The 72,089-nt window shown below is 35.0% G+C and overlaps 4 protein-coding genes and 1 long non-coding RNA gene across 7 annotated transcripts; 3 read left to right on the top strand and 2 right to left on the bottom strand.

Annotated features, from left to right (window-relative positions):
- Positions 1-11,417: 11,417 nt before the first annotated feature.
- On the top strand, positions 11,418-12,258 carry LOC131163949 (uncharacterized). Its single transcript, XR_009139186.1, has 3 exons — positions 11,418-11,712; positions 11,867-11,979; positions 12,081-12,258. It is a non-coding gene; the product is annotated as an uncharacterized LOC131163949 (long non-coding RNA).
- A 1,215-nt stretch (positions 12,259-13,473) lies between these two features.
- On the top strand, positions 13,474-18,267 carry LOC131163946 (protein RNA-directed DNA methylation 3-like). 3 transcript variants are annotated; one of them, XR_009139184.1, is made up of 3 exons: positions 13,474-13,827; positions 16,043-17,731; positions 17,928-18,267. XR_009139184.1 is itself a non-coding variant. In XM_058120807.1 (2 exons), the coding sequence occupies exons 1-2, from the start codon at positions 13,734-13,736 to the stop codon at positions 17,215-17,217; spliced, it is 1,269 nt and encodes a 422-aa protein (XP_057976790.1). In that variant the 5' UTR covers positions 13,577-13,733; the 3' UTR covers positions 17,218-17,812. The 3 variants fall into 3 exon arrangements, 1 of the variants encoding a protein (XP_057976790.1); XR_009139185.1 differs by having other exon boundaries at positions 13,618-13,827; positions 17,889-18,267; XM_058120807.1 differs by lacking the exon at positions 17,928-18,267 and having other exon boundaries at positions 13,577-13,827; positions 16,043-17,812.
- A 10,843-nt stretch (positions 18,268-29,110) lies between these two features.
- LOC131163944 (pentatricopeptide repeat-containing protein At4g20740) lies at positions 29,111-32,932 on the top strand. The gene is made up of 2 exons (XM_058120805.1): positions 29,111-31,381; positions 31,888-32,932. Exon 1 carries the CDS (start codon positions 29,181-29,183, stop codon positions 31,365-31,367), a length of 2,187 nt encoding a protein of 728 aa, XP_057976788.1. The 5' UTR covers positions 29,111-29,180; the 3' UTR covers positions 31,368-31,381; positions 31,888-32,932.
- A 202-nt stretch (positions 32,933-33,134) lies between these two features.
- LOC131163948 (uncharacterized) lies at positions 33,135-36,331 on the bottom strand. Its single transcript, XM_058120808.1, has 2 exons — positions 35,993-36,331; positions 33,135-33,606 (listed from the first exon to the last, which is right to left on the bottom strand). Exons 1-2 carry the CDS (start codon positions 36,284-36,286, stop codon positions 33,370-33,372), a joined length of 531 nt encoding a protein of 176 aa, XP_057976791.1. The 5' UTR covers positions 36,287-36,331; the 3' UTR covers positions 33,135-33,369.
- Positions 36,332-38,157: 1,826 nt separating this feature from the next.
- LOC131163945 (glycosyltransferase-like KOBITO 1) lies at positions 38,158-64,354 on the bottom strand. The gene is made up of 11 exons (XM_058120806.1): positions 63,786-64,354; positions 62,201-62,350; positions 61,986-62,038; positions 61,507-61,615; positions 61,262-61,396; positions 61,018-61,062; positions 47,892-48,079; positions 46,970-47,111; positions 39,349-39,395; positions 39,094-39,181; positions 38,158-38,827 (listed from the first exon to the last, which is right to left on the bottom strand). The coding sequence occupies exons 1-11, from the start codon at positions 64,125-64,127 to the stop codon at positions 38,546-38,548; spliced, it is 1,581 nt and encodes a 526-aa protein (XP_057976789.1). The 5' UTR covers positions 64,128-64,354; the 3' UTR covers positions 38,158-38,545.
- Positions 64,355-72,089: the final 7,735 nt, after the last annotated feature.

The raw sequence follows: 72,089 nt of genomic DNA, 5'->3' as shown, positions 1-72,089 counted from the left end.
GGTCACAGTATATGGTTATTAAATTTTACTGTTATAGTTGATGGTAAAAGTTTTATGCAAAAACTTTTATATTTACATTTATTTTTAAAAAAATTTGAAGTTATAGTATTAAATATTATTTTACGAAATTTTTAAAAGCTCACTTTGACCACACACTAATAATAATCTTATTTACTTGCTTAGCGTCGTCTCACTCCAATCATATTTTTATTTCAAATAACTCTAAAGGGCTTGTCGGAAATCAGGCTTAGCAAGCATGCGGGTGAGGATAGAAAAATAAAAATTGATTAGAAATATTAGTATAATGTGAGATATTTATGCTTATGTAATGTTTCTTCTTTTAAAATAAATGATTGTAATATGGATAATTAGCGCTCTGGTTTAATAATAATTGAGTTTATTTACTTCCGCTGTAAATCAATAGTAAAAAGTAAATATCCCAGACCCTTTGGTATCAGAGCAATAGGTCATAGGTTCTGTAGACTTTAAGAAATAATTTTACTAGAGCATAGGTATAAAACATGATTTGGGTAGGATTAGGTAGTTTAGAATATTTATTTTAGTTTGTTATATTATTATACGTTAATAATAGATTTATGATTTTAAAATAACATTTGATCATTGTTTAAGAATGGATCCTAAAGATAGTAGCATTAGAGCAAATGAGATTAAGGTGAAGGCTCCCAATGACAGGTAATAATTATAAATTCTCTAAAAAAAATAGTAGTATTATTGAATACACGTTAATTAATTTAAATATGTTATTTATGTTTGTAGAAACACGTACCCATATTGATGATTCATAATTAATTGTCAGATGTATTAATAATTTAAAAATTATATATATATATATATATAAATACAATAATAATAATATTTGAGATTTATTTATCTTCACTGTTATTATTTTCACTAAATATATAAAAAATAACACATTAGACCCAACCGAGTTTAGAAGTGCTATACATATAAATAGATATGAACAAACGGTCTATTTTGAAATCTGAATTTATCCAAAATTTCATGTATAAGTTGGATATAAATATGTATTTTTTTACATTACATATTTAGTTATCAACAGAATATTAAAGCTTAATTTAGGAATATATATTTTGATAAAATCTTTAATTTTAATTTTGTATTAGTTTATAAGGAATTAAATAAAATTTAAATATTACTTATTATATTTAAATTCAAATATATATATATATATATATATATATATATATATATATATAATCCCTTAGCATGTGTAAGTTAAATATGTATATCTATTTTTTTTTCCCATTGTATATTCAATTTCCATCAAGTATCCAAGTTTGATTTAGAAGTACAAATTTTGATGAAATCTTTAATTTTGTATAAATTTATAAAAGTTAATACAACTTAAATTTTTCTATATAAAAAAAAAAAAAAACTTTATATAGTAAAAATTTCATTAATGAAAGCAATATAAAAATTAACTAATTTCCTTCAAATAACTAACCAATGTCAAATCATCAATCGGCTAAACATGCCCAACATATATTTGATCTAATAATTATAATAATAATGATAATGGAATATATATAAAAGGGGTACTCTTGTAGTTTAAAAAAAAAAAACCTCATGGGTGGAAATCATTAGCTATAGCTCACTTACCCCCGAAGTAAGACTAGGGCATGAGACCACTTGGGCATAGTGGATACTCGAACCCGTGATCACATGGATGCACGGTCGGTTCCTTACCATTAGGCCACCTACCCAAGTGGTGACCTAAGGATGAAATTAATTATAGTTAAAGCATTAATAAAGATGTAGAAACATAAAAAGAACCTTGAGTCCGTAAATTTTGCAATACGTGTCGTTCGCTCGATTTCCACGACACATATCGGTCTCCCTCGATTTTTGAAAAATGCGTCACTCGAGGCACACGTCGCTCTCTCTCGATTTTTGCAACACACATCGTTCTCCCTTGATTTTTGCTAAATGCGTCGTTTGATATCCGTGACATGCGTCACTCTCTCTCGATTCTTGCAACACACGTCGTTCTCCCTTGATTTGTACAAAACGCGTTGCTCGATATCCGTGACACGCGTCACTCTCCCTTGATTCTCGCAACACACGTCGCTCTCTCTCGATTTCCACAACACGTAGCCATTCCCTTATAAAAAGGGTATGCCCTTCTCGAACTTTAAGCATCACGGCTTTCTATCATCTTGAACAATCACATTTCTATTTGCAGTTATTAGCTCTTCCCAACTTGTCTCTTAGTTATCTCATTACTCGAAAATGTTGTCAAATCACCCAACTCCCCAAGTTACCGAGAGCAACACTAGATCGCCAATCCAAAGATGGAAACCCAGTAAGGCACAGCTAGAGATTTTAGAGGAGGCCTTCCACAACAGTCAAGGGGAACTCCCTTTCGTGGAGCGAACTATCTTGCTTGCAGCACAACTCTCACGGTATGGTCCAATCGAGCCGAGAAATATATGCTTTTGGTTTGAGAACCGTAGGCGTAGGCGAGGATCAGTTGGAGAAGCCACTATCTCAACTACTGTCCCATCAATTCTACATCTTACCTCCTCCACCACTACCGCCCTGAGCAGTGCCCCTGCCATTATTCCAACCCTCATCCCTATCGAGAATATTCCGTCTATGAAACTTACAACTAATATCACACCAATGAGTCATACCCCTTACAATGGCAATATCGCAGTCACCAAACTAAGGGTTTCGGATAATGCTGGCCTACTCCACCATTGCAAGGAGATCCAATGCGCGTTGAGAATCATATACGGGCCACCAATTACTCGTTATGATCATTCCCACCAAATGCCACAAAGGGAAGAGGGTAGCTCTTCCTCCCTCGCCGAACAAACGGACGTTCTCTCCCTTTTTCCGACCCAAGTCGGCGACATTACAAGAGGTCAACTCTGTCAAGAAAGAACCCAGGCGGTTAGCAGTGACACCGCTAGCACTTCAATAGATGTTGACGTTGATCTAAGGCTCTAAAGACCAAATTTCATTTCATTTTTATACATATATTTTAATTTATAGGACATGTATAATATATATATATATATATATAATTATCCTTTTCCACATCTTTTGAATTTCTTTTCCATTTCAACCTCTATTAGACTGGTGATTTACACTTCAAGTCCCAAAATAAAATACTTCGTCAAATTGTCCTTCAATTTATTCTAAGACTTAGTTAAATCGTTAAACAATTTACTCTTTCAAATAACACAACCAATTATACAGTACTCATTTTAAATTAGCAAATTTCGAGAACCAAATTTTTATAAGGATGAGAGAATGTGATGACGCAAAAATATATATATACGATTAAAGCACAACAATAATAAAATAATAAAAATAGGTATTAAGTTAATATCAATACAGAAGTGTTTTTCTGTAGGATCTTTGATTCCATGTTTGATGTCTAAGAAAGACCTTGTCTTAGTGAGTGCTCAGAGACCATTACGACTCAGTTGCTCCCTAGAGGTCGGCCTGGTCAAAATGGAATTTCATAGGATAAACAGGATAGACACTGTTTATATACGTAAATAAGTACATAAAATAATGTTTTGACTGACATAATTTGTAGAAATATATGATAAAATAATAATAATATAAGTATCTTATGCGGGGCCCACAAGACTGTGTGGGGTCCACATGAGTCCCGAAGCCGTGTGGAGGTTTACATGAGTCTCGAAGCTGTGTAGGGCTCATAAAATCGTATAAGAATTATTGGAGTTACGTAGCATCCATTTGGATCTCGAATTATGTGGGGCCCACATGAGTTTTCAAAATTCAAATTTAATTCTTTTTTTAAAAAAAATAATAAAATAAATAAATACTAAAAATAGTTTAAAAGTAATAACAATGATAATAATAATAATAATGATTTAAAAAATAATAATAAAATAATTAATTAACTAATTAATTAATTAATTAAGTAATTAATTAAAAATTTATTTAATGGGAATGGTGACAAACATTCCCACATGGCCTCCATCCCCATCCCATACTCAACTCATACCTTATCCATTCTTTAATTTTAAAAAAATTATAATTTCACCCATCTCCCCACACTTTTACAAATTCCATTTCTTCCCCAAAATTTTCCTATAAATAGGAAGCTCTCAACCTTCATTTTTCACAACAATTTTTCTAAGGAAGAGAATGATTAGTGAGTGAAAGAATTAGTGGTGGAGAGAATTTTTGAGTAAGTTCTCACTCACCCACTCTTTCCGATCTCATTTCTTAGAGATAGTTATTGTGTTCGTAGCATAAGGTAAAAGAAGAAGGTAAGTAAATTTGATTATGTTAGTTTTTTTATTTATTAAAAATTCATACCCGAGTTTATTTTGTAAGTAAATTTCAATTATGTTAGTTAGTTCCATAAAATTTTCATGAGTTTATTTTTACGTATATTTAATTATACCAGTTCTATCTTTAATATACTTGCATTTATTTTTGGATTAAGAAATGTTATAATCTCCTCGGGTAAATTTTCAGCATTTCTTTCTATTAAAAAAAATTATATATTTTTAACACAAAAATTGTGTGACATGAGTTTATTTCTACGTTACATTATTTCATGAAAATATGAGTAAAGATGAGATTTTCACAATATTATTTTAAATTGTAGAAATTATAATAAGATGATTGTTAGCTTTAGAGGCTACGTAAGCTTAATTGTCTTATTTTGATGATAACAACCCATTAGTGGTTCTAAGTAAGATTATCTTTGCACAATAAGCCTTAGTAAAAACAAACACAAATGCAAAGATTAAGTAGATTCTTAATAGGTTAGACATCATCAAAAAGGGGGAGAATGTTAGCCATGTCAGCTACACTATCTTGGTTTATATGTTTTGATGATATTAACCTATTTGTTGTTTCTAGTATTTTCCATCCTTGTAGATCTTATCTAGTATAGGTACAAAGTGTCAGATACATAAAGGTACCAAATCAGAAGTAAAGATCGGTCCTAGTAGATATCAAATAGAAAAGATTGGAAGGACACTGACTCAGAAGCACCAAAGCACATCTCGGAGTTTTTATTGTGTATAAATTAATTGTAATAAGGGTTGTGTGTGTGAGTGAGTGAGTATTATAAACTCTTGAGGTGAATGTCTTGCATGATTTCTGAGTAAGAGTTGAGCCATTGCATAAGCATACTAGGACACATAAGCATATAGGATCTGCACAAAAGTAACAAACTCACAATTCATAGTTTTCAAAGTAAAAACAAAGAGGTTGTCAAAATAATCCTATACTCAATTAAGTTTTCAAAATGGGACAAGTGTTAAGTAATATATGAGTTATAAACATTTTCAAAACTTGGTCCAGATTTTACAAAACTAGCTCTACGTCCTAAAGTCCTAAAAGTCAAGCATATTTTCAATAAAGGACATACTAAGCATAAAAGATATCGAAACGAGTTTTCAAATATGTTTTCATAAAACAAGATATCTTATATTTATGAGGAAACTCACTTGGACAAGTTTTAATCTTCATTAGACTCATTATATTTCATATACTTTTGTCCAAGAATGTTTTAAGTCATTAAAACGCTTTTTGACAAGAAAAAACAAAGCAATCGTCACTACCGTTGTGCAACCTTGAGTCCTGAACACCAAATGGGACGATCTTGGTGTCCCTGGAAAGCTAAGACAAAATGCCACAACTTTCATTTTGGAGAATTTTTCTGATTCAGGGATTTCGTCGACGAAATTCAGATTTCGTCGACAAATTCAACAGGCAGAGGCGCACCAACGGGCGGAAAATGGCTAGTTTGCCAAATTAAATATTTTTTCTTCCCCCCAACGGCTAGTTAACGGCTCCTAAGGTTCTTGGGCTATAAATACAAGCTTTTAGACTTGTATTAACATGGTTTTGAGCATTGTTGATCATATTTGTGAAAATTATCATTTTATCCAAAACCTAAGCACTTTGCATTTTAGTTATTCTTCACAAGTGCTCAATCCTCTCTTGCTCACTTATCTTGTAAGATTCATTCCTTGAGAGAATAGAGTGAGGATTTGGTTATGTTTCATATTGGCTCATTTAAGGTCATTTAAGGAGCATTAAATTGTATTTCCAATCTCTTGTAAGGTTCTTTGTGAACCATTGTTGTAAGGTTCTTTGTGAACCAAAGCGAAGGCTCTTGGTGAGCGCGGTAGGGGTTTGTTCTCTAGTGTAGGGATTTGTTCTCGAGTTGTAAGGCTTCTTCGCCGGTGAAGGAGTATCTTTAGTGAATTGTGGAATCCTTGGCTTGGTGCTAAGGCGTGGACGTAGGCTTGGTGCCGAACCACGTAAAAGTACCGATGTTGTTCTTTCTCTCCCTTATACTCTTTATTTTATATCTTGTGCATGATTTATATTTATATTGTGATATAATTTCTTGTATCTTGTCAAGAGTTTTTATTTTGTAGAAAAATACATATTCCGCAAAAAGAGTCTATTCACCCCCCCTCTAGACTATATACTCCAGGTTGGAACTTCCAACATGATTTTAAAACCCCTTATGGCAAAGAAAGTTCAAAGTTACAGATGCTCGGTACCGCAGCTTAAAGTTTAAACGGATCAGAGTGCACCCACATTGTTTACATAATGATTATTTATGTTAGTGGATTTCTCCTGAGTGCACACCTAATTTTGGACTAGGACTTAATAAGGAAAATCTCACTTAAAGTTTATGTACGTTGATTTAGTTTGGTCGGCTAGCCAACTAGGTCTAGTTTTCGGACTGCACAACCCAATCATGGAGGTAAACATGACTTACGGCAAACAGGCCTAAAGGTAGTTTTTACAATATATGTTTATACATATTTAATTACGTGTACAGAGTTATTAATGAGTTGAAGGAAAAGTATAAGTTTATATGAAAAGGGTCATTCTTGTGCCTAAATGACGATTTAAAGGAAACGTATAAGGAAAAGTATATGTATGTATATAGTTAAATATTTATATAGTTTTAAAGTTAAAAGTTTAATTTAACGGTCACAGTATATGGTTATTAAATTTTACTGTTATAGTTGATGGTAAAAGTTTTATGCAGAAACTTTTAGATTTACATTTATTTTTGAAAAAAATTTGAAGTTATAGTATTAAATATTATTTTACGAAATTTTTAAAAGCTCACTTTGACTACACACTAATAATAATCTTATTTACTTACTTAGCGTCGTCTCACTCCGATCATATTTTTATTTCAGATAACTCTGAAGGGCTTGTCGGAAATCAGGCTTAGCAAGCATGCGGGTGGGGATAGAAAAATAAAGATTGATTAGAAATATTAGTATGATGCCAGATATTTATGCTTGTGTAATTTTTCTTCTTTTAAAATAAATGATTGTAATATGGATAATTAGCGCTCTAGTTTAATAATAATTGAGTTTATTTACTTTCGCTGTAAATCAATAGTAAAAAGTAAATATTCCAGACCCTTTGGGGTTGGGGTATTACACTACATTCTAGGAACACAACCCGACAATAGCTTACTATGGTTTTTCTGAAATCGTGACCCTAGGAAAAACACAAAAATTACCACGGAAGTCCTGCCTCTAGACTGTAGAACAACCTTAAATCATTTCCTATACTCTAGTATTGTTTCCTCTGCATTCTAAAGTCTACAGAACCTAATAACCTAAGCTTTGATACCAAATTGTGACAACCTGCTTAATTTCCACATTTTTTTCCATAACATAATAAAATCAATATCACAAAACTCAGCAAATCATAGTCCACTTGGACTCGTGGGTACCAGGGACACATTAGAAACTCAATGCGGAAGCCTAAGTAGCAGGAAACATACAATCATACACATCTCATTATACCATATATCACAATACCAGAGTTACTACAATCACTGTATATATATACACAACCCAAAAGATGTTTTAGGGTCATTTTCACAAAATACATCTGACCCTATCAAAGCATTTACCCTTCTGAAAGGGCAGATCAACTGTACTAGATCAGCGGGGCTTTACCCGCTCTCCTATCAAGGGCTCTTAAAATATTTATAAAATTTTGGGATGAGACACCTCTCAGTAAGGGAAATAAACTAACACTAGTGTGTGGCAACATGAATATTTCCGTGTTCTATATAAAATCATACATAAACATATCGTTATAACTGTCTGTATCATATTTGGGAAACATATATTTTCAAATCATTGTGGAACATACATGATTTTCATAAATATGATTCATCTCGTATAACATAATATGAAAACAATCTTGGTAGGTTAGTTGACCGTTGTCATGTATTACCCCTACATGACTGGGTTGTGTGGCCCGAAGGCAGGACCTGACAATGGTTGACCGACTACTGCCAAGTCAAAAGTATAGTCTGTAAGTTTAATGGGTCTGCCAGACTTGGTCCGTACACCAAGGGCGCTCACACACTTCTTAAAAATCACATCAACCATCCAATCTCACACCACTCTGTACAGTGGCGTTAACACAAATATCATGATCATGATGACCATGGACACATAGCAACAGTACCGTGCAAGTGGTAGCTTAGACCAAGCCAACCAGGTTCTAATATCATATAACATATACTGAAACTGTGATACATGGATATTTCATATCATTAATTATCAAATCAATCATATCGTTTTGCATTTATACGTATATCATGAAAATCATCGGCCCGTACGCCAGTATTTCACATTATACCATAGCTCGGCTCGTACGCCGGCAAATCATATCCATAGCACAGCCCGTACGCTGGAAAATCACATCCATAGCTCGGCCCGTATACCGGCAAATCATATACATAGCTCGGCTCGTACGCCTACAAACAAATATAAAAATCTCGGCCCATACCCTGATTTTTCATTATAAAAATCCGTATCATTAGCACATTCCCAGAAAATAGTTTTTCATTATAATTTCTATTCATGCCACACTAAATAGGTTTTTCGTATATTTAACATACCATCATTTTCAGCAGTATTTTCCAAATATAAATCATATATAAACATATTTATTTCCCTGAAATTAGATACTGTAATAATATAATACATTTTCATAAAATAACTAGTTTAGTTTATCCCCTCACTTGTGTCCTAAAAAACCCCTAAATCAAACACTCCTGCACCCGCAAAGTTCCTTACTCAACGCTCTGAAAACAACATTTCCCAGAACTAAAGTTCAGTATTTCTACGCATACTACACTTTCTACAACCGGCAAATAACCAAATATTGAGTAGAAAGTCTTACCTTAGATTTGGGATGGTTTCTAACTCAGCTCCACCGATGATTCGCTCCGGCAGATTTGTAGAGAACTTTCCCAAGAGCGTCGTGGTTGCTTCAAATCATCGAACCGACAGAAATTCGGCCCAAAAACTTAGATAGAAGGAGGAGAAACCGAAGGATGAGAGAGAGAGAGAGAGAGAGAGAGAGAGAGAGAGAGAGAGAGAGAGAGAGATTTTGTGTAGAAAATGAATTGGAAAATCACATTTAACCTTATTTATACTGCGGGATTCATCGACGAGCCACGTCATCTCATCGACGAGTCCTATAGAAAGTTCGTCGACAAACCTCAACCCTCATCGACGAATTTCAGGCTTCCAAAAATCCTCTCTCAGTATCTTCTCATTGACGAGACGAAACTTCGTCGACGAGATCCTAAAGGACCCTCGTCAACGAAACCACTGTGTTCATCGACGAGGCCTGGTGAATTTCTTGGGATTATCCCATCCAAAATGCAATGTTGTCGACTGCCTCCTTCTGATCCTGTTTCCAATTCCCTTTTTTTTTTTTATTTAAATACCATTATTTTTTGGATCGTTACACAAACTCTTTAATACTCGACTTTGCACTTGGCCTCATTGACGAGTAGATAGGATTCGCCGACGAGGAGATTCATTCGTCGACGAGTATTAAAACCTGAAATTTGCTTATTCAGGATCTTCTTGCCGACGAGGAACTGAACTTCGTTAACGATCTTTAGTAGAACACTCGTCGACGAGGACATAGAACTCGTTGACGAGATCTGTTGTTCCCTTCTTTCAAAAATTTTCTTTTTTCCCTTATTCCTTATTTATCTTTTCCATTTGTTATTTTCCTAATTATTTAATCATTAAAATTTTCTTGGTCGTTACAATAATGGTAATAATTTCACTTGTAAGTTTGTCCCATATTGAAAAATTTAAATAGATGATGGGTGCTTATATACATGGTTGGGTCCAAGACTCAATATGCAAGTTGGTGTTCCCGAATGTATATCAAGTCCACCCATGGGCTCCTTTGGTCCTAATGTACAAGTGGTATCAAAGTCACGTAAGACGCCGGTGGTAAGACCTACTTGAGTAATTGTTGGGGAATTGAGCTTACTTCCATAAAAGAGACAATTTCCATTCAAGGGGAAACAATTGAAACTCACAAGTGAGAAGGAGATTGTTGAGAATTCTACTTGTAAGTTTGTCCCATATTGAAAATTTTGAGTAGATGATGGGTGCTTATATGCATGGTTGGACTCAAAACCCAATAGGTTTAAACTTTTGGGTCAAATTTGTGTTCACCTATGTATATTAAGTCTACCCATGGACTCCTTGGGTCCTAGCACATAAGTCACTCGTTCCACACATAATTTTTCGATTTGAGTGAAATATCTAATATCAATAAAAATTATTTTCTAATTTTTGATAAAAATAAATTTTCATTTTCATATTGTTTGAAATTTTGAAAAATAAAAAAATAAAAAAAATATTTTTTTTATAAATGAGATGACCTTTTCATGTATAGTGGTTAGATCCCTTCATGGCATCCTTTTTACCAATACAATGCTTCTTAAAATAGTTTTTATGCATATTTTCACAATCTTATATTTGGTTAACATTCTCCAATGCATTGAGAATTTTCATTTTTTACTTTTTGCCTTGTAGGATTAGATTATCATTCTAGTAAAACACTTTTCATTGGGGTAAATTTATAAAACAAATAAAAATTATGCACGTTTAGATCGTTGCATTTGTTATTAAAAGTATTCAAAGGTATTTTAATATAGGAATTCGTTCCATGTAAAAGGTGAAAAAGTTCAAATTTTCCTTTCGGGCGCGCGCGCACACACACATGGAGTTTTTTCTCATTATATTATTATTTTATGATAAAATATAGAAAAAAATTTCCCTGCTTACGTAGTCTGCAGTTTGGGGCTAAGAGATTTGTTTCAGTTGGGACTGCGAGATTCAAAAAAATCTCGCAAGTTGGGGCTGTGAGATTCAAACAAATCTTTGATCCTGCGAGATTTGGAAATTTTTTTTGTAAAAAATAGATGTGCATGCAGAAGAAGGAGAAGAAGAAGAAGAAGTAGCAGGTGCCGTGAGTGGGAGTTGCCGATTGTTGCAGATGGGGGAGAGATCTCATGCTTTGTCTTTTTTTAAATTCTTATTTTTTGTTTTCTGGGTCTTCAATTTGTTTTAGAAATCTGGTTTTTAGCTACTGATAGTTAGGGGATCTGGGGCCTAATTGGCTTTCATTTTCTTGAAGTGGGGTTTGGATTGCTTGTTTTATCTCATATACTGTCTTTTTTTGCGTTGCAGATTCATCAGGATTTAGACTTCAGGTTTAGGGAAAACGGAGACAGTGTTGAGTCAAAAGCAAGCAGAAGAAGCCATCGTCCCAAACTTCAGCGAGGCAGAGCATGAGGCCAGTCGTGAAGAAGAGAAAGAAGAAGTCAGCTTTAAGAACCATGTCATACAGGTTATTAATTATACATATAATTCCTTTACTTAATTTCCTTCCCACCACCACCGCCGCCTCTCGCCGCCGCCGTCCCCGATTCACAACCACCACCGGAAAAAAAATAGAACTAATTTTTATGCTCTGATGATGCATTTTTTCTCTACAACTGTAGTGGTTTGAAGTGCTGGATGGGTTACTGGGTCCTTACTGGAAGGCTGTGGGTTTGGCTTTCAACTGTACTTTCCTACCGTTTGGGTCCGTGATTCAGCTCATAGCCTGTGCAAGGTAAGATCTTTCTTCTTTTAACCTCAATTAGGTAAAATCTGAAGTGAGTTGTCTCCCATTGAAACATGTATTAATTTAACTAATACCGTTGATTGGAGCAGTATCATATACTACATCAACGACCGATTGGACAAGCGGACATGGATGTACATATTTGGAGCTTGAGCTTGCTGCGCCACCACTGTCTTCATACCTTCCTTCCACAATTATCGGATTTGGTCTTTTCTCGGCCTCGACATGACCACCTTCCCCACCTGGTACCTCACCGGCGACTCCCGCTCACGGCACCTGCTGCCACTTCTTCTTCTCTACTTCTGCATGCAAATCTATTTTTTTTAAAAAATTTCCCAAATCTCCTATATCAATTTGCGAGATTTGTGTAAACCTCATAACCCAATTTGCAGATTTATTTAAATCTTACAATCTCAAGATTACGGAAACATTAAATTCAAATTTTTTTTTCTCAAAATAGAATATTATTTTATATTTTATTATAAAATAATAATAAAAAGGAAAAAAACTCCACACATATTATAAATATAAAATTTGACAAACACGGAGATCGATAGGATAGAAGAACATATTATGACTCTATTGACCCTATATAAAAAAATATTAATGAGATATTAATCATTTAAAAATAACTTCTATGGATTCTCTTGAATTGATTTCTTAATAGTTTACTTAGAACAATTTCTTAATTTGACATTATTATTTTTTCTTTGATTCATACTTAATATTAATTTCATCTTAATTAGTAGCTCCATATCTTAAATCTTAATATTTTTTTTTTAAATCTTAATTGTAACACAAGTGTTAAGTAATATTTTTGACAAATGTTTGTCATTGCACTTAAACTTTAATTTTTGTGACAAAGGAAATATGCAACATTTTATGTGAAAATCTTTTTCTACTTTTATCTATTAGGATTGATGTTTAAATAAGAACATCTTAAATAGTTTCGACCTACTCAAAAAATCTTGACAATAATTAACTTTTTAAAATAATAAATTATTTTATGAGTAACATATTTTGTATCCACTGTCACATTATTATGAGATGAAATTTAGATTTAATTAATTAAATGAAAGAGAAAAGATAAATCTATTAGTGATGTAAACCGCTTTTAACGGTAATTAACCGTTAGCCAATGATTAACTAATTAAAATAAATTATAATTTTAAGAAATACTTTTAATAATTTAAAAAAAAAAATTAAAAAATTAAGGGTTGTAGCTTTGTCATATGGATAATATTCACATGTGTCATAGAAATTCAACTTTTTTTTTTTATTAGGGCTTTGATGGGCGCGTGAAGCATAAAACCATTGAGAGAGTACAAGGTTTCCATTTTCAAGCAGTTTGTCTCCCAATCTAGGGCTAGTCATCGGCTTCAGCTGACTCTTAGGATGCTCGACTCCCCCACGCGCAACTGATCCGTGGTCTCCACTCGCCATCTTAAAACCAAACCAACCTAAGGGCATTAATGTCATTTCGCAAAGTAGCACGCACGCCGAATCTTCTCGCGAGCACGTTGCGCCGCGAGTCGCTCGGAATACGGATAGTGGTAACTTCGTAATTTCGCACACCAACCTTGTCGATAAATCTCATTTCACACACACACCCCCCCGCCGTCTCTCTCTCTCTCTCTCTCTCTCTCTCTGTCTCTAAGAGTGTCTTGACAAATTATCACTACTTTCAAAGAGATGGTCGTGGTGTAGAGACTAGCGAGGCGGTTGTTGGTTGAGCTCTGAAGATGGGGAATTGGAGAGGGCGTCAGAGCAGAAACTATAAACGCGACGCCCAGCGATCCCATTACGCAGAGCTCCCTCCTCCGATCCCTACTTCCGGTAATAATCAGCTGTGTCTTTCCCCTTGAAATTCATTCATTTGCAGTTCGATTTTGATTTTTCGTCATGGGTTTTGAGTTTGAACCCAAATCGATGCGTGTTTTCGTTTGATTGTTGATCGTAATTTTTGAACATTTGTTTTGTGTGGTGGAAGCTCGTAGAATGAGAGAAGTGATGATGTGAGTGTTCCGCCATGGATGTTTGTTGTCATTGTTGATGTAGACGTTGCTTTTTCCTGTTGGGTTTTATGGGAAGTAGTTATAGAATTACTGGTTGATTGATCAATTTTAGAAATTTTATTTTCCTGAAGTGTTTTCGAAATTAGGATAGAGAATGAGTGAAAATCCTATTGGGTGTCAAGGACGCCCATACCCAATTGGGGAAAAGGGCAAGGTAAGGAATTTGCAGCACATAAAAAGAAATTTAGCGCAACGATAAGATACAGCAATTTATGTGGTTCACTAGGCCTGCATTAACGGGCAATCTGGCAAGAATAATCCATTATCAAGGCAAACCATGTTATAATTGAGTTTGGGCTTTGAACTCACCTCCCAACAACTTCCGAAACTCAAAAACTCTTTCTGTCAATTATGATGATAACAGGGAATTTTGACTCTAACCGAAGCAGTGACGCTACCATTAACATCCAAAGGCAATGTTAAAAAAGTACGACAAGATTTATCAGAAAGGAAAAACTTAGGGAGAACCCTGGTGACAACCCCAAAACTCTGTTGCTTTGGTTGAACACACTTAACCAAGACTACACATGCAACACTTGCCAAATAAGCAATGATAGCCCACTCATATATGTAGCCTTCAAGCATGCCATGTTAATGAAAATAAGCCTCCCAAGCATCAAACTACTTGCAGGGCTTTTTTTTTTTTTTTAAAAAAAATTTTTTTGGCCTAGGGCCCTAGAGTGCTTGCATGCTATTGGATTTCACAGAACAATCGCACTACGAAATCTATAGGAGAGCCCAAGCTATTACAATAAGTTCTGCTCATCCAAAATTGCAAGGCAATCAACCATTTCTCTATCAATAGCTTTATGGAATTTTCGTCCTCTTCAAAAGCTCTAGCATTCATCTACTAATCAAAACACTGTAAGAGGAATGACATCCCAAATATCTCTCTTTCTTCTTCTGCACTTGGAGCCCCTCTGACCATCAATTCTCTCTCATCATTTGTTACCACCCACCTGATAATACCCAGAGAAGCATAAACAAGCTCCTTAGAACCTTCACCTATCTTCAATGTATTAGGAGATGATTGATTGTCTTTTTGCTTTTTAGACGAGTGACATTTGTTTGCTGCACGTAACCACTCTTCATCAAATTATCTACATTCAGATTTTTTTCTCAAGCTGCTAACCAAGTGAAAAATGTTACTTTAGTTGGAACCTTATATTTTCTTGATGGCTTTCCCAGTAAAGTTTTCTGCTTGGCTCTCCTCCTCTTTTGAGAATTGATGAGCAGTGAGGAATAAATCAAATGCTAATCCTCTCAACGCATGCAATCTTCAGCCCCCATTTACCATTCAACTGTTGCAACTCTCCCCATACCACTACCCTAAAAAAATTTGACTTCTCATGCAAGAATTTCCAGCACTTCCCAAGAAGTGCCCTATTCATGTTATGGAGGTCTAAGAACTCAATCTTCGCCTCCTCAAAGAAAGCTTCACACCTGCCTATCAACTATATGATATTTGAATACCTAATGTGTGTAGACAAATTTCTCGCCTAAATCCTTGTAGTACTATTCATGATTGATTTTTTGAAAAAAGGGGGGGGGGGGGTGGTTCATGTTCCATGGAGCAAGATAGACGGGGGCATATTGGGTTGACCCTTATCTTTTCTCTTTTATAAAAACCAGTGTGCAAAGGATTTGTCCCCTCCGAGGCAGTTTAAGTGGATCTTCTTATTTACTTAAATAAAAAATTTTAATAATTTGAGTTATATTTCTCTTTCTCTCTCTGAGATAATTTGTTGGTAGATGCTTGGTATGTGGCAAGTATGATATATGTATTTTAATATTGCATGCTGTTCTCTTGAGGTAATTCTTTTACTGTCAAAGAGCAAGCCTCCAATCTATAAGCTTTTCCCCTCCTTTTCTTTATGTAATTGTCAATGAAGCCATTATGTTGCATTATCACTTTCTAGTCGGGATAATGGGTTCGATTCTGGTCTTAAATCATTAGTTGATTTTTGTTTCATCAGGGTACTGGCAAAACAGTGTGCCTTCATGGGAAAAGAAATTCTGCACTTCAGTTGGATCAATTCCATGGCGGAAGGTTGTGGATACCAAGAAGTTCATGCACTACTATAGTAATGTGCTAAGTTGGAATGACTCAGCTGGTGAAGAAGCATTCTGCAATGCAAAACAGCGCTTTTGGGCAGATATCAATGGCCTTTCCTGTGACATATCTCTACCTGATCGAGATATCTATATTGATGAAATTGATTGGAATCCTTACATTGATCCTGAACTAATATTGGACTTGGATCGAGAATATGTATCTCCTGATGATGTTGAAATGGGTACCAGAAAGAAGACCAAGTCATTTTCTGGTTGTGTGTCAGAAGGCTATAATAGAGATTCAGAAAATGGTGCCAATCCTTGGGAATGTAACTATATTGAGGGCAGTGGAGCTTTGAAGGATCAAGATGGAGGTTGGGGCAAGTGGGATAACTTTATCTCCGAGTCAAAAGATTTGCATTCTGATAATCAACCTCGGGAGCAAAGCCATACTAGGGGCACTGGAACCATGAAAGATAATCCTTGGGTCTGTGCCAATCAGTCAAAGGATTTCAATAATGGTAACAATCCTTGGGAATCTGGTGGTCAAGATGGTGTGAAAGATAAAGGATGGAATGATTTTTCTGGTGATTCACGGGGTCTGAAACATTGGGGAAACAATATTATTGAGTCTAGGAATTTGTATAGCAGCAATAGCAATTCTTGGGGACATGGTTGTCAAGGCAGTGTTCTTGTGAAGAATAAAAGATGGGGTGATTTTTCTGGTGATTCATGGGGTCTGAAAGGTTGGGGAAACAATATTAGTGAATTTAGGAATGTCTGCAATAGTAGCAATCCTTGGGAATGTGACATTCCTAATAATGGTGGTTCAAAAGATAGTGGATGGAAAGTTCATGGGGAAAATTGTGATGGCTGGAACAAGTGGGAAAGCAATCATATTAATGATCCTAAAAATTTGGAATCTAGGAGAACCGGTGGTTGGGGAGCCTGGAATGGTGGTTGTAGGAAGAGAGAAGGTTCTCATCAGTATATGCAAAGGTACAAAAGCTCCAGGTTTCAAGGTGATGACCAGCAAGCAGGTAATGGCTGGAGGAAGGCAAGAGCTAACAAGAGGGTAACTTTTTCTTTCGAGTAGTCATTGCTCCATTTAAGAATCTTTCCACGTTGAAATGTGGATTGTTTTTTATAATAGCTTCATTATGGATCTGGCGAAGTCCATGGAGTTTGGAGAAGCCAACTTTTCAGATACCATTACCAACACTGAAGCAAGAGCTTTTGGTGTGCAGTTTACTATAATACAGTTAATACCAGATTGGATGGCATGTAAGACAACCTCGATACAGTTGTCTGGGACTTGGCTAACTTCACAGAACAATTTTATACATATTTTGGAACTTCTATTGACAATCAGATGAGACTCATATATAGATTCTGCAATTTGTATTCCATTTATGCATCTTGTCTTTTGGCTGTTCGCATCAATTTGGCATTGTGGTCAAACCAGCAACGGAGCACATGCTTTGAATGGATATTGGCACCCTAGTCTTTTGCATGTTTAAATGCTAAACAGAATATAGTCTTCCAACCAGTTTCCTGTTATTCAGATCTTGGCTTTTGTGAATGGAGAAGTCCAAATTTATGGACCAAAGGTGCGTTGGGCCGTTGGCCCCCCGATGTAGAACTTTTTTGACTTCAATACAAATATCAATATCTCCATTAATATGTTTAAAGATCTGAACCTAAATATTATTGTTGATACTTGCTTCTTCTTCCATGGGTTCCTTGAACAAATGAAAATTGTACCAGCACCAACTTTACTGCTAATTGCTTTCATCACTTTTGAAGGTAAAATATTTCATGTTCATTTCTAGAAGAATAACAGCAAGAACGGTGGTCATGTTGAGCAGACATTCATAATTCTAAAGAAGGAAGTATATGAGAGAACCGCATGTGATTTCTCCTGCTTTTCTTTTATTTGTAGATGTTTGGGTGATGCTAATGATCAGTGAATGATTGCTTTATCGAATAGGCCTTTCTGTAATATAGATGGATACTTTATTTAATGGAAAGTTGTGAAGATAATATGTGAATGATCGGCTTTATGCTTATGGCCTGATGATTCTGTTTCCCGCAGCGATTATGTAGTAGTATTATGAGAGCTTTCGGCCCATATTTCTTAAAGCATGCATGAATTTCTTTTAACTTCTCTTTGATTCCTTTGACGTTGCACTTTCATCCCCACGTACCTTCGTCAACAAGATATGCGGGTGCTCCTAAATGCCTTGAAATAATAAAAAATCTCCCAAAAAATTCATCCTGTTGCCCAGACTTACTACAGTTCCCCCAACAGCACCCAACACTCATAAACCCCTTTTGCCTCTTGCGTCCACTAGGGAAGGTGTGGAGAACTCTATTGGGGTGTGTTTCAGTGGCTATGGTTCATGGGACTAGACTAGCTATGTTATCTTGTCCCATGTTTGGATTGTTGTCTATAAAGGACATGCAAATCATTTAAAAGATCAAAATACCTTAATGAAAAGACAACAAAAATGGAAAAAAGTAAAATGAAGGACATTCTAGTCCTTGGCCCCTCCTCTTGGGCAGTCCTATCCCACACCATAGTTGCACCAATTATAGGCAAAGGGTACTCAGCTAGCCTAGCCTAAAGAAGCCACCAAAACAAATGCACCGTAAGAGATTGAATGGGAGGTGATTTTCTTTCTTACTATTTGGACTAGGCATTCTTTGTTTTATTCCTAAGCTTTTTATAAATTTTTCTTAGAATATATATTTTTTTTAAAATTATTTTATTATTATTTTAATGGTTGATGACTAGTCATGTGCATCTGATGGTGGGTGACTCTGTCTTGGAGTACCAATTTTGGTTTTGATACTGCACTCTTTACTCTTTTTTTAAAAAAAATCCTCTTTCTGATGATGAAAAAAATTTATCCTATGTTAGAAAATTATACCAAAGACATCAGTGACTATATTATTCCTCCTATTAAAAAACAATCCAACACTACAATTTAATGCAAGCAAAAAATTAATAATATCAAGAGACCAATTATCAGAGCTATTATCACTCAAGATTAAAAGTCATTCTCCCCTTTATGTCTGATTTTCTCTACCTATCCGGCCTCTGTCATAGTCAGTAAGGACTTAAGGCTTAGTTAGTTGTTGTTGTATCCTCCCTCTGTCATAATCAAAAGGAACACAACAGAAACATAAGAAAGGAGCTATCATTAAGAACTCATTGTGAAGGATATCTCTGATGAAATAGCAACATAATTATTATGAAAATCTAAAGCTCAAAATATATAGTAATTCACATAATAAAAGTAACATTTTTAAACATCATATCCATAACAAAAAAGGACTGGACTAGTGGCCATGGAAACCACTCTCCTTTAGCATATACACACGAAAGAAGAGGGATAGAAGATAAGGGGAGCAAATATGAAGCAGAATGGTCAATAAAGTCAAGGTAGAGACCAGGCACCAGGTGGTCTGATAAGAGAGGATATCAGCTTGTAAGCCAAGATTGTGTCCTGTTCAGCAAAAGTCTCCTTGCCCATGGAGAATACCATTAAACCTTCCCTTCAGTCTATGATCTGTAAGGCATGAGCATCCTCTTTACTTCCAATCATATAATATTTCCTTTCAATTTCCTATTGCAAGTCTTGTAACAAATAAAGGAATATGTGCATATCAGCTAGGCAAAGATGCAATTGAGCCCTATATGGTGTCTCTTTCACCCTCAATATTAGCTACCTCTTTCTTAATCTTAAACTTCATTTGTCTAAGCAAGTCACAATTGTAGATATTGCTTTTTTCTTGTGCAACTCTGGGCTTATTTATTAAATCAACACCATTTTCTTCAAAGATTTTTGTTGGCAACACCTGACGGGAAAAAAGATATTTATTTTTTCTTGCAGCCTTGGATGAACTGGGGCAGGTTGCGCGACTATCCAGAAACCATGTGTGGCATAAGAACGAGATCAGCAAGCTTTATCATGCCCATAAGAATGATATCAGTGTCCGCTATTAAATCTATTTTTTCCTTTGTCTGAGATTAATATCCTGGACGCCATTTGATAAAGCATGCTATGCACCACTTACAGGTGTTTTAAGTCTCTAGTAGTTTCTTATGCTGCAGTTCTTTTAAAACCAGCTTTTATCTCTTTAGCCTCAACACTGAGCATATTCCCCAGAGTATACTTAGTTTCTGATTCTACCACTAGGGAGAGATGTGTGTGTATAATTTCTTAAATAGGCGAGGGAAGGTCTGTTCATTTAGAGAAGCCACTCTTTCTCAACCCAAGTTTTCAAATAATTTCAAGTAAGGAAGTCCTTTTCTTCCCGAAGAATTCAAATATGTCCTTACCAAGAAAATCTGAAACATACATATTTTCAGCCTTGGCATTTTCAAAGTGGTGACAAATGAGGAGCTTGATTCAGGTTGAGAACAGCATGCATCTGCATTTTTTTCATTCCCTAATAAATTTTAGGGTGAGATTGTGGGTTTCTCTTGGATTGAGTCAATGGAGGTGAAGAATCTTGGATTCCTGGGCAATCCAAAAGAATGATTCTTCTGTTCACTTTATTTTATTTATTTTTGGGGGGGAGAGGGGGGGAGTTTAATTGTCTATCATTGTTTAAATAGTCACTGGTGTTCTCTAATATAATTTTTTAATATAGGATAGAGTTCTATCATCACTAAAATGGGGGAGACTGTTGACCTAAGGGAATGCTTTTGATGAGAAGAGACTTTATCTTATAATGGTCTATGGTGACATTTGGTAATAATCGGCTTTAGGAATCAGAATCTGAATGGTTGATTTTGATTCCTAATGTTTGGTTTGAGATAATCTCATTTTGATCTCATTCCATGTAGGAATTAGATTCTCCTTTTAACCTTTGTTTTGTTTTGTTTTGTTTTGCTGTTATTTATTTATTTATTTTTGTAAAAAGAGATTTTATCAAAGAAGAAAGATTGCACAAAAAGGAGGACAAAAAGTCCTCTGGGGAAAAGAAAATATAAAAGAAGAAACTATAATCAAAATAGGATGGCCTCATGGCCTTTAAATCTTGTTGAAGATCCAAAAAAAAAAAAAAAAACATCCTGCCACAAAGGACCAGAGAGAAACCGGGTAATGAATCCTTTCTCATAGCAAAGGACAAGTGATCTTCCTCCCTGAAAAAATATGAGCGTTCCTTTCATCCAAACTCCCCATAAAACTGCAAAGAGCCCATTAGTCCACAAAGTGAACCATCTCCTCGTCCCAAACCATGTAAACAAAATATTTGACAAATTCTCCCCAAATAAAACAAACAACTTACTACAAATCTCTCCAAAAGAAATAGCAATGTGAAAAGAAAATGATAAGCAGATTCTGAGCCATCCAAACACAAGATACAAACATCTGGAGATAACTCCTTCAAAGGCCTCCTATGCAACTGATTGTGGTGTTAATTTTATTAAGAAAAATCAACCAAATACAAGCCTTTTCCCTTAGAGAGGATCTTAGCTTTCCAGATTGTGCAATGAAGAGGAAAGGACATATAAGTTCTAGTTGAATGCTGAAAGAAAGATTTAGAAGAATAGACTCCTGAAGTATCCAAATCCCGTGACTACATATCCCAATTGACAAAGGACAATCCTCCAACACCAACAACAAAAAAGAAAGTTCTCCACCACTCTTATATTTAGAGACATATAAAAGTGGAAATCCAAGTGGTGGACCCATTTGAAGTAAGACATCTCATTGCTTGTTTTTCAGAAATAGGAACTTTGCATTTTAGATTTCAGTTATTCTGACTTGTTAGATTTCTCATGGCACATCTCATACTTTCTTGAATATCTTGATATTCTTTGGATTTTGAATATAAGTTGCTGATTGAAGGTAATTCTGGGTTTTTTTTTTTGGAATTTAAAAAAAAAAGGAATATTTTGGTGGAACATTTGTTCAAAGCATGGAATATTAGACAGAAATCTTTGAAACATTTACTTCAAAATTGGAGGGTGTGAAGCAAGCACTAATGGCTTGTAAGTTCAAAGTTACAACGGCTATTTGGGAACTCACATATAGAAGCAAAGTTGGTTCACAGCGTGGAGCAAAGTAGGCAGAGGATATTTAAGTGCAGAACAATAGGAGCACTGTGAAACATATTTTGTAATTAATGGCGAGAGACATCTCATATTAATGCACATTCATTTGAACTAAATAGTCTCACTTGTACAAGAAAAAATCTGTTATCATCAAAGTTACTTCTTTGGGGACCAACATTTGTTATTTGAGTTTGAGGAATGTTCCATTGAATCTGCTCTGGTTCTCTGGTAATATTTGTCAGTTGCAAGCACTATATATATGTATATTTCATTTTTGTGGTTCTTGGGCATTATACAACAAAATCTCGAGCAATAACTGTCTTGAAAATGATGCTAAAAAGTCTTCACAAGAGTGGGAAGGCCCGACATATTTGTGAGCAATCATTTTTTACATTTTTTGGTCGGATAGGAACTCTGAAGCACCATCTTCCTGAAAAGTTTAATAATACTGTAAATGTTGATATGAATGTCCAATTTCTAGCATGTAAAGGATGAAACTGTGTATGTGTGTGTGTGTGTGCAAGATTCGATTTTTACCCCCAAGCTATATGATGTTTGCCTGTATGGCAAGCTCATGTCTTTTTTTTAGTGTAAATTAAGTTGCATGATCAAACTGGGACACAATCAAAGGCTATATAAGCCTAATAAGAATTGACCAATCTGGCCAAATCATGATCAACTTTGATCAACTAAGAATTCAAACCCCTGACCCTACCACAGCTGAGTATAACATTGACTACTATTTTCTGGGTCGTCTTCGATGTTAACTTTTCTAGGTGTGTATAAGCACTGCATTTCTCATCTCTATACATGGTAGATAGCAGATGGCTAGAACAATTTGGAGATTTACTCTGATTTAGTATTTCCCAAACAAACCATCTAATATTGGCTTCCTAATCCATGACTGCTCCCTGAATCCTGAGTTCTGAGTTAGCTTTTGAGTAGATTTTGTTTGTGACCAAACAGCAGAAAAATTGGTGATTTGGTGTTTCAGGAGTAGTTTTATATAGTTTGCATGATGTCAATCACTTGCCCCCACGAAACAAATTCATCAAGTGAAGTTTGCCTATTTTGCAAAGCTATTCAAACAATGAATGAATGTCTAGGTGTACCATGTACCATTGTGATGGGGCTTCAAATGGTGAATAATCTGTCAAGTAATAATTTGGAACATAGAGGAACTTTTGGAGGTAGAAAAAAATTCCTGTCAGTACACTTCAACGCATACAACTTCCCAGGACTGGAGTGAAGAGAGAATGGCTGTACATTCTGCAGCTTGATTGGTGTGCTTTTGACTTTTCTGCTTGCTGAATTGAGTCATCTAGGTGGACCTAATGAGCCAAGCCAAATCTGACCATTGAGAATTGAGATAACCTGTTGAGTTCTGCACGTTTGTTCTTCGTAGATGCCGTGCTTTTGTTTGTTCTGCATCGGCGACGAGGTTTATGTATGTGGTTTCTTTATTCTAAATATTAGAACTTTATTTGCCTTCTTGAGGGTGAACGATATTCCAGAGAACTTTTATCTCTAACGGGACGTGACAGATGGAAGATTTTGAGTGAGCATCAATGCAGATTATTCTTGGCTCTATCAGAAGTTTGTGCCTCTGTTCTAAGAAATTTTGTTGCTTCATAAATCAATTACGATTTTATGATCTCTACTACTAACTGCTTTCCTCTGAATGATTTTTCCTATCAGCCTTCCAGGAAGGCATTAGCAGTGTCATAGGAAGGTAGCTATGAGAAATGAAATATTTTATGTTGAGAAAATCTGCAACAGTGGACACAAAGCTTTTCCTTTTCCAATGGAATAAGTTGAGAAGTGAAATATTTTATGTTGCCAAACATGAGAATGATTGTTAAAAGAATGAAAATTAAAATGTGATGATATCCATTTGCTGCTCACGTTAGCAATTCCTTGGATGCAGTAGCTTTTGCAGTGCTTCCTTTGCAACCCATTTCTCTTGCTCTGCTTTTATTTAGGTCTCTTGCTTGGTGGAAGAAGATACTATTCATAAGTGTTGGCCCAGTTGTTGCAGTCTCCACAAGTCCTTGCTAGTACCCCATCAACCATGTTTGAGGAGGATAGATGGGGTTCACAATGCTTACTTGGCCTTCCCTAAGATACCAATTGCCTAACAGGGTGGCTTTTATGATTTTCTGCTCTTGTAGTTCATTTTCCTTCTCTGGTGCAATAAAGGTTACAAACAAAGATTTCAACAGTGTATCAACTAGGTGAAATTAACACTCTGGTCAGCAAGAAAGAAATAGAAGGGAAAAAAAGAGTTGGAAAAAGTAAGTAGAAGTCCATTTTTTCTTTCTTTCGTTGATATGGTGAAAAAATGAGGAAGGAAAGTGCAAGTTATTGGGTTTTACCTCTCATTTTCAGATTCAACTCCTCTAGGAAAGAAAAGCTAAAAGAAAGAAATTTACCCATTAATTCGAAGAAATAAATTACCATTAACTCAATTAAAATATCATTTACCTTTATTAATCTTTTCATTTCTTCAATTTACTTCCCTCAACCAAACAATACCATGATAAGAAAGACAAACTTTTCTTTCTTTTGCCATCCTTTGTTCTGTATCACGTTTTCCATTCTCTTCATTTGGCTCCTTATTGAATACAGGCTGAAAACTAATGTATTTAAAACTCTATTAATTTGGTGGCAGCTCTTTTCTTCTTTTTTGTCATTCTAATTCTAATGCTTTTTCTATCTTTCTTTCTTCTTCTTCTTCTTCTTCTTCTTCTTCTTTCATATAGTATATAGCAATTTGATGGTACAAGCCATAACTCCTTCATAAGGAGTCATGGAGTCTCTAAAAGCAATAATTCTCACATGGCTACTCCCAATACACAATGCCTCTAGAATTGTCTTAGTATGATGAGATGCCCCTTTATAGCTGTTGATATTATTTGTTCAACCCATGGTTTTAAAATTCCGATGGATCACACAATGAAGAGTTCAACCAATCAGACCAACAGTTTGAACTGATAATAATAATAATAATAATAATATATATATATATATAAACTTTAATGATCATGTTAATATCAATAATTATTATCATTATGTTTGGATCAAGAGCTTCATTTTAAAGAAATAAATAAAAGAAAATTAAGTATAAAATTCATTACTATTATTTTTTTTTTGTATTAGATACCATTAAAATAAATATTTATTTAAAATTAAGAAAAAATAATTTTTAATAATATGTAAAATCAAAATTTTGTTTAATTGATTTATTACATGCTTTGTTTTCTTTTTTACTTTCATGATCGGTCAAGCATATTTGGTATTACTTTCCTTAATATTTTTAAGCTTTAAACAACAACTTGCAAGGTCAAAGATTTTAAATTTTTGCAAATTCTATAATTTTTTTATGAATCTGTGTGTGCGCGCACTCGCACATATAAATGAATATGGCTCCCATGGTAAGACCCTCACAATACATGTCTGAGATCTAACACCATATTTTTAAGTTTTAATGAAATTTGGGTCAATCCAATCAACTTGCCGAGTTGGCTTGAGTTACCCGAATTTGACCGAGTTGATATCAATCCACTCCATATCCTTGACCGAGTTGATATCAATCCACTCCATATCCGTTTTAAGCCCTTTATTCGTATCATGAGTTGATCGATTCTGATTCAACTAGATTAGACCAACCAATCTAGTTTGATTTTTAAAACAATGGTCCAACCTAATAAAACGATGATGCTCACGAGGTGAAAAAAAAAAAAAAAGACACTTTAAGGGTCAACTTAAGGGCGTTAGTTATTATATTTTTTTGAGTTGGGTTAATCTTGAGATGCCTTATCTCTCATTTCATACTTATTTCTACCTCTCTGAATTTAAATAAGAAATCTCCATGACAAAAATACTAAACTTTTATTATTAAGATTAGGAGGTCTGAGTGAGTTAAGTTTACTCACAAGCAATTCAGACTCGATTCGTCTTGATTTTATTTGAGTTCGAGTTGAGTTTGAACTATTCTAATATTTCAATGAGTTGAGTTCAAATTCTATAATATTGTTTGAGTAGAATTCGAACTTAATCAAGTATTTTAATTTTAGTATTCTTATATTATATAAGTCATATAATATATATTTTACAAGTAAAATGTTGTCAATGAAATAAAGAGAGAAATATAGGATAGATTAAAGTAAAGAAATTTGAAGTTATAGAAAGTTAGTCGTCTAGTTCTTCAGAAACTAAATGTCACTAATTATCTTTATATCAATGTTGGTTGTAAAACATGTCCTTATATAGGCAAAGATTATATTGCCATCCCAAAGGTCAATTCCATAATGAACCATTATGTGGGCAAACCAAAAGTTATAACCTATTTTCAAGATAGACATCCACACGTATAATATACACGTTTTACAACACTTCCCCGTAAATGACTATACACTATGAATATGCCTCGTTAAAACCTTCGTTAAGGAAAACCTTATGGGACCAAAACCTTAACGAAAGAAAAAAAGTATAGTATTCATACTTTCCCTCAAAAATACAATCAATTAAGAAATGTCCTTAAGTTGTCGCATTCCAATGTCATATACATGTTTTTTGAAAATTGAAGTTGGCAATGTTTTTATAAGTAGATTTGCTAAGTTGTCTCTTGAACGAATTTTGCAAATATCAATATACAACGCATCATCAATATACAATTTTGTTCCATTTGGAAACATAATGTAAACTCTTCCAGAGCCTTCTACTCTTCCAGAGCCTTCTACTACATTTGCAGAGCCAAATATTATATTAACATTAATTTCAGTTAATGTTAATTGTAAGAAATATTTTTTAATACGAAAAATTGTGTGAGTCGTGCCACTATCCATCAAATAGAAGTCATCCTCCATTTTATCAAGTTTATTTTGTATGATCTAGTAAATGAAAGATAAAATTTAAAAATTATGAAAGATAACAAAATATTACCAAGCATATTATATGTAAAACTATTTACAAAAAAAATTACATAAGGTAATTTTTTCAAAATAACATAAACATGAAGATAATTTAATAATAGACATTTCCATCCCTAATCAAATGATCAATTTTACCATTAAAATCTTCAAAAAAATCGGAAACATCAAAATCAATATCCAAAAGAGACTTAAACTTAATATCAATGGGTTCAAACAAATTCACTTCAACATTTTTCCCTTTTTCCTTTCAACGATGCCTTGTAATGATCAACTAAGTGTTTAGGAGTGCTATATATTTGAGACCAATGACCTTTTGTTCCACACCTATAGCAAATATTGTCATTATTTTGCACTTTGTGATTTTGTTTAGAACTTTCTTTATTCTTTGTCCATTTCCTTTGAGTCTTTTCAGCACCTTTACTTTCAAACATTGAAGGATGATCATCATGGGTCAAACAATTTTTCCTACCACGACCCCTTTTACCACCACGACCTCGTCCACGACCTTGAGAAAAAAATCACATTCACTTCAAGGAATGGTGTCAAGTCAGTTGGACGAAATTGATGATTTTTCAACAAAAGCTCATTATTTTATTCAACCACCAGTAAACAAGAAATTAACTAAGAATATTTTGTAAATCTACACTCTCGATATTGCTGCTATAGGAGCACATTCGAGGCATGAAAAGTTGAATATGTTTTTTTAACATATCATCATTAATAATTTTTTCTCCACATAACTTCAATTGAGAGCTAATTTTAAATAAGACTGAATCATATTCACTTATAGTTTTAAAATATTGCAATCGCAAGTGTATCCAATCATATCGAGCTTTTGGAAGAATTACTATTTTTTTATGTTCATATCTCTCCTTCAAATTGTTTCAAAAGACTAATGGATCCTTAATAGTAAGGTACTCAATTTTCAATTTTTCGTGTAAATGGTGTAGAAGGAAAATCATTGCCTTTGTGCAATCCTACAAGGATGCTTGATTTCTTTCTTCAATTATACTACCAAAATTCATAGCATTAAGATGAATTTCAGTATCAAGTATCCATGGTAGATAATTTCTTCCAGAAATATCAAGGGCAACGAATTCAAATTTTGACATCGTAAAGTCACTTTGAAAAACAAATAAAAATTCAAAGTTAGGTAAATATTAAAATAAAAATGTTATTATCACATAAATTCTAACATAAAAACATTTAGGGACACGTACTCAAGATAAGATATATAGTTAAAACTAAAATTATATAGATAACAAATGTAAAAATAAAATAAAATAAGATTCTTACCTTGAAATAATATCAACGGAATTTAAAAGATTTTGTTAAACTATTAGAGACTTGATTGTGGTGATAATGTGTTATAAATGAAATAAAAAGAGAAATATACAAAAGATTAAGATAAAGAAATTTGGAGTTATAGAAATTCAGTCGTCTAATTTTTCAGGAACTAGATGTGACTAATTATCTTTATATCAATTTTGATTGTAAAACATATCCTTATATAGGTAAAGATTATATTAGCATTCCAAAAGTTAATTTCATAATGAACCATTACTTGGGCATACAAAAAGTTATAACATATTTTCAAGATAGTCATCCACATGTATAATGTATACGTTTTATAACATAAAATATATTATACGTACATACATACATTATATATATATATATATATATATTCATACATGTATTAATATTAATTTATAATTAAGTTGAGTTTAATTATGTTCAATTTGAGTTTAAAAACTTGTAATTAAGTTCAAGTTCAATAATTTTAACATGAATTGATCACGTATCAAATTCTAACTTAACATTTTTGAGATGAATCAAATTTGACTATTAAAATGCAACCCTGCCATACAGTTCCAAAATTATCTCTATATAATATTTTTGCTTATAATTTTCATATACAATGTATTTATTTAATATCTAATTTTTAACATTAAATATAACAAAGTCCCAGAATAAACCTTAAAAAACACTATCGATTAAAATGAAGTGAAATACAGAACGAGGGAGGAGAAGAAGAAGTCGGCATCCAAAATGCCCCCGCAGCCTCAGCCTACTCAACCCAACAAATTCTACTTCTTCCATGGCCACCGAAGGCCTTCCCAGAACAGACCCATTGTTCGTGGTGGCTTCTTCTCCAACCGCAAGACCCTAAATCCTACTGCTATCCCCAAATTCCTCAAACCCCAGAACCCCATTTCTCAATCTGAACCATTTGATATCCGAAAATGGGACCCGGACCTCCCCAAAACCCTAGCAACCCCACCCACCAAAACCGCATCAGAGCAATTCTTCACCGTTGCCAAAACCCTGTCTCCCATCGCCAGATTCATCTGTGATTCTTTCCGCAAGCACAAGAATTGGGGCCCGCCGATCGCCGCCGACCTCCATAAGCTGCGCCGCGTGACGCCAAATCTCGTGGCCGAGGTACTAAAGGTTCAGACTGACCCAGCACTCTGCTCCAAGTTCTTCCACTGGGCAGGTAAACAGAAGGGTTATCGTCACAATTATGCTTCTTATAACGCATTTGCTTATTGCTTGAATCGAAACAATCAGTTTCGGGCAGCAGACCAGGTGCCTGAGTTAATGCAGATGCAAGGGAAACCACCCAGTGAGAAACAGTTCGAAATTTTGATTAGGATGCACTCAGACGCTAATAGGGGTCTTAGGGTGTACTTTGTGTATGAGAAAATGAAGAAATTTGGTGTTAAACCGAGGGTGTTTTTGTATAATAAGATAATGGATGCACTTGCAAGAACGGGGCATTTGGATTTGGCAATGTCTGTGTACGAGGATTTTAGAGAAGATGGGTTGGTGGAAGAGAGTGTTACTTTGATGATTCTGATTAAGAGTTTGTGTAAGGCAGGAAGGATGGATGAGGTTTTTGAGCTTTTGAGTCGAATGAGGGGGAATTTGTGTAAACCAGATGTTTTTGCGTACACTGCAATGGTGAGGGTGTTGGTTTTGGAGGGTAATTTGGATGGATGTTTGAAGGTGTGGGAGGAGATGCGGAAGGATGAAGTCGAGCCAGATGTTATGGCATACACCACTTTAGTCAAAGGTTTGTGCATGGGGAACCAGGTTGAGAAAGGTTATGAGTTCTTTAAGGAGATGAAGGAGAAGAGTTATTTGATAGACAGGGCTATTTATGGGTCATTGATTGAGGCATTTGTGGTGGCTGGCAAAGTAGGTTCAGCTTGTGATTTGTTGAAAGATATGATGGATTCAGGTTATAGAGCTGATTTGTCTATATATAATTCTCTTATAAAAGGATTATGTTCTGTGAACCATGTTGACAAGGCATATAAACTTTTTGAAGTAACTGTTCAAGAGAGTCTTGAACCAGACTTTGTATCTGTGAATCCCATGTTGGTGTCATATTCAGAGCTGCAAAGAATGGATGACTTTTGCAAGTTACTTGTGCAGTTGCAAAAGTTGGGATTTCCTGTCATTGATGATCTGTCCAAATTCTTCTCGTTCATGGTTGGGAAAGAGGATAGAATAATAACATCTTTGAATGTTTTTAAAGAGCTGAAGGAAAAAGGTTATTGTAGTGTTCCCATCTATAATATTTTTATAGGAGCTCTCCACAAGATTGGAGAGGTAGAAAAAGCATTGTCACTTTTTGATGAAATCAAGGAGTCGAGCATGAAACCAGACTCATCCTCTTACAGTATTGTAATTTCGTGCTTTGTTGAAGTTGGGGATATCCAAGAAGCATGTGCCTGTTACAATAAGATAACAGAGATGTCTTGTGTCCCTTCTGTTTCTGCCTATTGTTCTCTTGTGAAAGGACTCTGCAAAATTGGCGAGATTGATGCAGCTATAATGCTTGTCCGTGACTGCTTAGCCAATGTCACGAGCGGTCCCATGGAGTTTAAATACACTCTTACCATTCTCCATGTATGTAAGTCAGGTGATGCTGAGAAAGTGGTTGAAGTAATAGACGAGATGATACAACAAGGTTGTCCTCCAGATGATGTTATTTGCTCAGCTATTATATCGGGAATGTGCAAGCATGGATCACTGGAAGAGGCAAGGAAGGTATTTTCTAATATGAGAGAGCGTAAACTTTTAACTGAAGCCAATGTGATTGTCTACGATGAAGTATTAATTGACCACATGAAGACAAAGACAGCAGATTTGGTGCTGTCAGGGTTGAAGTTTTTTGGTCTGGAATCAAAGTTGAAATCTAGAGGTTGTACATTGCTGCCAAGTTGAAGATGTCAATCCAGGTACTGATTTATATAATTTGACACACTAATAAGCTCATAGAATTATATATATGGAAATTATGTATATCCTGTTATAGATAATAATTGTATAAACCTATTATGTGTTTAAAGTTCTTCGGATCAACCATCAGTCATATGTGACGTTAGCATGGCCATCTCATATTTCTGGGCTTTTGAAGACTAATGATTAACCATAGACGTAGTCTCCTGAGTTAAGGTCTGTGTACTTAATGAGGCTAGTTTTTGAGTCCTCTCGAAAGCAAGTCCCATGACTCATCTTGACTAATTAAGAGAAATGTAAATGGAGAAATTGATCAAGCATGTATCTAGAGTCGTCTTTGACAAAGGTGGTTCAGCTTCAGTTTTGTATTCCTAGTAACATATTGGCCCCAAGGTGCTTATGTAACACTGTCTGCTTATTGTCTGAGCAGCCTGGCACAACAGACCAACTTCACCTTGCACATTCATTATTCATTCTCATGCATCTTGTTTGTCATCTGCTGCAGTTGGAAGAAAGGCCAATTTTTTTTGGTTATTACTTGAAGACACCAAAACAACGAAGATGTGTCTAAAATTCTCCATTGTTGCTCCTACATCACACAGACAATCTTTCAAACCTTGAAGGAGGCTTCAGCAGCCAAAATAGTACCCTAAAGAATCAAATGGGGGATTTATCGGCACAGTTCTGTTTACTTTCTCTGCAAGCAAGATTATTGTTGATTACTACCAGAGCTCCTCATCTGTTAAAGGACTCCCCTTTAAAAGATGGACTGAGGAAACATTTCTTTGTAAAGCAGGGTCTCACATTTGATGGTGCTCGCCTATCTTGCAGACCAAGTGTTTGCCCCAGCTGTCATGGTGGGACCAGATGATTGATGAACCTTATGCAGCATGTTGATATTTCAGATCTGAAACGAGCAATCTCCACTGAGATACGTGGTGGTATCATTGAATCCGTGGACTGACTGATACCAAAGCTATATTGTACTGAGACTCGAGAATAATCTCGCAAGATGAAATCTGCTAAACAGCTCCGGAAGTTTGAGAAGAATTACAAGGCTCTATATTCCACGAGGAATATACCAACCTACCAGGCGGTGCATAATGAGGAACTACAGTGCTTCTGTTTTACATCTCTTTGAGCACAAGGATGTGGAAGGCATTTGAACTATTTGTGGAATTCAGAGAATAATGTAAACCCAGATTATTGTTCATTCTTAATGCAGGTCTTTGTCCCAATTCCCACCAGTTATTTTGACCATAATCTTCTGAGGTGGCATGATGCAGTTGCACAAGGGAAGGAGCTCACCGAACTGCCGCAGTTGAAGCTGCACTGCTTGGTTTGCAAGCTTGGAGTAGAGACTCCGGCCACTGCTAAAGAAATGGCTATGGTTCAATTCGGGGGATGCTTAGTTGACTACCATCCCTTCATACTCTATCTTCTCTCTCTCTTTTACCAACAAAATAGACAATGTATTGAAAGTGGCAAGCAAAGAAATTCCTAGCTGAAAATGCACAAATATTCACAGATTTTGGAATGACTCTGGCTTGGATCCCTCTTTGGTCTTCAATGACATTCGTCCTCGTCCATTGGATTGGCAGTATACTAGCAAGAAATATTTGTGAAGAAACATGCTTTTGAACTTCCATCTGTATCTGTCTATCTTATTTTGAAGCCTGGAAAAAATAACCTAAACATAATAACAATTTTTCCTGGTGTAAATCTTCAGTAGACATAATGCGCACCATTCAGTTGGCATAATGTGCACTACCCTCTGGGATAATCATGGATTTAGACGATGAGAAGTCCTATAGCAGTCTTACAATATGTATCACAAAAAATACATTTCAAATCAACAGAGACTTGTAATTTATACATGTAAGCGGATTATGAAGGTGCGTGAAACTGGTGGTGAGCTACAAATTTCGGCATGCATATGATCATCTCCAGTTTAAAATCGTGCATAATCAAGCTACAGAAATGAAATCTAAGCTTCACGTTTGGGCCGGTTCCGAGTCCGAACAGGTTCCTTCTCCAAGGATATGTCAGCATCACCATCCCGAGTCCTTGGAAGTACAGGTTCCTTCTCCAAGGATATGCCAACATCACCATCCTCCTCCAAGGAAATGCCATCATCATCATCATCATCATCATCCTCATCCAATGAAATGCCAAAAGCAGCTTCCTCCTCATCTACTTCCCTTATTGCTTCATCAATTGCAACCTGGTTGATAAGATAAAATAAAATAAAATCCAGGAACAATACAATGTTAAAAACTATTTAATCAACATATCAAATCAATTAAGAAATGTTAAGCACCCTTGCAATTATCAATAGCACTGCTCCACTCATTGTTGCCAGAAAAACAGACCCAACTTTTACATCAAACACGACCACAGAAACATTAGTCCACAAAAGAGATGAGGTTAAAAAGAAAAATTAGCTCGTGACTTTGAATGAGATGTGTGCCCAAATACAGCATGATGACAAAAGGGTTCAGTTCATCAAACCCCAGGAACTGTGATAAAATTGTTCAATGAGCTTGTAGAATTAAAAAATCCATGTATGTTCTGAAATGCTCCATAAAATTCCAGAAATACTTTTTTTTCAAAAGATGAAGTACTCATTAAGTGCTTAAATTATCCAAAGTATTCATCAAAGTCTTAACACTGACAAAATCAAAGAAGAATTCCACAAATATGTGGTGTGAGAAGAGCTATAACTGAAATATTCATATATTGTTCAGTAAAAATAAATCTGATGGCAAATTACAATGAAGTCAAGAGTTTTGCTCCTAATTACCATTCAGTCCATTAGTCACAAAATTGGCTACGCCAACCCAAGTGCTAATACTGTTGAGAAAGTTAATTGAAATGCTAAAATGGCACTAAGTGCCATGTGAAAATTGCATGTATTGTATCACTGATCATCAAGCAAGTGATCAATGAAATGATAATAATGGCATTATTATCCATGTGAAGAGAAGTATGCTTGGTTTCCAACCACCCTCACATGATGACCAAAGGGCAATATGTGTACAATTTCACAGCACATGACACTTATACAATAACATTCAAGCCATTTCATTAATTGATCTGTGTAATTAACATGGAAAAAGTTAGGGCAAGATTGAACATTTAAACTAATGTATTGGGTTGTAGTTAGGAACAAAACTCAATGAGGTTCTTTTTTTTTTTTTTAATAATATACCCTAAATCTAAAGATGAGTACCCAGATGCATGTTTCTAATGTAAACAGAGCAACTGAGAATTTATGAAAGAAATATTTTTAACCTTGAAGATTCCTTTGCATCATTTAATTGCTCATATTTACAATGTTGTAAATGTGAAAATTAATCATTTAAATTTCCTCAGCATTGATGTTTAGTCTCTAATTTTAATCATCAAAGATTAAATATCAACAAGAATAAGGCTAATATATTTGTATGGAGAAAACTCAAGATTCAGTTGACCATTATCCTTTTTTTTCCCTTTACATCGTGGACCCAAATTGATTGGGCACCAGTAATGAAAGTGTGCCTGTTTCAAATGCCATGAAATCTAACAAAGACTTCATTCAAATCTAGAACACCACCGCCAAGAAAGCAATAAAAAATCATGCTAAGCCTAAGCCAACCTACGCAATTGTACCTAAAGAATAAAACCAAAGCTTATGATCGAGAGCTTGAGATGCGCCGCTAATGAAACAACTTAAAGCCATGAAACACATATATGAATCATGTTTATTCACTTTGCCATAAATTGTCAGTGATTTTGGCCGTTTTAGTAAACATAAAGTCATCTTTGTTTACAGAATGCTTATTCTATAGAATGTTTATAGTATAAGGATTTGAAAGTTTACAAAAGAAGAAAACATGTTATTATCATAAAGTAACTGATAATGCAAAAGTTTTTATTAACGCATTGCATATAAGAGACAAGGAAAAGTTAAAACTACGTTTCACAATGAAAATGTCCACCCATTCCATATAGGAATTTGGATGGCACAACGCAAAATTTTGCATCAGTAACTTGAAAAGCATTATATCACCATTCAATTACCATTCTACTTCCACCTTCTTACATTCCATTACCCAAACATAACCTTATCTAACCCCGTCGCAGCTTTGGATTTACATTTTAGTCGAATCCCATTGTGGATTTACATCTACAAATCGATGGGTTTGTCCCAAATATCAATTTACTCCAACATACCCACATTAAAAAAATAAAAAAGGGGAGAAAAAAAGAGAAACAATTAACTAAAAACAACAACAATAATGATAATTGTTCATACAACCTACCAAACCAAGCACGCCCATGGCACACAGACTCGAACTGGGTATTTCACATTGGGTGAAAGAAAAATTTAAAGGTCTAAATTCACTCACCCTGGTCCCTGACACAATCACCAATAGTTTAAAATAAACTTAATTTCAGTAAATCCACCAATCACAACACCCCAAACCTTCAAATCGACACAGGTGTACACAATTTTGAACAGGGTTAGCGAAAGAAAACGTAGTGAACACTAGAAACAAAGTAATTGCACATGGAAAATATAAATAAATAAATATATATATATATATATATATATATATTTAAAGTACCTCTTCGTAGAATTTTCTGTCGAGGTCTTCGTCAATTTTGATTGAAACAAAAATGGTGATTGCGAGGAGAGAGAGCGGCAGTGCAAATGCAATAACATAGCTGGTCGCGCTCGCACCTGCACGCGTCACCGCCGTCAAACCTCTTGTTTTCCGGTGACTCAATTGGCCGGAGAAGCGAAGCGCCGGCAGCTGGGGCGGGTGCAGGGAGCTGAAGTTCAGGCATGTAGACAGGGATTTGTTGGGGAGAGAGAGAGCTGAGGCAACAGAGTTGAAGATGATTGAACTCGCCATCATTGGAGTGGCGCAGTTGAGTTGGGTGGATGAAATTTCTGTTATTTTCAGGACTTCTAAACATCCAAACGACGTCGTTCGCCATAATAAGCTTGTTTATGATATAATTGCACTATTAGTCCTCTATTTTTGCTTAATTTTACTTTAATCTTCAATGTTTTGATTTGGACATCTCTCACCTCATAATTAAGTTGTACAACAACAACAAACAATAAAACCAAACCTTGAGTCCTACTAAATAGAGTTAGTTACATAAATCATTTTCCGCTAATTTATTCGATTATGGACCTTTTTCTTTAACAAATTCATGACTATTAAAACCTTACACACAATCTTATTCCAACTTATTTTTACTCTACTCATATACCTCATAGTAATTAACTCACACTTTCTCACTAGTGCACTATGTGACTTATGTTGTAAATGCTCGAACCATCTGAATCGTCCCTTTCTTATTTTATTTTCTATAAGAGTTACATTTAACTTATTTTGAATTTATTCATTTCTTAATTTATCATTCACTATTATAGCACTTATCCATATAAGCATTCTATGTGGCCTATGTTGTAAATGCTCAAACCATCTAAATCGTTACTTTCTTGTCTTATCTTTTATAAGAGTTACACCTAACTTATTTCAAATTTATTCATTTCTTAATTTATCTTTCAGTATTATAGCACTAATCCATTTAAGCATTCTCATTTCAACCACTTTTACTTTTTGAATATTCAATTTCTTCATCGCCCAACATTTTCGTCTCATTATTTAATTGCAGTCACCTTCCAGTTTTGATATTATTTTGTCATCTTAGGTAATATCATAGTCTATGTTCAATTCTAACAAGATGTTGTTGTGCCAATCTATGAGATCTTCTGATTTTATCTCATAAAAGGCATTTCACATAGTTGAAACCTAGGACTCTATAGTTAAATCTCTAACACGTGCCAGAGTGGCTTACACATTTGTATGAGAATTGTAGAAATTGTCTTCTGTGAAAAATTCACCCACATGACAGTACTCTTGACTGATACTAAATATAATGGTCTCAGCTCACCTCTTGTGACATATCATTCATCCTTTCAATCTCATGTTTTGGTTATGTGAAAAACAGTTTACATAATTGAAATTTAAACCACTCAAAATCTTCTTAATACACATCTAGTGTAGCACTTATTTACATTTTGTGGGTTGAAAGTTAGTAAAGAGTAATTTACAATGTATGTATCAATAACTTGACAACTAAGACCATGCAAAGAGTAATTTACAACGTATGTATCAATAACTTGACTGCAAATTATGAGACCTAATCGATAAATCTAAAGCATTAACAATTAAAGAGCAACTGAACCAAAAATAAAAATGAAAAACAGAAACCAATTGTGCACTTCTCAAAACTTCTAATCGACAGTGTTGGACATAAAACACATTTTATTTTGCATGTAGTCTCTCTAAATTATCCTTTGTAAGGTTGCACATACTTGCACTGTCTAGCATAGCCACTTTGCATTGCAATTTGTACAGCACCAAACCCTCTTCCATTGGTTTTCAAGTTAATTGGTATGCTTTCAAGGGCTAAAATATCAATGCAGCATGATTTTTATCAAACCAAACAAGGCTATTTTGCAGACAATTGAGTGCATATTTGAAACGTATAAACAGAATGAAATCGGAAGAAGTGTAATAAATAGAATGAAATCGGAAGAAGTGTAACGCTAAATATTATTGTGCTCTCCGTTCAAATTTTCATTCCACTTCATTCAACACCATTCCAATATGCAAACCAAACATGACATCAAGTGTAATCTACCAAATGCCGTTAAGGAACCATTAGAACATTTTTAGTATGTGATGAACTTGAATAATGAAACAAAAGCTTTCAAGGCAAGGGTCGATGTATTAACTGGTTAAGAAATATCCAGCGAGTTTTACAAAATGAACAATGATCAATTGAACCCCATGCCATGTTAACACAATTTCATCTATACACACAACAATGGAAGACCAAGATTTCCAGTTGAAGCCAATGCAGGTGCCAACCTGAAAACAACTGAACTGGAACTCTCTCTTCATATACACCAGCGCTTGGGTAAGGATCGGGAAGAACCCATAAAACAGTAACATGAATAAAACCCCAACAGCATGCTTGCTTTCTCTTTCTTCTCTCCTGAATTCTTCCCACCACAGCATATAGGAATTCAAAATCTCTCACCCACCACTGAAGAGGAAGAAGGAGAAGCAATAGCAGCAATGAAGTTAGGAGATCTATTCTTCTACGGTGTGGACCTCATCCATGCCAGGGGGAGACAATGGTGGAACAGCTGCTTTATCAGATGCAATATCTGAAATTTCCAATACCCTTCTTGCAATTGCCTCAGACACTCTGCTTTTGGAAAACTTTCTTGAGGGAAGTGATTTTGAGGCAGCAGCTGAAGATGAGTTATTAATGTCAATGGACATTAGAAACTTGTCCTTTGAGAGAGCAGTTGAGGCAGATGCAATGATAGAACTAAAAACACCTGACTCCTTTAAACCTTGAATGATGGCCTGAAACACACAAAATGCAAGAGTAAAAAATAATAAAAAAGTTGGGATTTGTAGATCATGTGGCACAGATGCCAGCCAATGCAAAATAAAGTAAAATAAAACTTAATAACATTTCCATTCTGTATGATTTCATTTCCCTTTCCCATCTCAAATCCAAAATAACAGGGCCCATAAAAAGAACCTTGGGCTTCACAAATTTTTCTAATTTTTTTTAGCTCCTTTTATCTTTGGGAGATTTTGTCTAAAAAATTGACATGACATCTTACCATTGGAGCATATATGCGAGTTAAAATGCCCTTCTTCAGCAGTTTGATATTTAGTGACTTGTCAGTCCATACAACATGTTCACGGTACCTAAAAAGGAGAAGCAAAGACCAAATTTAGAAACTCCATTACTGATAGCAGTTAAATTCAAGAAGTTAGATCTCAAAGCCAAAGAGTTAACGAGTAGGTGCATATTGAAATAGAATAAGCAGGCCAGGAGAAAGAAAAGAACTTTTCTCTGCAGTTCAAATATTTACCAGCTTAGCATTTCCTCGTCGGTTGAAGTTGAAGCAATTATAAAAGCCTGCAACAAAGTTTTTATTTATTACATAAGATTGTAAGATATTTTAACACACGGAACTTGAAACAAACTCAATTGCCTGCAGCCATTAATATCAGTACACAATTAACTACCGTGTGTGCAAACTATTAGCTTGCATGATAATGAAAGAAGCTTTAATCATCTCTTGCAAATGAATAGTTGCAGAACATAAAAATCTATGCAAGGGCAACTTCCTTAATTCTAGTAAGAGTTAGCATTAGGAAAGGTAGATCTGGAATTAAAGAGCTCACACTATTGCGGAAGTAAGAAGTTGATATAATGATAAAAATTAAATAGATCCATTGTATCTTTTGACACGTTAATCTAACATAACAACCAATAACAATGCACACCTCATCCAGCATGGATGACCTTTTCCAAGCTTGTGTTTTAAATCAACTCAGTGAGGAATCACCAAGACACCGACAACTCCCAAATCTCCAATTGCTGCCAACTATAGTACACAAATTACCAATGATTGGAAGGGTAACTCACATTGTCTTCATCTTCCCATTATTGGCAACAGTTCTGTTCAAAGCATTATCATCACTTTTATATCTGCATCCTCTTCATGCCTTCCCCTTTCTGTGAGTAGATCAACACAAGCAGCCCTAATTGGTTTCAATACTGCACGAAATTGCACATATAATATACTAGCTAATCATACTCCCATCCAATATCACTGAGGATCCATTTGAAACATTTCTACTCCCGAATATAAGTCCCTATTGTTTGCAATACAACCCCTAATTGTTTCTCAATCCAACAATTTGCTCCAGAGAGAATCAGCACCAAGATAAAGCATTAGTGCAATTGCACATACAATAATAACTGAGCCTCAAGCCCCACCAAGTAGGTTCAGCTACACAAATACTATTCCACCATTCTGCATGATTTGAAGCAATATCCTCCAAAAGTTTGGAAGACATTGCACATACTCAAATAATTAATGATTTGACATGTCACTCTAGCATAATTTAATCAAATAAAGCAAAACTGCAGGAAAGATGAAAAGCAGTTCCATGAGAATAACCCTATTATTCTAAGAACTGGAAAAGCCTAAAAAAGAAAATAAACGCATACACCTGGTAAAGATTATAGGAGTTTATAACTAATAAAAAAAGAAAGTAACACGGTAAAAAAAATAGTTTTATATATAAATATTTGTTTAGTGCTAAGAAACAATACAAAATAAAAACAGTAAAATAGCAATAATAATAGTATATTTATCCATTATTTACTAAAATTGTGAGCGCACTATTTTCTCCTAAACCCACTCTTTACGAACTATTTAAATGATATTTCTGGTGTTTCGGTTGTTATTTAAATCCCAAGAAGCCATAAAAAAGAATAAACTTTATCTATTACTGATAAACCGTATACATGGGTAAGTGCACAACAAATATCCAAAGATAAAAACCATCATAAACGGTTCGCTCATACTAGTTTATCAAAAAATATAAAAAATAAATAGCTAATCATTACCGTTTAAAAGATAGGGGTAATTTTATCCTACTAAAGAAGGAGATTAATGGAGAGAGGTGGTCGGACTTAGAATTCCAGAAGGAGAAAAGCATGTGGTTGGGAATCCTTCCTTGTAGCTTTGCTGGAATAATTGAAGATGAGCAAGATCAAAGAGAAGATAGCATCGAGGGGAGACTAAGATGTCCAGACTGTGGATCACAATAAGAAGTGAGGGGGAAACAAGCAGGAAGCTGCATGAGCCTTTGGCAAGCCCCTCTTTTGCTGACATTGTTCAGGGCAGCTCTGGCAAAGAAGGATACCAAGGAAGTGAATGCCGAAGTCTGGAATCACAGGGATTCATAGGTTTTATTTCTTAATTCAGTCCCTTTAATTGAGGGCATTACAGCTGTGGGGGATTTTCCAACATCTATAATTCAACTGACAACAAGAAGTTTACTAGACTTGAGGATGGAGAGAAATTAGGTTTATGAAGAAGTTGAAACATCTAAAGGAGAAGCTAAAATCTTGGAATAAGGAGGTGCTTGGTGATGCTAAGACTTAGAAAAATCCAGAATCCTAGGAGAGTTGGAATCTTTGGATAAAAAGGAAGAGGAGACAAATCTCAAAGTGAGGAGGCTAGAAGGATCTCTCTAAAGAATGAGACGGGAGAGGTAAATTTTAAGGAAATGAGAACCTATAAGCAAAAAAAACTAAATTCAAATGGGTCATAGAAGGTGATTGTAATACTGGTTTCTTCCATAAGCTTGCTAATGATTAGATGAGGAAAATTTTGATTAGGGAGATGGAGTGGGAGGAGGGACAATTATTAATGATCCTAGTAGGATTGCTTCAGAGATCTCTGATTTCTTTGAAAATCTCTATTCTGAGGGGGCCGCTTGGAGACCAATGGTTCAGGGATTAAGAGTGGAATCATGTTTCTAGAGATCAGATGCTTTGGTTAGAGAGACCTCTTGACGAGGATGAGATGAGGGGGCTAGTTTTCGGGATGGACAGGGATAAGGCCCCAGGTCCAGATGGTTTTAATTTGACTTTCTTTCAGGATTTCAAAGATATAAGTAAGCATGACTTGACTTGCTAAAAATTTTTGTTGAATTTTATGGGAACGGGAGGCTGAGCAAGAGAATTAATTCCACTTTTTTATTATCCGTGTGCCTAAGAAATCTAGATCCATTAAAGTCAAGGACTTCAGATCTATTAGATTAGTCCAATCTCTAGTGTCTATAAGATCATCACCAAAGTTCCATCTAATAAGCTGAGTGCGGTGATTGACAAGTCTATTTCTACCAGCTCAGAGTGCCATTGTGGGGGGAAGACAAATTGTGGATGGTATTTTGGTGGCTAATGAGGTGGTGGAGGATATTCATACGAAGAAGAAGAGGGGTTTCATTTTTAAATTGGATTTTGCGAAGATCTATGATAGAATAAGCTGGTTTTTTTTTTTGGATAAAATTTCTGTGACAAAGGGTTTTGGTGAGCATTAGCGCAGGTGGTTAGGGGGTTGTTTCTAAGTTGTGGTTATCGGTAGTAGTGAATGCAGAACCTAAGTCTTGGTTTAGGGCTTTGAGAGGCATTAGACAAGGTGATCCACTTTCTCCCTTTTTTTTTTCGTCTTAGCAGTCGATGTGTTGAGTAGCATGGGGGATAGGGTTGTGGATAGGGGGGTGGATAGAGAGTTGGAAGCGGGGAGAGAACGGTGGTCTCTCATCTTCAGTTTGTTGATGATACCATTTTCCTTTTAGAAGATCACACCCTTCTTTAAGCTGTGTACTGGATATCCTCAAGTGTTTGAGAGAATTTTGGGGCTTAAAATAAATATGAGGAAAAGTGGTTTAGCAAATATTAATGTTCCTATTGATTTAGGGAGCAGTCTTCTGTTGTGAGGTGTGGTATTTTGCAGTGGCCTCTGACTTATGTAGGGGTCCCGATGTGGGGGAATCCTAGATGTGCAGATATTTGGAATCTGGTAGTGGACAGAGTAGCTAAGAGGCTAGACGGTTGGAAGGTGGCTCTTTTTTCCTTAGGGTAGAATCACCCTCATCAAGCATGCTTATATACTATCCCATTATATTATTTGTCTGTTTTCAGGCTTCCAATGGGGATTGCTAAGAAGATTGAGAAAATCATGAGGGGTTTCTCATGGTTCAGAATCAGAGGTTTTAGGGATCATTAAGGTAGGATGAGGTTTGTAGATCTAAATTGAAGGGGGAGGAGGGGGGGGGGGGGGGGGCGGGGTGGGGCGCTGGGTTTTCGAAATTTGTTGTCTAAAAACATCGCCCTTTTAGCTAAGTGGTTATGGCGATTTCCTATAGAAGGTCACTCCAATTGGCATAGTGTGCTTAGGACATATAGAGTGGGTGAGAATGGGTGGGTTACCAATGCTAGCTTACAATGTTCATCAGAGAACCCATGGAGATCTATTTCTCAAATTTATCCCTTGTTTACCCCTCACATTAAATTTGTGGAGGGAATGGGTTCTCAAATTCAATCTTGGGAAGATCCGTGGTTGGAGAATGATATTCTAGCTACATCTTTTCCTCATCTCTTTCGTTTGAGTTCAGAGCAAGAAAGTATGATTTCTTTGTGTGGTTGACCTGGGTAGCACTTAGGTTTCATGGAACTTTCATTTCAAAAAATCTCTTAATGATAGAGAATTATTGGAACTTTCCTCCTTGTTGCCGTTATTGAACAACTCTCACCTTTCTTCAGCTAGGGATACTTGGTCTTGGATTTTGGATCATTCATGGGTGTATTCTTATAAATCTTTTTCGGAGTTTTTGACCCATTCCAAGTCTTGTTTTCCCCTATATTCATTTATTTGGAAGGCAAAAGCTCCCCCAAAAATTAAGGCTTTCATACGGCTGATTGTGCTCAATAAAATCAACACTAATAACCTGTTGCAGATCAAGAGACCTTTGAAGGCCTTATCTCTAGATGTTTGTGTGCTATGCTATTTGAATTCTGAAATGGCACCTCATCTATTTTTACATTGTGACTATACTTGGAGAATCTGAAATAATTTATTTGATGTGATGGGAGAATCTTCGGTCTACCCAACGTCAGTGGAGAAATTGTTGCCTATTTTTTTTGAGGGGTTTGGTAGAAGGAAAGAGAGGGTTGCACTTTGGAAATGCAGTACTTTTGCAGTGTTGTGGGGATTATGGTTGGAGTATAATGCACGGATATTTTCAATGATAAAATTGAATTGGCAACTGGTTTGGGAGAAGGTTCACTACCTTGCTTCTTTATGTGTGTTGGTTTTAGTTGCTTTAAGGGAGTTAGTTTTTCGGAGATTCAGCAAAAATGGAAAATCTTCTGCTCTGATCGTTATGTTTTTTTTATTACTTTATTTTTTCTGGATTTTTCCAAAAGTTTGGCGGAAGAAGTCATTTTCTTCTCTCTGTAAATTCTCCTCTTATCAATGAAATCTCTTCTTTTGTCATCCCAAAAAATAAAAACCCCATATGCCTTCGATCTTCCTGATTTAAATGTCTATTTGGCTAAACTACAAAAATAGGTATTAATGGATTTACTTGTTCTACAAATGCCTAATAAAATAATTGCCTGGACAGCATAATAATATTTCAAAAGGGAAAAAGAAAATATTTGGAATTTTGGACAGTGTCACAGCATAGTTGAGTGATTTACCATTGCCAAATCTTCAAAAAACATGTACTCATTATTTTCAAGGAAAAATTTTAAAACTAAAAGTAATAAATACTTTCCATTTATATGAAACTATGATTTCTCACAAAAAAAAAAAAACCCCACCATTAAACACATATTTATGGCTAACAGCACTTGTAGGAGTAAATATATATTGACTTGATTTACAAGTTTCAAAAATTAATACCTAAACCCTGTGTTTGGGAGCCTGAAGTTCAAATCTTGGATTTGGCTTTAGATTGGATTTGTGTGGATTTATATAAAACGTAGTACAAGATTATATCAACTTCCTTCAAATCCAAACGAATCCAAATCCAAAGCTTGAAACTTGTCTCCCAAATAAAACTAAAATTTTTAAGAAAAGTTTTCCAAAAGCAAACTAGCCACATGATAAAAAACAATCTTGTGGTCTATGGACAAAAATGCACCTTCCAAAATACTAATAGAAACCTTCAACAAATGAAACACTATGTGATAGTAGAAGTATTTTTAATTAATTACAAATAGCATTTATGTTATGATCTAAAATGATGACTTATATCAAACAATAACAATTATAATAATTTATTACAAAAATAAAAAAATTAGGGACTTAGGTCACAACAATTAAATTAAACTGAGAAAAAAATACAGAGCTGAAGAATATGTAAAACTAATGCAGGTCCCAAAATTATAGAAATGCAGATCTGTTCATTTTGTGATAATATGCTTCTAAAAAATAATAGAAAACTTTATCGTTCACCCAAAAACTGGAATTCCCTCCAAGCCTTCCATCAGAGATGGAAGCACATTCAGTGGATGCCAACAAAACTCATATGATTCAGACATATAACCCTGCTGTTTCTGAATTTCATCCAATAAAAAACCATCATCACATTGCAAAATCACTAGCAACATCACTTTATCCTACAACATGTCTCCTCAATTCTTTTCTCCTTACCTTCAACATCTATTCTTTTGAATCCCTCTTTTGACTGTTAACATCCACCTGCACTGCTGCTCAACAAAGATAAACCTCACTGCCCCTACCCTTAAAATTGCTAATTGCCTCATCTCTATTTTGTTCCAGCACACCATCCACCCTAAGCCTTTGTATCCCTACCCCATCAATGGTAGGCAAAGGATGCTCATTAGCCAAACTCTCTACATGCCCACATTCCTCACCCACTAAAGAAGCAAAAACATTTGATTTCCCAGATCAGAGTCATTCTTGACTTTCACCAAAGCTTCCCTTCCAAGACCCATAAATCCATAGCTTGCAAAGAAGATGTAGCCACCTCCTTCCCTGTTTGCAAATCCCTTCTAATAAGATTAGAAGTTCCCATCATCTGTGACGCTTGTGGAGCCACCCTAATAGAGAGGCTGCATCTTCCACTGAGCTGCTGATTTTGATTCAGCACCTTGCTCAGATTATGGCCCTGAATATTATGGGAATTATTGGACAGTATATACTTTTGGCTTGTATGATCTGGGTTAGCTGAAGAATGCCTGCTCAATGCAGAGCCTTTTTGAATAACCAAAATGAGGCTCAAATATAAAGTAACATTTATAATGCCCAGCCCAATCCATTCTAAGCCCACCCATTTCCACTTAAACTCACCAGGCCCACTTTTCACAAGATAGACCCTTCCCTTCCATCTTCTTGTCACAGCTATTCACAGAAACCCTAGGTGCCCCTAAAGTCAACCCTACCACAACCCCACCGCGCCCCCCCCCCCCCCCAAAAAAACAAAAAATAAAAAAAATAAAAAATCTGAGGATTACGGGCAGATGATGCATGGCCAGGCATCACAATCAGCATTGCAACCCCACAACAAATCACAGATCTGATTCTTTCCTGCCATCACAACCTTGCTCCAAGAGGAAGATTGCTCCATACTACCTCACCTTTAGTCCTTTACCAGAATCATTTGCCATCGCATGAATTCCTTAGCCAACATATGAAATTCCTCCCGCATGGAGGCACAAACCCTCACCACTCATCTCCTATAGCCCTACCAGGCACAAAAATCAAATATCTTTTACCTTCCCAAACTAATCCTAACTCCAAAAAATTCCCCATCTTCATTGAGCAAATTGCCAGCTTACATGATATTTCAAATCCTCATGTTTTGATAACCCCTTCCCAATCTTCCAAACACCGACATCATCCGCTCCAAGAACCACTTCACCAACAACAAAGACAACCAAACCCATCAATTGGATTATGCTCATGCATGAATAAAAACTCACCTTCTCCCACTATATCCAGTCTCAAATCAAATGTTTACCTTTCAATCTGGACTGATTTTTACAATCCCCTTCCTTCATGGTGCATGATTGCCAACAGGCTGAAGCTTCATGCACTCATAAATCACTAATAAAACATAACAAGTATAAGAACCGAAAAAAGGAGGTATCAAACTCACAGATCTATCAAATTCCAACATGAAGCATCGTTTGACATCCTCCTTAGTAGGCTTGCAACCACACCGATCACGTCTAGAAGTCAAGTCTGAAAATTTGGTGTATGTGTAATGTAGAACAGCAGCCTCTTCCAATTTAATCTCACTGTCAAGGAATTCACAAAACATGGTAAGTGAACATGAAAAACAAACTGAACCAATACCAGAAAAGCATCCCTCCTGACCTTCCTCACCCAACTTCCCAGTATATGAGAATACATCCATATATGGATGCACATGCACACGCTTCCGCACATTCACACACAAATGCGCGTGCACAAACACAAACACAGACACAGGTGCATACACATACACATCCACATCCGCACACGAATGTACACATGCAGACAGGGATTTAGGGCTGAGCAGTATTCAGTGAAAACCGAATTCACCAACCTAACTGAAGAAGTTTGGTTAAAATTTTAATTTCAGTCGGTTCAGTTTAATTTTTAAAAAATTTCAGTGTTTGGTGATTGGTTCGGTTTAAGAGAATTTTTTTTCGGTTAACCGAATTAACCAACTGAATGTATAAACATTAATATATAAATTATAAATATATATAAATAAGTAAATATATTATAAATATTTCCAAATAAATATAATATATTTATTTATATTATAGATAAATATATATACGTAAATTGTAAAGGCATCATGAGTTTGGTTAATTTCAGTAATTGAAACAAAATTCGGTCAAGTAAGGGTTCAGGTATACCCTTTAGTTTAGTTCGGTTTGGTTAATGTATATGGTTAACCGAAATATTTCGGTGAATCCAGTTAATTCACTGTGCCGATCAATTGCATAGCACTGGAGGGATTGTCAAAAGAGGGCACAAGTACTTCTTGTCGGATCTAATGGTATAAAGAACTATAAGTGTAGCCATACTTGGGGGTTTTCATATAATTGTGCCATCTGTGTGCACCATTGGGACGGAGATGATCTTGAATTCGTGCAGCTGCTTTCCCATTTCCATAAGTCAAAAAATAATTTGGATTACCACGGGTTGATTCTTTGTACATGCCAAAGTATGTGTCCTTTGGAAGATGGTCATAGTTCTTCTTGAACATTGACACCTACATTCATAGATACATGAAGAGGGCATATGTCAAATATATTACATGCATCCTCAAAAGGCAACATTTTTTACAGATTAAGTAAATCTGATTGGTGCCAAGAAAAGCGAACTGAAAGTAAAAACATGAAGCATATGTGTACAAGATATTAAACAAATGAGTCACACATTAAAGTTCTAAAAATAATAATAATAAAAAATGCACCCTGCAAATCCGAATGAAAGTGAGTTGATTCCATTGGGGATGAGGAAGATAAAACATCTCTAGCATGCGACCATGTACTTGTTTATGTAGCATCTTATGAACAATGGAAACAACCTCCTACCACTTCTCTAATTTTTTTATAAAGAATGAAACAAGGACGTTCCACTGTTAGATAACTGCCCCAAGAGAGACATTCAATAAGACATCCATTATCATATTCCATTCCCCTGTTCTTCCTGTTAATATGCACTTTCCATAAATCTAATGGCATTTGTCCTACAGCCAATTTCAATTATACAAGAAGGAAATAAATCAAGCCTATGTAAATATCCTGCACATATTTCCTTTTTAATAGAATAGCCAAAATGCACAGGTAGTGCACATGGTTTTTCTACCATCAAATTCATGTTACAATTACATAAATTATATACTAAATGGATAAACTAAGATTAATGCAAGACCTAACAAAGCAAGTAAACAGGTGATTTAACATTGATCTTTTAAATATAAAAATTAACTTCACTAAATGATAGCAAAACATTCTAACCTCATATAATGAATTAAGGTTAAACAAAAGGGTAGGAAATCACAATCCTCGTGGAATCTTGGTAGACTTCCATCCATTTTCTTTCCTAAGTGTCAAGTACAAAGTGGCAAAAAGATCCAACTCCGTTTGAATGTTTCATATTGCAAGAAGTTTTTATGAGAGGCATATAAGCGCAACAGATCAATAAACTATGGAAATATTTCAACTCATTATATTATCAATTGTAATGCTAACTAGTGCTTTGATACTTGATGTAGTACACTATCTTATAACACCACTGGTCCACTATGATCTACAAATGCTTTTGTGCTGGGAGTCTTTACATTTTTTACAAAACAAATTATTGTGAAGGTTATTAGGATGAGCACAGTTTTAAGAGATGCTATCTCTTATTCTCAGAGTGCTTTGTTGGTGGCAAGCAAAATCTTTGTTGGTGGTGAATGAGGTCGTTGTGGGTGTAAGGAGGAGGAAGGGTGACAAGTGAGTTAAAATTTTTAGACAAATTGTTGGATAGGAAAAGCTTTGGTTCCAGATGGAAGAGTAGGATTAGTGCCTGTTTGAATAATGCCGCTGTTCCTGTTACTATTAATAGGGAGCCTAAAGACTTGTTTTAAACCTTAGAGTCAGATACGTCAAAGTGACCCATTGTCCCCCTTCCATTATTCTTGTAGTAGATACCTTGCACATGTTTATTGATAGGGCAATAAATTGAGGTGTTGTGCAAAATCATACCATGTACAGAAAGAAGGTTGTGCCTCATGCTCAGTTTGATGACAAAATTTTCTTTGGGACTGATGAGAGGAATTCCGTTGATAATATTCTGCTCTGTTCATAACTTTTCCTTGTTCACATAATCTTTCTTGGTGCACAATGGTGTCATCACTTCTTTTTTGATATGAGCAAATTTTTCCTTGGGATTTCCATTTTTCTAGGTCGTTTAATGACAGGGAGGTGGAGGAGCTCTATCTTTTGTTGTTCTTGGAGGCTGTCATCCTTCCAATAGCAGGGGATTTCAGGCTTGGTATTCACATTTTTCAAGGATTTATTCTTTTAAATTGTTCTTTGAGCAATTGATTTGTGTTGGCATGTTCTTTCCGCTTCATTGCACTATTTGGAAGGCTAAAGTCTACTCTAAGATAAGGCTTTTTTATTTGGTTGGTTAATCCAAATAAAGTTAACATTAACAATCTGTAGCAGGGTAGGAGGCCTTCTAAGACTTTACATTAGATGTGTGTCCTTAATGTTTTGAAAGTTGAGAACCCGTCTGTCATCTTCTTCTGCATTGCTCATTCTCTTGCAGGGGGTGAAATAATTGTTTGCTTTCTTTGGAAAGGACTGGGTCTGTCTAGAATCAGTGGAGAGGTTTGATATTTCTTTTACAGGTTGGAAGGATTGGATATGTGTGATTTTTGCAGTTTTGTGGGGTATTTGGTTGGAAGAGCGTGCAAGGTGTTTTCACAGGGAAGAAGATGATGTACTCTTTGCTCTAGAACAGGATTCATTAATTGGCTTTGGTCCTTCGCAGCCAGTTGTTTAAATGGGTGTGCTTCTCAGATGTACAGCAAGATTGGCAGATTCTGTCATTTTGATTGTACTTTCTATTTTATTTTTCTTATTAGGAGGATTTATACTTGTGACAGCCATACCCCTTAAGGCATGGTCAAAGACTATCTCTAAAATACTGAAAAAAAAATAGTACACATAAGTATAAAAGTTGCAACAACAACCAACAACAAGCCTGAAGTCCCACTAGGCGGGATTGGCTACAAGAATCCCTTTCCACCAATTCACACAATCAAGGGCATTTTCTTCAACCAACTTAAGAGCTATTAAGTCCTTCCTCACTATCTCATTCCATGTTATTTTAGGTCTAATCCTACCCTTTCTTTTTCCCAAACTTTTCCATTAATCTTCTTAAAAGATAAATAACTTTTGTTGTTGATCTCCTAGGCATAAAAACCAAATTGATTTGAGACTCGTTTCATTGTATGAGCCATAAGTTCAATTCCACAATAGTTATTACAATTTTGAATATCACCTTTTCTTTGGTGTAGGAATTAACATGCTTTTCCTCCAATCCTCCAACATTTTCTTGATTTTTAAATATGTTGAGTAGATTGGTTAACCATATACTTCCATCATCTCCTAAACATTTCCAAACTTCAATCGGATGTTATCCAATTCTATCGATTTCCCACTTTTCATCTTTTTTTAACATCATCTTAACTTCAATGACTCTAATTTTGAGAATAATCTAATATTTTTAGTCTTTTCCTTGTTCTCACTTCTAGGTTCAAGCTTTCAATTTGGTCCTCATTAAACAACATAATAAAGTATCTCTGCCACCTCTCTTTAATGTCTTTTTCTTTAACCAAGACATTACATTCTCATCCTTTATACATTTTCCATTACACAAATCTTTGCACTTTCTTTCTTTAACTCTAGCAAGTTTATATATGTCTCTTTCACCTTCTTTTGTATCTAGTCTAGTATATGAATTATCATAAGATCTATGCTTAGCTTCATTAATTGCATTTTTTGCATCTTTTCTTGCCTTTTTATACTTTTAAAGATTTTCTATATTTCTACAACTTTGCCATGCTTTATACCAGATTATTTTTATTTCTACAATTTTCTCATGTTTTACACTAGATTCTTTTCAAGCTCGTTTAGTTCAGTGGAATAGCTATTCATTGGAATAAAATGGAATATAATTTAAATTTTGGGAATGAAGGGAATAGTAATTCCTTATATATTCCTAATTATTTCATTCAACATGTAATAAAAAAGGAATAGACATCCCCAAGTTGAAATTCGGGATAGTTATTCCTTGTCTATTCCTTATTACTGACTCATAAAATGTTTCACATTATTATTTGCTTTATTGTAACAACATAATTTCTTATATAACTAATTATAACTAACCTACTAGAACTAATCTATTCCTGAGAATAGGCATTCCGCATACCAAACATAACCACTGTCTTTACGGCTTTTTGGATACCTTGATCCCACCACCAACTTTTTTGATTGCTCAAGAACCTTCTCCAAATTCACCTAAAATCTCTTTTGCTATCTTTTTAATAGAGATAGCCATTCTACTTCACAGAGTGTTTGCATACCTTATCCACTATTGTCTATCAACCTCATCGATTATTTTATCTTTAAATTTTACTATATTTTCTCCCTTCAGGCTCCACTACCTAGTTCTTTTGCATTGATTTATGTTGCTCTTTCTCTTCCATTTTTTTAGTACATATATCTCATACTATGACTTTATGTTGTATAGTCAAACCTTCACCCAGAATAACTTTACAATCCTTGCATGATAGGCGCTCCCCTCGTCCTAGTTAAGAAGGAATCTATTTGAGTTTTATTTTGTCCACTGTTGAAAGTTATTAAGTGTTCTTATCTTTTATTAAAGCAGGTATTCAATATAACCAAATCGTAAGACATGACAAAATCTAAAATCGTATCACCGAGCTCTTTTTTATCTCCATATCCATTGCCTCTGTGTATTCTCTCATAACTTTTACTTTCCTTTCCAATATTTCCATTCAAATCAACTCCTATGAATGTTTTTCCAGACCCTAGTATCCCTTGTATTACTAATCATATCTTCCCAAAATTATCTTTTAAGGTTTTCCGCTAAGTCTAGGAGTGGAGCATACGCACTAGTCACATTTATTATCTCTAGGCCCAAAGTTGTCTTGATTTTTATGATCCTATACCCTATTCTTTTAACATCTACCACATTATCTTTTAGGTCTTTGTCAACAATGATTCCCATCCCATTTTTACGTTTTTCTTTTTTAGTGCACTAAAGTTTAAATCTCAATTTTTAAATTTATCTATCTTTCCCCCCTACCCACTTAGTCTCTTGAAGGCAGATTACATCAATTTTTCTTCTGATCATTGTGTCCACTATCTCCATGCTTTTTCCTATACTGATCCTATATTCCAAGTTGCTAATATAATCCTAGTTTCCTATACTAACTTCTTAACTCTCTCCCTTCTAGAATGACACTACCTTTGTCCATTTTTTGTTGCACCCAGGTGGTTTAAATGCAACATGTCACTCATAGAGAACACCCCAATGAATATTTGTTAAGGATTCATATCATATAGATTTAACAAGTATTACGCTAGTTGTCAATTACTTAACACAACCCTACTCCTTTATTCGAGCTTGGGACAGGCTGTGCACAAAGATATTCAGGGCATTAGTGCTACATAGGCAAAGTGCATGTATCTACCAATTGTTGACTGATAAAATTTAATAAATAATTGTTGTAGACCTGTGTTGAAAATTATAAAAGAATCGTATGCATATGTCTTTGTTTTCGAAAATCTATGGTGGGAAAATGACTAGCACATAAAGTGAAATGCATAAGGTATCCATGTTCTAACTTAAAAACATACTCAGTGTGAGTTGTTTTCGAAGAAAGAATGTTGTTAGCAAATGTTTAACATGAAATCATAATATTCTTGAAACCAGAATGTTTGATTCGTAAGTTGACTTGAATTTCAATATAACCCAAAGCCTGTAAACAGATGATGCAAACTGTTATTAAAAATCAAATCCTAAAAACTAGGATCCCACACACTCTAATCTCAGTAATCAACTTGATCCCTAACCTGTGTCCACTTTACAGTTATCTAATGAACACCCTAGAGCCAGATTTAGAGTCCACGCACACTCACATCTCAATCACCAGAGACCTGGAGCTTAGTGCCTTTCCTATACTCACTCACCCCAGATGTTGGATCCTTAAAAAAGATGCATGACAATGAAATTGAAAATCTAAAGGGTGTATGTTTGAAGTGTGCTTTAAATGCTAGAATAAAATCAAGATTCGTGCAAAAATAATTTTGAAAATTAAAGTAGATCCCAGAGTTGAAAATGTTTTGTCTTGAGATCAAAACGTGAAGATTACTGCAAATGTTAAGCCTACAAAACTTTAAAAAAATATATTAACAAAACCTAATCTACCGGCTCGTAGCCCTAGCCACAAATTGTCTTCTAGATTCGCAAATAGAGATAAGGAGAGATATAGTTCAGATCGTGAGAAAACAGAGTGAAAGAAAAGAAATCAAGATGAAAAACAGATTGAGGGAGGGAGAAGATCTCACTGGCAAGTTACAGTGGTGATGGATGGAGGCTGTGCGCGATGGCGACTTACCATACTCAACAGCCTTTGAGCAAGAGAAGGAGAGGGAGAGAGCGGCAGATCATGTTGAGGCAGTAACAGCAGAATGGTGACAGCATTGTGGTGGTAGTGGGCATGACAGTAGACAGAAGAGAGGGATGGATATGGTTCGCAGGATGGTAATGGCAATGTGCCGGTGGTGGACACGACAGCAGAGATAGAGGGGAAAGGATTTGGTTCGTGGGATGGTGGCATCATCATGTTGGTGGTGGATGCAACAGTAGAGATAGAGGGACAGATCTGGTTAGGGAGACAGCACCCGTATCCAACAGGAATGGATGCAAATAATCTGGTTTGCGTAGCTCTTCCCACACAATCACTCTATTTGGTAAAGGAGAAGCTAACAATGATTCGACGCCGAGGCACTAAGAATCGGTGACGACGTTGTGTCAGTGGTGGATGCTACAGTGGAGATAGAGAGAGGGGCAGATCTGGTTTGAGGGATGGCACCAATGTCACAATGGTAGCGGACATGACAATGGCAGAAGATAAAATAAGCATAGAAGTTAGTGTTATAAAAATTAGTATATTTGTATCTTGCCCCATGTCATCTTATTATAGTTGGAGATGTAATTCAGGTTGCCACTAGGGTAGAGGATGATATGCAATGTAATCCTTCTAGGGCTGCATCAACCTTTCAGATTGAGAAGATTGCTAGTGACATGCGACAAAAGTTAGTTAAGCAGTTGGGTGAAGATGTTCAAACTACGATCTCATGGAAGACTCAAGAGAACTCCAAGTTAGCTTCTTAGGTCCAGCAAGCAATTAAGTGTTTTAGTGCCAAGGGGCATGAAAAAGGGTAGGGGTAGGCCTAAAATAACTTGGAATGAGATAGTGACAATGGATTTAATAGTCCTTAATCTAATAGAGGAAAATGCTCTCAATCAGGTGAATTGGAAAAAAAGGATTCATGCAACCGACACTACCTAGTGGGACTAAAGGCTTGTTGTTGTAGTTATTTGTTGTTTGTTGTTTGTAGTGCCAAGGTTTTGGGCATTGAGTTGCACAATGTCCTAATCAAGTAAATTGCAGAAAGAGAAGATAAAGAAACCCAAGTAATAGAAGCTGAGACCAAAATCCCAAATGACTTAGGGGGCGTTTGGTAAAATTAAGTGATAAGTGGTGAACATTGAATTCAAATATGGTTTTGTGAGCCAATTTCGAATTGAATTTGAACCGGTCACTAAATCTAAAATTTGAATTATTTTAACTGTTTAGTATCTAATATATGAATATGTATTGTTTTCCAATTTTAATCTACTCAATGCTCAGGGGTATAAATATTTGATAAAATTAATAAGCAACTGCATAAGCTATAAATTTTAATTTAACTTAAATAATATTTTCTTGACATATATTTAATTAATGATTATAAATAAAAATAATATAATTTATTGTTGTACAAAAATAAATTTATTATTTTAATTTTAATCATGTGGGTATTGAATTTTTTGTCATTTTCATTTCATAAGGGACGAAATTGGAAAAGAGACCTCTAAATACAAACCAGACATGTTTCCATGTCTAGTTCTATAAATGTTTTGAGAAAACTCAGAGCTACCACCAAACGCTCTTATGTCTAACCGGTTCACTTTAGGGGGCATTTGTTTGGTCCAAATGGTCTTTGAATAAAAGTTATGTCTAAATTGGTTCACTAAATAAGAAAACCAATTAGACATCAGAGCATTAGGTGGCAGTTTTGACTTTTCTTAAAATTCCTCCAATAGAACCAAACATAAAAACATGTCTGACTTGGATTCAAATGTTTCTTTTTCAATTTTATCGCTTATAAAAAATGAAGATGACAAAAAACTAAATACCCAAGGGATTAAAATTAAAATGATAAATTTTATTTTTGTACAATAATAAATTATATTATTTTTATGCATAATTATTAATTAAATATAAGAAAAAATATGCTATTTATGCTAAAATAAAAACTTTTGATTATGTAATTGCCTATTAACTTTATCAAATATTTATGCTCCTAAGCTTATAGAAGGTTAAAATTGGAAAACAACACATTCAGATATTAGATACCAAAATTCATGTTTTCAATTAAGTGACCGGTTTAAGTTCAATTCAGAACTGATTCTCAACATCATATTTGGATTTAGTGTTTAGCACTTAACAATTAACTTCACCAAATGACCTAGCCTCTATTCAAAGGCCATTTAGATCAAACAAAACGCCCCCTTAGATGAAGACGGGAACGAGGGAGATTATTTAATATTATGACATGCACTTTCATCCCACAAACTTGAAGGAAATGGAAACTAACCAACATTTTTCAAACTCAAGTGATTTATCAGAAATAACTTTGTGTTATGATTATAATTCTAAAAATGTTGTTTCTCAAGAAGCTGTGAAGCAGTTGAATTTCAATGTTGAGCCATACCCTAATAAATAATAATTTATTAGGTGAATACCAACTTGAATGTCCATGAGCATTGCATTCTGACCTTTAAGATTGGTTCAATTATAGGCACTGTGCGATCCTTCCGCTCGAGATATGTATCATTCTTCTGGAATCCATGATTGTTTGATAGGAGTTTCAGCATGACAAATGTGAAAATTCCAACACCTTCTCCATTGACAAGAAGAGGTACAAGTTGATTCCATCTCATAATCTTCCACTAACCAAGATGAAATGCTTTTCCGGCTCTTTACTTATGACAAGATGATCAATCCTCTCATGTTGATGGACTCATTGAGTCCTCAATATTTTCCCCCACTCAAAGAAGTAAACATTTTTTGGTAGGAGGGAATTGATGTAAAGTGCAAAGTGGCCATTGAATTGATCACTTTGACACTATTAGGAGGTCAATTCCAAAGAGTAGGGTCAAGGCCATTGGTTCCTAAGCCCAAATAATCAAAAAGAGTAAGGTTATGTCAATGGCGGTCCGTTTCTATATAGGTGCTTCTTATGGGCTTGTTTGTAGTTTCCTTGTTTTTAGTATTTTCTACCAATCAGAATGCAATTGGACAGGAAAACAGATGATTGGAAAGTTTGAATTTGAAAATTAACGTATCTTTTACTTCCATATTTTTTTATCTTTCCCTAATTCTACATCACGACATTGTCTACTTTTACCCTCATGTAACCTGCCTATATTTTATAAGCCTTACACAATCCTAAAACGATATACGAACATTCCAGAATTGTCATTGCCCAGCACCATAATATCGTAGGATTGAAGTCATAATCTTAAAATCTTAAAGAAATTTCGAAAACAAGAAAGTAAAATAATAGTAATAAAACCCTACATTGACTCAAATGACTGAAGCCTTGCTTCTCTTGCCTGGATGCTTTGTGAAGCCATAGCCACTACTTGGAAGGCATGCTGTCTTCAAATGCTTCCTTCCCTTTTCTCTTTCCCTGATTCTACCATCATGGCATCTTCTATATTTTTTATGTTTCTCTTTTCCTTTTTTTCTTTGTTTCTGTTCCGTTCCTCAAGGAGGATACCTTATCCTGCACTTTGTGCCTCTGTAGTTTCTTATAAATTTTCTTTTCTATCAAAAGATACTCAAAGAACAATTTATGTGACCACCGAGCTGTCATCTAACAAATTGTCATTGCAAACTTCCACTCTGCCCATGCCCATATCAATGAAGAACCACCCGCAAAGAATTTTTAAAATTAGGGCTGCACTTTGATTCATAACCTTTAAAAGTGGACAAAATAGAAGTCAAATAGATTTTTTTTTTAACTAGGAGGGTAGATCGTTTATTATGCAAGGATTGTAAAGTTATTCCAGGTGAAAGTCTAACCACACAACATAGAGTCTTATTGTTAGTTAGATATATGTATTAAAAAATGGAAGAAAAATGATAAAATAAAGCAATGTAGGAGAACTAAACCGTGGGACTTAAAAGGAGAAAATATAATAAAATTTAAAGATAAAATGATCAAAGATGGGAATTGGACCATAGAGGATATGATAGATACAAATACTCTTTGGAATAGATTAGCTAACTCTATTAAAAAGATAGCAAAAGAGATTTTAGGTGAATCAAGGGGTAGATTCTCGAATAGCAAAAAGAGTTGGTGGTGGGATAAAGATGTACAAAAAATCATGAAGACAAAAAGAATTTGGTATAAAACGTGGCAAAAATGTAGAAATAGAGATAACTTTGAAAAATATAAGGGGGCAAGAAAAGATGCAAAAATGGCCATTAGTGAAGCTAAATATAGAGCTTTTAATAGTTTGTATGATAGATTAGGTACAAAAGAAGGGGAAAGAGATATATTTAAACTTGTTAAAGCAAGAGAAAGGAAGAGCAAGGATTTAGAAAATGTAAAATGTATAAAAAGTGAGGATGATATTGTCTTGGTTAAGGACAAAGATATTAAAGAAAGATGGCGAAGTTACTTTAATAAGTTATTTAACGAAAACCAAATAGAAGGCTTAAACTTAGAATTTTCAAATGAGGAAAAGACTAAAAATATAAGATTTATTCGCAAAATTAGAGTTAACAAAGTTAAGTTTGCACTAAAAAAGATGAAAAATGGGAAAGCTATAGGACCAAATAACATTCCAATTGAAGTTTGGAAATGCTTGGGTGATAACGTAATTATATGGTTAACTAATTTATTTAATATAATTGTAAAAACTTAGAAAATGCTAGATGAATGGAGGAAAAGCACTTTAATACCTATATACAAAAATAAAGGAGATATTCAAAATTGTAATAACTATCGTGGAATTAAACTTATGAGTCATACAATGAAACTATGGGAAAGGGTAGTTGAACAAAGATTAAGGTTAGAAACAAAGATCTCAGAAAATCAATTTGGTTTTATGCCTAGAAGATCTACCACAGAAGCTATTTATCTTTTAAGAAGATTAATGGAAAAGTTTAGGGAAACGAAGAGGGACTTGCATATGATATTTATTGACCTTAAGAAAGCATATGATAGGATACCTAGGGAAGTTCTATGGTGGGTTTTAGAAAAAAAGGGTGTATGTTGTAGGTATACCGATGTCATTAAGGATATGTACGATGAAGTAATGACTAGTGTAAGGACTATAGATGGAGAAACTAGAGAATTTCCAATTACCATAGGTGTACATCAAGGATCTGCTTTGAGTCTTTATCTTTTTGTTTTAGTGATGGACCAATTGACCAGGAGTATTCAAAAGGAGGTTCCATGGTGTATATTGTTTGCAGATGATATTGTATTAATTGACAAAACTAGGAACGGAATAGAGATTAAGTTAGAATTATGGAGAGAAGCTCTGGAATCTAGAGGCTTTAGGATAAGTAGAAATAAAACAGAATATATGAAATGTAATTTTAGCAATGATAGGAGGAATATTGGAGACAAAGTTAAACTTGATGAAGAAAAAATAAATAGCACTTGTAGATTTCGATACCTTGAATCTATTATGCAAGCTAAAGGAGAAATTGAAGATGATGTAATGCATAGAGTTAAAGCAGGTTGGGTAAAATTGAGAAGTGCTTCAAGTATGCTATGTGATCGTAGAATACCCTCAAAATTGAAAGGGAAGTTTTATAGGACAGCTACAAGACTAACTATGCTATATGGATCGGAATGTTGGGCGACGAATAAACATAATATCCAAAAAGTAAAAGTTGCCAAGATGAGAATGCTTAGATGGATGAGTGGTAAAACATTGAAAGATAAATTAAGGAATGAACATATTCGTGGTAAGTTAGGTGTAGCTCCTATAAAAGAAAAGATAAGGGAGAGACTTAGATGGTATGGACACTTGCAACGTAGGCCAAATAGTGTACCTAAGAGAAAGAGTGACTTAGTTACTATAAAGGGCAGTGGAAGGAGTAGGGGTAGACCTAAAATAACTTGGGAGAAGATAGTGAGTAAGGATTTAATATCCTTGAATCTATCAAAAGAAATGGTCCATGATCGCATAAATTGGCGGAAAAGGATTCATATAGCCAACCCCACTAAGTGGGAATAAGTCTGGGTTTTGTTGTTGTTGTAGGGCTGCACTTCGATTGGGATGTTTTGGGAGATTTACTCATTTCGGTGTTATTTTTTGTTCTCTTAAATTCTTTTCCTCAACTATTGCAGCTAATTTGTTATAAATACTAGGTTTTATAATTGAGAAAGCAATTTTGAGGATTAAAATGATTATGAGACCCTAATCTCCCTCCTTCACCCTTACATATCTTTAGAAATCTGATTGAAATATCTAAGATGATCTGATGCATGCAATCTTAGAAACCTTTTTTTCTGTATTTTTTTTCATTTCTGTATTTATATACTTTATCTCCAGTAGTTCTCTATTAAAATATCTCTCCTGAAGGGCGCACCATCCTCCCACAGAAATACCTTCATTCTCCTTTCTCCAACCTCCAATTGATTGTAATTTTATTCAAACACAAAAATGGAGGGCTCTTCCAACACACCCACAGCAAGAATGTGACAATAAAATAAAACATCCAAACCTGATCTTTGCAGGTGAGGTAAATGAGGATTAGAATTTTGTAAAATTTCATATAACTAACGTGTCCAAAAAGAAATATGCTTAAACTGGATATACATCAAATTAACCTTATTTAGAGTTTTTGGCAAAACTTACAAAACAATTTTGTACTGCTGAACCAACTCAAATAAATTGTAGAACACAACAGCAAGATCAAACCACAGGTTTAACATGTCAAATACATAGAATGTCATCATGAATCAAGAAATTAGAAATGTATACATGCAGATCAACACATGAATGAAAAATCATTGCTTCAGCATCCATTTGACTGTTATTCATTCCTACATTTCCTACTGTTTGATCACCACAAACTTTACCATATTCAATGGAAGAAGATTACACATATTCAAACAGATGCATGACTGTTTTGATGAATAACTACTTATGGGGGTTCCAAAAGAAGTGTCATTTCCAGAATGCAGAACATCAGACTTCAGCTATACAAATCGATTAAATGACTGAAGTTAGAATCATGGAGGCAGACACGAGAAATCTTACCTCACTAAAAGGTTCCTTGATATCATCTCGTTCAATACTACTCTCCTGAACCAAAAAAAAAAATTCAACATTGCTTTTGTCACAGGTCACTAGGGCCAATGAAGCCAATGAAAACAATTGAAGACACAAAAAAAACCAGAAACAATGATAAAATTAAAGTGATTGGCCATCCTTTACAAATTCCTATGCACATATTACCATTATATGGAAAATAATTTTCAAAAAATTTTGAAGTATCACTCACATAGTTTGGAAAGATAACCATATCCACATTCCCAGGCACATCAAGCAGCAAACGCCGCAAAGAATACTCCTGAGCTCCTGCTGGGTGTATCAACTCATCAGTGTCGAGATGAATTATCCAATCTACACCAGCATCCTAACAATACACAGGAGAATACCCTGATAAGAATCAGGCCGAAGCTTATTTGTTAACAAATAAAAATAATGCAGAATCACATTATTGCACAGGAAAAGAATCTTCCATACCCTTGCCATGACAATAGCCATCTCCATGTTAAGTGATTGCTTCACAAATAGTTCATAGTTGCAAGGCTTGTAAAAGAAACTTGACAGCCATGTTTCATTCCATATCCGGCTAAGGATACCCCAAAAACAAAGAATAATAAAAATAATAATTAAGTGAACTAAAACATCTCAGGAAAAAAAAACTATACTATGCTTAAGAGGTTAGCGGAGCTGCTTTCATGTGGAGTATTTGAAAAGATGCAATTTTCTAATCATCTATGAGTTCTAGTACAGTTAATGTTAAATATGCATATATAATGAAAATAAGGGGATAGAATATAATGCATAGAAAACGATTTATATGAATTTCTCTCACTATTCTAAAGTCATGTAAAATTCTACTAGATTAAAATTCTTGCAGAAAGGACAGAAACAAAAATGAATACTTTTAAGTAGCTTCAAAATCCAATTCAATCATCAATGTGGGAAAATCCACTAACCTTTTAGCCTGCTGCTCCTCTAGCTCTCTGGTTCTGTATACCACTTTTACTCCCTACAAAAGAAACAAAAACCTCATCTTCAATGAAATTAAACAAATAAAATGTGTCAAATAAAAAAAAAAGTGGGAGCCTTTATTAATTAAAAAAAAACCAAAAATAATTATTAAAACACTTCTCTTTGACCCAAACGCAAGGTGAACTAAGCAAACACTCACAGGAATAGATTCCAGGACTTTGGATATATTAGGCGATGCAGCCTTCCCTTCCACAAAAAGGAAAAAGGTTGTAACCCCTAGAACTTTATGATAGTACATCCATGGTAGAATCTGCTCTAAACCAGCTGACGTACTAGTCGTAATGCATATCTGCAAATTGATAAATATAATTGTAAAACAATCATCACAAATACAAGTTGAATATATAATTTCTAGAAAAAGAACCAGTGCAACCACACCCCGCCCCACCACCCCCACCCCCACCCCCCAAAACCTCCTTAAAGAGAACAGCATGAAGAAAAAATACTCAAGAAAAAAAAAGTTAAAAATATATGTTGACAAACCCAAGTGCAAGTACCTCAAGTGCTTTTCACTATCCTTCCCTCTTGGTTTAATTCTATGGGGCAAGATGTGTCAATCGGTATCATCAAAATATCATTCGATTGCAGGAGCAAAATTTGCCAGTATAACTGGGCAAGGTCACCAGTGAAGCAAAATTGGGATATAAAATTTAAATGAAATATTCCACGTGTTTGAAAAGGTTATTATCTATCTCAAACTTCTCCCATTAGGCTTGTAATGGATCATGAATCAGATATATATTTATGGCTACAGGCTCTTCCTTGTTTTTCTCTTTATAAATTTTTTCTTGTACCAGATGCTTAGCATATTGATCATTTACCAAAATTGAAATAATGTTCTTAAATCCCAGCTAGCTTATAACCCAAAACATCCCATGAATGGCAACATGAAGTTAATTTTTTCAGTGAAAATAAAGGCAAGAAGGCTTTTTTTTATTTATTTCAAAGCAGTATTCCAAGATCCCAAAACTAAGGGTCATTTTATATCATTTTGTAGTTGAAAACATTGCTTGCAAAAACATTTCATGTAAAGTTTTTTATATAATTTTCATTTTTCTCAATTTTGAAACAAGAAAAATAGTTCTCAACAAAATGATACCGCATAAGCCCTGACACTCCTCAGTCCCAAAAACATTGTCCTCCTTGAAAAAGTTCACACTTAAAACATAAGTGAATGCAATGGCACCTCATCTTGATCGAGTAAAAAACTCATTTTACAATGAAGAGAATACACAAAAAATGTCCTAAAGTTTTTACAAACCTAAGTGCAATCCTACGCTTTGACTCTTATAATGGACAGTGGCGGACATTATAGAAAGGAAGACAATCAGCCACGCATTTAATGTTCCTTCAAGGGGAAAAATAAAGAAGACAAAACGAAAAAACAAGGTTTTGAATCTTAAAACGTTAAGTGCTCAAACCGTCGGACTAACAGACAAAAAAATTCTAGTCCAACTGTGCCTCGCACAGCTATTTCGTTGGGGTGAGCATTTCCAATTTTTGGAAACAAAACGCTTTCAAACAGAAAACACAATTATTTTACCTAAAAACAAAGATACATCCAGCAATCAATCCTTCAAAATATATTAAGACCCAAACTATCAAAATCAAGTACTACCCACAAATTAAACCTGAAACAACAAAGAAACCACATATAGATAGCGCCCATTATGGGAATTTGACTAGAACTGATACCCAGATCGTAATTTTAAAAGAGACCCAACCTTGGGCTTGAGATCAGACTCGTAATTGAACTTCCAATCTCGATAGTAGGGGAACGATGGCGACAACCCGCTGGGGAAGAGGGTGCAGTCAGATGACGATGAGTGGCCGATAGCGGCAGCAGCGGTTGTGGGAGGAGAGCTGTCCATGCCGGGGAACTTGTGGGAGTCGGCGGACCACCGCGTCGCGGGATCGCTGACGCCGCCGCGCCATTGAAGGACGAAGGCGAAGACAGCGAGGCCGAGGGGGAGCAGAGTAAGGAGAAGAAGGAGCTTCGCGGCAAAGGCCTGGTGGTGGCCGGAGGATGGTGGTTGGGGGCGGAGCGGGGCGTAGACACCAGCCATGAGAGAGAGAGAGAGAGAGAGAGAGAGAGAGAGAGAGAGCTCTAGCGATGGACACTGAGTTGCAAAAGTTAGAACAGAGACTTCAAATTAAAGGTGGGGCAAATCGAGAAAAAATTTGGTTTGCAAAATATGAACATTTTTATTTTTATTTCAAAACCGAAATTCCAGCCTCCTCGAGCTCGGGCTCATCGGAGCTTTCCAGCCGATACCGAATCAAACCTAAGGTCACGTGCAGCCCACATGTTCTTAAGTTATAAAGCAAGCCCTCTAAGCTAAAAGTCAGGCACGGTTCTTTATTTTTTAAATTTTAAAACCTTTTTAAAAATTATAAAAATAATAAAAAATTAAATAATATATGGGTATTTTGAAACTGTTGCGGGATAAAAATGTTAATGACCTACGTTGTTGCTCTTCGACTTCTGATTACTTGAAAATGATGAAAACAGGATAGGCTTGGAGGACCCACACTCTGATGGATCATTCTGATGCCTAAGTGAGAGAATGCTTTGAAGAGGTTGAATGCAATAGTAAGATTAGGTTATAAATGACTTATCTTGGCCTCTTACCCGAGCCCCTACTTATAGTGGCCGAAATTGACCCAAGGATATATGGATATTTATTAGTGAATTGCTCTAACTTTTAAAGAGCCAATTACACTTGTCTATGACGCGAGCGTGGATCGCTCTGGCCTGCATAGGGTGGACCCTTTTAGAACAGATATCCTTGAGTGATAACGATTATGATTGTTGCTACACCTTAATGTTCCTTTATAGCAGATGGACTCCTTTGACCTTAATATATTTAGAGTATATCAGTTGTCCCCCCTTAGTTTTGAATTTTTGGAATTTGTTCTTGAAAATTCGAAAGTTGTCCAATTTTTTTTTTAAGTTACCGAGCTGAAGTGGAGGGACTGCTGATTTGAGCCGATGTTGAGGTAAGTTTGGCTGATCCGAGCCGATATTAAGACGCATTCGGCTTTGACGAGCCAGATTGGAGGAACACGACCGATCCAAGCTGATGTCGAGCCGGATTGGAGGAAAACGGCTTATCTGAGCCGATGCCAAGTCGGATTGGAGGAAAACGGCTGATCTAAGCCAATGCCGAGCCGAATTGGTGGAAAATGGCTTATCCGAGCCAATGCAGAGCCAGATTGGAGGAAAAACGGCTGATCCGAGCTGATGCCAAGAACTTTGTTCCGAATAGCTCCTCTCGAGTACTTTTGCCGAGCAGCTTCTCTTGGGAAACTTTGTTCCGACCAGCTCCCCTCAAGAATTTTGCCAAGCAACTTCTCTTGGGGAACTTTGTTCGACTAGCTCTTCTCGAGAATTTTTCCGAACAGCTTCTCTTAAGAAACTTTGTTCCGACCAGCTATTCTCTAAAATTTTTTCGAGCAGCTTCTCTTGGGGAACATTGTTTCGATCAGCTCTTCTCGAGAATTTTTCCGAGCAGCTTCTCTTAAGGAACTTTGTTTCGACCAGCTTTTCTCTAGAATTTTACTGAGTAGCTTCTCTTGAGGAACTTTTGTTCCGACCAGGTTTTCTCTATAATTTTGTCAAGCAGCTTCTCTTAGGAAACTTTGTTCCGACCAGCTCCCCTCGAGAATTTTGCCGAGCAACTTCTCTTGGGGAACTTTGTTCCGACTAGCTCTTCTCTAGAATTTTGTCGAGCAGCTTCTCTTGGGGAACTTTGTTCCAACCAGCTCTTCTCTAGAATTTTGTCGAGCAGCTTCTCTTGGGAAACATTGTTCCAACCAACTCTTCTCTAGAATTTTGCCAAGCAGCTTCTCTTGGGGAACCTTGTTTCGACCAACTCCTCTTAGGGAACTTTGTTCTGACCAGCTCATCTTGAGAATTTTGCTGAGCAGCTTCTCTTGGGGAACTTTGTTCCGACCAGCTCATCTTGAGAATTTTGCCGAGCAACTTCTTGGGGAACTTTGCCTAATGAGTCATGCTCATCTTTTGGGGCATTTGTTATGGTCTCATGAGCCTTAGCTTATCAGTTGGGTCGGTCATCATTGTCTAATGAGTCGTACTCATTCTCTTGGGCATCTTCTTTGGGCCTCATGAGTGTTGCTCATCAGTTGGGCCGATCTTCTTTGCCTAATGAGTCGTACTCATTTTTTGGGCATATTTTGTGGCCTTATGAGCCTTAGCTCATCAGTTGGGCCGGTTTCAAGATGGATTTGCATGTAGTGGTATACTTTTGAAGTTCCAAAAGTCTCCATAATTTCGCTTTCACTTGTTAAGTTTCAAAATTTTTCGTTAAGTGAGTCATACCTTTGGGGTATTGCGATTTTCCTTGGGATTACACGTCTCCTAGGTGTTTCATCTGATTGGGAGGCGTGCCTATAAGGAGCCTGTGCCAGCACGCAGGTGATTGGTGAAGGTTCTTGGTGAACCAATTTGCAAGGCTTCTTGGTGAGCGGTGGGATTTGTTCCCATCTGAAGGTTTGGTGAGTGTTGAAGGATTTGTTCTCTCGTTGTAAGGCTTCTCCTACGATGAAGGAGTATGGTGGATTATGGAATCCTTGAGTTGGTCTCAAGGTGTGGATGTAGGCTTGATGCTGAACCACGTTAAAATATTGGTGTTAAGCTTCTCTACCCTGCTCTTTATTTTACATCTTGTGCATGATTTACATTTCATATATTGTGGTACAATTGTTTGTATCTTGTCAAGAATTATTTTTGTAAAGAAAAGTGAAAATACATGAAAGAGTCCATTCACCCCCCCCCCCTAGACTCTACTCGCAAGCTAACAATAACAATAAATTTAATATAATTATAAGGGTCTTTTGGAATCGTTGTGGATAGTTAAATGAGAATTTTGAAATAATTATTTGTAATTATAGGGATAAATTAAACATATTTTTCAAAAAAACACGAGGGAAAATTCCCTTATACTGTGTTTGGGAGCATGAATTTGAATCTTGAATTTGAATTTGAGCGGATTTGGACAAATATCGATACAATTTCATATTATGTCCTAATCAAATCCAATACAAATCAAAATCCAAATCTAATATCTCTCCAAATATAACCATATAGGGTTATAGTATTGGAAATTAGAGATTAGAGAAAATAACAAAATAATTAAATAGAATAAGATCATTCTGGAATAGTTATAAATAGTTATTGAGGTATTTTAAAATAATTATAAGTTATTATATGAATAAGTTTGACATAATTATAAGAATATTTTGGATAGTTGTGGACAGTTAAAAGAGTATTTTGAAATAATTATTGGTAGTTATAGGGACAAATTTAATATTTTTGAAAGATGACACAAAATAAAGAATCCCATTTACAATATTAGATATATCATAAACACTACAATATTTTACAAATATTTTCGTTTTGATAAAAAAGTGTAAATTTTATTTTTAGTTTTAAAAATATACATTCAACTTTCCAGACACTTGATAGTAAAATAACCAACAAAAAAAACTAAAAAATCTAAGCGTTTCAAAATCAAATGTCAAAGAAAACTATAAAATTTTTGAAACCTTACAGAGAAATTACACTTACTTTTGTTACCAAAATTCAAGTAGATTCATGTAATTCTTAAACCTCAAAAAAAAAAAAAAAAAACACAACATAAGAATTTGTCCAAATTGCAATCAAACAAATAATAGTTAAAAATAATACCCATAATATTAGTATGTTAGGATTGTAACATTTTTTTTGTCAAAACAATTATGCTTATACGAGATGTAAATTTATTTTTTCTAAAATCTTAATTTTGACCCAAGATAAAAAATTAGAATATTATAAATATTAGTTGGCTTCTTTTGTATATCAGGTTTTATAAATATTTTTATTTTACATTTAACTTTTGAATGTAACGAGAAATTGTATGATGTTTACAACATTTCAAATACAATATCCAGACACGATGTCAAGTAAAAGTAAACAAAATAAAATTTGTCTCCTATCATGTCTTGGATTCTTGGTAGAAAAAATTTTATTTTATTTTATTTTTTAAAAAAAAAGTGAAGTAAAGGAATTGATTTAGATTAATACAAAATATAAAATTCAATTTTTGTTATGAAAAGATGGTCATTAAAAAAGTAGTCTAGTGATTTAGAGACCATAAATTAAGTCTACACAAATCATGCCTTAAAGACACATATGTGATTATTGGTTCAGACCCTAAAAGCAGGTGGAATCAATGAATGCTTCAAAATATTAAAATATTAAAATAAAATAACAAGAACACATTCAATGACAATGACAATGCCCACAAATTCTTCAACTATATGGCATGTATGTATGGTCACTAGTGCCCGGTATACATCGACTTCCAACTTAAATATTCATAAAATACAAGTTTTACGGGTCATTCTTTAGTAAGTGTGAATAAGAATTCAAAAATCTTTTTATTTATTTTCAAGCTAGTTATAATTTTTTTTTGAAATATTTTTATTAAGTATTGATTTACTATAAGTAAGTTTTTTTAAAATATAGATCTCTTAATTATTAATAGATGTAGGCACATGCATAACATTACTCGAAAAATAAAAAGTCCTAAATCTTTTAAAAATGTTTTTTCTCTAATAAGTATAGAGCATCGTTTATCCCTTCTGTTACTATTATCATTAACTCAACAAAGTAAGAACATTTAGAAAGTAGATGCACTTTAGGTATTTTTGCAACTTATAAATTATGAGAGAGAGAAAAAGAAATCATAAAGCTCACTTTTTTCTTATTTGGTTTAACAAGGAAATGTTAGAAGAACAAAATGTATTGCATATCATTAATCTTTATTTTAAAGATCTTTTAATCATATGTAGTAAAATTTTGTTGTAACTAATACTTGGCATGGAGGAAAATATAGCAAAAGTTAATTTTTTTTTTTCCTTTTATTTTCCTTTTGCCCTTAGAAAATTTATTATTCAAATGAAGCTTAGTGCATTGGTTCTAAATAGTGTTAACTTTTTACAATTTTTTGGCTCCTTTTGTTTGTTTGTTGTTGGTTTTTTTTTGGTTTTGCAAATGCAATCACTAGTTGGTGATGCTCAAACCTACATATGTTAAAGTCAGCAAGCCCCTCGCTTTTTGGTAACCTCATGCATCAAAGAAATGAATTGCAGATTGAACTTACCATCCTCGAGTGATGCAAATTGAGTCAGATGGATAAAATTGAAGTTGTAAGGAATTTAGGGTCACGTGAACGATATTGTTGGACATAAACTTATTTCATAATAAATTGCATCATTGGTCCTTAATTTTTAGTCAATCATACTTCAATATTTAAAGTTTTAACATTGTTTCTCTCAAGTATCAACTGGCAATTAAGTTGTAATGCTAATCTTAATCATCAAGTTGGCTTTTATAGGCATTCCTTGTTTGACCAATAAATGATTACAACTCCCTCTACTCTCGTTCTTAGTTTGTCGCCTTGACTTGGATTTGTCTGCTAAAAGTTCATATCATCTTTTTTATAGCTAAGAGAGGGTGAAAGCAACCCATCCACACTTAATATATTTATCATATGAGTATTAGATAAATTTCACTTAAAATTCATGCCATATTATTTTTACAATTAAGTGGGAATAATTGAGAAATTAATAATATATTTTGTTGATGCTAAAAATCAAATCTAGTATCCATGTTCCAAAATCATGGTGAGCAATGTCATATACAATCGAGGAAGAAGATGAAGATAACGTAGGAGACCCTTTGAGTCTTTGACAGTCTCTAGGGGCCTTCAATTACGCTAAAGTTAGTGTTGAAAAAATGTATAGACATGTAATAATAATATTTAAAGTTATCAATTATAGATGTCTTACCTTCCTTTTTATTTAAATGATAGTGTCCAAGGCCCTTTAAATACTCGACTAATCCACCAAAATAATGGGTTCGTCCCTCTACACTTTTCCACTTAAATACCAAGGTATTATCTCAAATGAAAAGTTGTAACCCCCAAGTTCCACTTTAATTCGTAAGGAATTATATGGTCTGTTGATGGTCATTTTAACTGAATCCTGAAATAGAGGTTGCAAAGTCTTTTTGTTTTTTCTACCTTTCTACATTTCTACCTTTTTTTTTGCTTTTTTTTGCTTTGTTTTTGCCTTTTTTTACCATCCCAAGTGATCTGGGACGCTCCAAGACATTAAGGTGGAATTTGGAAACGATTTTGACCTCGTGCATGCAAATTGAGACAAATTTTTTGTTATTTCAAGCTTTTCTGTACTATTTTCTACCAAATCTAACTACATGGGGGTAATTCAGAGTAGTTTGAAAATGGTAAGAAGAGATATGAATGTGATTTTGATTTTAGATATGCAAATTGAGATAAAATCCCTGTTGTTCCAAGCTTTTCTAGTCTTTTTTTTTTTTTTGCCAAATTTGACTACACCGGATGACTCAAAGCAGTCCGAAATGGTAAGTAGAAATTTGACAATGATTTTGATCTTGAAAACACAAATTGAGACAAAACCATGTTGTTTAAGGCTTCTCTAGTCCTTTTTTGCCAAATCTAACTGCATCGTGCAACTCGAAGCAATCTGAAAAGATAAGAAGAAGTCTAATAGTGATTTTGACTTTGAACGTGCAAATTGAGATAAAACTCCTATTATTTTCGACTTTTCTAGTTTTTTTTTTTTGCCAATTTTGACTGCACTGAGCGATTCAAGGTAGTCTAAAATAGTAAGTTAATGTCTCCCAACAATTTCACCCTTAGCCACAAAAATTGAGGTGGAAGTCCTCTCACTTCTAGCTTTTCGACTCAACTTTTCTAAATCTAACTGCACCAGCTAATCCCGAACACTTCAAAATGATAAAGATAGTCAAATTATAATTTTAAGCGTTTACACAAAAATTGAGGCAAAATTCATACTTTATTTTTTTTAGTCTTTTTGGACACTCAAATTTTTGGTCATTTTGGTGGACCTCACATACCTTTTTCTTTAATTTAATAATTTTAAAAAATTAATTAAATATTATAATATTTTAATAATAAAATTGTTTGAATTTTAAAAAATCAAAATCAAAATAATTTTCCAAAAAAATGAAAATTAAAAATTAAAATGATTTTTCAAAAAAAAAAAAAAAAACACACTCCATTTAAATGGAACGGCGTCGTTTTGGGGAAGCGTCAAAATGATGTTGTTTGGCGCATTTCCTCCCCTCATTTTCTTCCTCCTCCTCCCCGCACATACCTATGGCTTAAGTCCACCATTTTCGCTAGCAAAGACCCCATTTTCCCTCTCTTTTCTCCTTTTTCTCTTCCTCTCTCTCCCTTTTCGTTTTCACCCCCCAACAACAAGCTACCGTCCTGTCTCCCTCACCTTTACGCCCCGCAATTGCTGTAGTAGTGTGGCTCCTATGGCTACATCGGAACCACACTATTTTTATTTTTTATTTTTTATTTATTTATTTTTCTCTCTTCCCCTCTCCTTTTCTCTATTTAAGCCCACGAAGGGGCTGGCAGGCAAGGGGGGAGGGGGGGCTCACCGGCTCCGACGGCTTTCTCTCTCTCATACCTCTTCTCTTTCCCTTGGAACCCACATTTTCACTCCACTACCCCCCTTTTATTCCCTTGAATTTATATTTTTCCTATTTAATTTAGGGGGCTCTTCTATGGCCTCCCAACTCTTAATTTGTTATTCTGCATTTTAGTTAGATGTCCTTAAAGGGCATCTTCATTAAGGGCATTTCACAAGTCTATCACCCCAAATTTTTAGACTAGTGACATTCTCTTTTCATAAAAATATCAAAATTATCAGCCCATATCTTGACAATGGTAATGACTCGCTCATCAATACTATTTTAAACTCGAATTGAGAAGCGAACCGGATGGTTATTTAAATTTTGGCTTAGACAGTCCAACCGATTCAACAAATCCAATTCAACATGTAGTATCTTATCGTGTTTTGTGTGCATATATTAGCTATAGACCTAATACTATAATAGTTTGGCTCCTTTAATTATACTTTATTTTTAGAGGAAACATTCAACTATT

The sequence above is a fragment of the Malania oleifera genome, chromosome 9 (genome assembly GCF_029873635.1).
Source record: "Malania oleifera isolate guangnan ecotype guangnan chromosome 9, ASM2987363v1, whole genome shotgun sequence".
Classification (NCBI taxonomy): Eukaryota; Viridiplantae; Streptophyta; class Magnoliopsida; order Santalales; family Ximeniaceae; genus Malania; species Malania oleifera.
This window is presented reverse-complemented; position numbering and strand designations above follow the sequence as displayed.

Excerpts from the sequence above, each read along its gene's own strand:
- LOC131163948 (XM_058120808.1), bottom strand. The coding sequence starts at position 36,286 with ATGATGGCGAGTTCAATCATCTTCAACTCTGTTGCCTCAGCTCTCTCT. Across the intron at positions 33,607-35,992 it reads ACAGAAAATTCTACGAAGAG|GTTGCAATTGATGAAGCAAT; the intron begins GTACTTTAAATA and ends CTTATCAACCAG.
- LOC131163944 (XM_058120805.1), top strand. The coding sequence starts at position 29,181 with ATGCCCCCGCAGCCTCAGCCTACTCAACCCAACAAATTCTACTTCTTC.
- LOC131163945 (XM_058120806.1), bottom strand. The coding sequence starts at position 64,127 with ATGGCTGGTGTCTACGCCCCGCTCCGCCCCCAACCACCATCCTCCGGC. Across the intron at positions 61,616-61,985 it reads GAGGAGCAGCAGGCTAAAAG|CCGGATATGGAATGAAACAT; the intron begins GTTAGTGGATTT and ends GGGTATCCTTAG. Across the intron at positions 61,063-61,261 it reads TGGTTATCTTTCCAAACTAT|GAGAGTAGTATTGAACGAGA; the intron begins GTGAGTGATACT and ends TTTTTGGTTCAG.
- LOC131163946 (XM_058120807.1), top strand. The coding sequence starts at position 13,734 with ATGGGGAATTGGAGAGGGCGTCAGAGCAGAAACTATAAACGCGACGCC. Across the intron at positions 13,828-16,042 it reads TCCTCCGATCCCTACTTCCG|GGTACTGGCAAAACAGTGTG; the intron begins GTAATAATCAGC and ends TTGTTTCATCAG.